The sequence below is a fragment of the Schistocerca gregaria genome, unplaced genomic scaffold (assembly GCF_023897955.1).
Source record: "Schistocerca gregaria isolate iqSchGreg1 unplaced genomic scaffold, iqSchGreg1.2 ptg000769l, whole genome shotgun sequence".
NCBI lineage: Eukaryota > Metazoa > Arthropoda > Insecta > Orthoptera > Acrididae > Schistocerca > Schistocerca gregaria.
In genome coordinates, this window is record NW_026062139.1 from 142829 (window position 1) to 214917 (window position 72089).

The 72089-nt window shown below is 41.2% G+C and overlaps 1 protein-coding gene across 1 annotated transcript; it reads left to right on the forward strand.

The window, feature by feature from the left end:
* Nucleotides 1–10035: 10035 nt before the first annotated feature.
* On the forward strand, nucleotides 10036–38093 carry LOC126321790 (tetra-peptide repeat homeobox protein 1-like; the record flags this gene model as incomplete). Its single annotated transcript, XM_049994223.1, has 2 exons — nucleotides 10036–10449; nucleotides 37993–38093. Coding segments are annotated over 2 exons (515 nt in total), but the record flags the coding sequence as incomplete, so codon positions are not given.
* Between the last annotated feature and the right edge of the window lie 33996 nt (nucleotides 38094–72089).

A 72089-nucleotide genomic window follows, 5' to 3' on the forward strand; every position in this document is an offset into this window, starting at 1 on the left:
CAGAAACTGCCTTCATAGAAGATAACTTTGGATTCTGGAGAAGATGCATTAAGGAAAGGCAAACTTACGTTTCTACCATTTGTAGACTTAGAGAAAGCTTTTGACAATGTTGACTGGAATACTCTCCTTCAAATTATGAAGCAGGGATCAAATACAGGGAGTGAAACACTATTTAAAATTTTTACAGAGTCGTTGCAGAAGACAAATACAAATTCTTTATAAAAGGAACGAAAAACCAGCAGAAACTGCCTTCATAGAAGATAACTTTGGATTCTGGAGAAATGTAGGACCACATGTGACAGTACTGACCCTACAACTTATCTTAGAAGATGCATTAAGGAAAGGCAAACTTACGTTTCTACCATTTGTAGACTTAGAGAAAGCCTTTGACAATGTTGACTGGAATACTGTCCTTCAAATTATGAAGCAGGGATCAAATACAGGGAGTGAAACACTATTTAAAATTTTTACAGAGCCAGATCGCAGCTATAACAGTTGAGGGGCATGAAAGGGAAGCAGTGGTTGGGGAGCAAGTGACACTGGGTTGTAGCCTATCCGTGATGTTATTCAAACTGTATATTGGGCGACCAGTAAAGGAAACAAAAGAAAAGTTCAGAATAGGAATTAAAGTACATGGAGAAGAAATAAAAACTTTGAGGTTTGCTGACAACATTGTAATTCTGTCAGAGACAGCAAAGGATCTGCAAGAGCAGTTGAACGGAATGGACAGTTCTTGAAAGGAAGATATGATATGAACATAAACAAAAGCAAAAGAAGATAATGGAATGTAGTCAAATTAAATAAGGTGATGTGAGGGAATTAGATTAATGAATGAGACACTTGAAGGTGATGATTTTTGCTAATTGGGCAGCAAAATCACAAATGAATGTTCAAGGTAGAGATGATATAAAATCTAGGCAGACATTGGAAAGGAAAGTGTTTCTGAAGAAGAAAATTTTGGAACATTGAATATAAACTTAGGTTGTAGAGTAATTGCACCTTATGCAAGACACCTTTGTAGCTTTGATTTCAGTGAGACATTTTTCAGCACTTTTTTTTGCTATCTTCAGATAGTACAGAAAATGCTGAAACAGGTTTGTGTGAAAACACAGCTATGAACATGCCCGAAAAAAAAAAAGAGAGGGGAAATTTCTCTCTAATTTTCTTAGACACAGAAATAAAGAGAACTGCAATATTCACAACATGGAACTGCAATATTCACAACATGTTTATAGATTTAGGTGTTACAAAAATTTTTCTGGAAACATTTGTATTGATTGTTGTCATATACGAAGTGAAATATGGATATCAAACAGCTTAGAGAGGATGAGAATAGAAGTTTCTGAAATGTGGTGCTACAGATGTATGCTGAACATAAGATGGGTAAATGGACTTGGAGAGAAAAGAAATTTTCTACACAAGCTGACTAAAAGAAAGGATTAGTTGACAGGATGCATTCTAAGATGTTAATGGATCACTAGTTTAGCACTGGAGAGAAGTGTGGAGTGGTGGCACCACTCCCGTATCGTATATTAAGATCCACATAAGCTTTTGGTAACTTTATTTTCAAAATTCTGCTGATGAAGTTCATACATTATGCAAAGTCTTACGAGTTAATAGGTATATTTTGAAGGAAAGATCACTTTCAAATTAAAGGGCTATTTTTCCTCTTTTCAGTAAACTTAACTATCTTAACAGATATTGAATATAATAGGGGGAAACATTCCACATGGTAAAAATATACATAAAAAACAAAGATGCAGTGACTCACCAAATGATAAAGCACTGGTAGACAGGCACAATAAATAATACACAAATTTCAAGTTTTCTCAACCCAAGGTTGCTTCAACTTTGGGTTGCGAAAGTTTGAAATTTGTGTCTGTGTTTGTGTATTTTTTATTGTGTCTATCTACCAGCACTTTCTCGTTTGTTAAGTCACAGCAACTTTCTTTGTTATATGCATTAACAGATATTGATAATTGTTAGTTTAACTTTATCCAGATTTGTAGTGCCAGTTATGGACATATTGCTGTGAATTTCCAGGATCTGTTGATACACTTTTGATCATCTGATTTTTCTAATTTCTATTGACACTAGTACTAATGAGCAAGAGTCCTGAATTAAAAATTACAGATTTTTCAGTAACTACATTTCAATACGCAAGATGGGTCCCATAATAATAATAAGCCCTTGATTACCAACGCATTGGCATAAATTAGAATTGAACTTTTGAATAGACGCTTCTCATGCGAAGTAACATACTGCTACAAACAAAATATAATGACAATATCCACAGCCAATAAAAATTAGCCTTCTGGCTCACAGGTTTTGTAAACAATAATAAATTAACACAGTTCATTAATACCATAGAACAAATCTGTTTATGCCCTACATTCACTCCACTCTTGATTCTGCTGTTAATCTTCTTCAGGTATGGCTTCAGTTTAGCTAGGCTGCATTCTAGACAGCTCTTGGGAACTATTTGTGTTGCCTCTCCATACATTTAAGTCAGGCTGAGAGAACTTATTTTACAATTATGAGCAATAAATATCATTATGTGTGTGTTTCAGTATTGTTTAATAATATTTGTGTTTACAACAACCATTCTTTGCCGTGTTTTACTTAACTGTATGTGAAACAACTTTTGATCACTTCATCTGTATTGTGTGCACATTTACTTTCTGAAGAGATAATAAGTATTGTGTTCCACAGATGTCCATACTAAGTACCTGTCTGCATACATCATTAGAAACTGTAAGAGATCTGGTCATCCCCAATAGGATCTTACAGACACGATTAAAGATTGGTGAGCTCATAATTTTGAACTTATAAAAGAAACTTCTGGCTATCCATTTTAAGGATGGAACTATCAACAGCAATTTCAGGTGCTGATCCTCTGAAACTGTACAGCTTCTGAATGGCTTGTATCACAACTATTGATGTGACATAACACCTATGGTATATTTTCTATTGTCTTCTGCAATGAAGTTCCCATTCTATCCATTACAGTGTTTAACCTTACTTGAACCATCATCATGATGATGAACATCTCAATAATTCAGTGGGTTCTGAACCTGAAACATGAAATAGTAGAGGACTACAAATACAACAGTGGGAACTCATCTTCAGCGCTGTTTGAAAGATCATGCACAAAAATCCTTGTGGGGTAGTGTTGCTAACAACTACTGTTTTGTTTTGGTTAACTTTAGTGCTAGTAAACAGTCACTATTGCTCAGTAGATATTAAAACTGAAAAGAAGTAAATTTTTGGAAATATGTAGAATCTGATCACAGATGAAAGGAAATAGAAATAATCTTAAATATATGTTCTTGGTTATTAGCATTATTTTCAGAGACAGATAACAGAAATAAGATTGAGCCCACAGTGTTTTAAATGTTTCAAAGCCAGAAGCTTCTTCAAGGAAATGCACCCAACTGCAGAGCTTTTCTTTGAAGGTAGACAATGATAATCTCATTCCTTAATAGAATGTTGATACCTTGCATATTGGCTGCATATTAATAATCATAACAAATCTTCACCAGAGCAAGGAAAACAAACACAAAAGCACACACGCTCTGGCACCCAAGGCCAGACTGCAAGCAGCAGCACATGGTGGGAGAAGCAAACAGGTGGTGGGGAAGGAGGAGGATGGGGCAGGGAGAGACAGCAGGGTAGGGGGACAGTTATGTGCTGCTTGTGGACAGTTACAAGGACAAAGTGGAGAGAGGGTACGGCAGCTAGTTGGAGTCGGGAGATTAGACAGATGTCGGCAGGGGGGCGGGAGGGCCATCAGAAAAGGAGGTAGTATAAAAACTGTGGGTGCGTTACTGGAATTGAGTGCTGGAATGGGAACAAGGAATGGTATAGTTTGGTGGTAGACAGTGACTAATGAAGGTTGAGGGTTACTTAAATGTAGGCTATACTGTAGGGAGAGTTCCCACTAGTCCAATTCAGAAAAGTTGGTGTTGGTGGGAAGAATCCAGAAGGCACAGGCTGTGAAGCAGTCACTGAAATGACAAACGTCATGCTGCACAGCATGCTCAGCAATTGATTGGCCCAACTGTTTCTTCATCACAGGCTTTTGGTTGTCGTTCATGTGAACATACATTTTATCAGTTGCCGTGTCGACATAAAATACAGCTCAGTGGTTGCAGCTTAGCTCGTAGAACACATGACTGGTTTCACAGGTAGCATTGTCTTTGATTGGACAAGCGACAATTGTGAGTGGACGGGAGTAGGTGGTGGAGGGATCATGTATGGGACAAGTTTTGCATCTATGTCTATTACATGGGCATGAGCCACGAGGTAAAGGGCAGCGAGCAGGGGTTGTGTAGTAGTGATATTCTCTAGGTTCAGTGGTCAGTGGAATACTACTGTGGAAGGGATGTAAAAGATAGTGCTTAATACATTCCCCATTCCAGGGTATACATTTTTGTTTTGTAAATAAAGCTTCCTTTTCTTTCTGCTAGTTACTTTATTTATCCCATATGTGTTCACCTTCTCCTGTTCTAAGCCATCATCAGTGGGATATATATTGATACGATTTTGTTAGTTTTAGATTATTAAACAGTTCACTTTGTAAAAAAAGTCATTACTTATGATTTGCTAATTTGCTTATCCTCACATCTGGTCTGGAGGTCACACTACCACTTTTATCACTGCCATATAATCATATCTTTGTGTTCTCACCTTCCATACACCGTTCACCATATTTCTCACCTTTTTGTGGTCGACTACTGTTCTTTTGTCACTCGATACAACTATGTCATCGTACACTGTTTTTCTCAACATAAATATTGCAACTCCATTATTTGTTTCATCTTCTTTGCGAAGTTTACCTATTTGTTGCAAATGTAGCGAAGTATATGTTCAAGACTAACTTCTATTTTTGATGTTTACACTGTGTGTGCATATGATTGAGAGAGAGGGAGGGAGGGGGATAGAGCTGACGAGTTTTAATTTGGGGGGGGGGGGGGGGGGGGTTGGGGCACGGCAGAGGAGGCGGGAGTACAAGCTATTAGTGAGTGGTTGAAAACTTTGGTAACAGCGACAGCTGATTTGACTTTTCCTTTCAATATTCTGTGGAGGGTTTCATGGATGAATGGGTGTAGAGATTTGGATTCTATTATTATATTGGACTGTATTATTTTATTAATCCTTTTTGCAGATGTTATTCTATTGTTTTAAATAATGAACTGCTTGGCATGTGTACTTGGTCATTCAACAGGATTTTCCATTCTGCTTTGGTTTTCTGTATGTGGTAATTTTCTTGCATTATTAGGAGGTGTTGTTTTACTGTCGATTCTAATTATTTTATGTCATTGTCTCTAGTGGTTGGTTTGTGGTCATTTTCTCTTAGGCATTCTGCAAATGTGATGTGGTTTGTCCCATATTTCCCAACTCTCATGTCTTTTTTGTATCTGACATCAAATGTTCTCCCTGTTTGCTCTATGTAACTGCCTTCACAAGTGTTACACTGTAGCTGATATGTAAATGCTTTCTGGTATATGTCTCTGTTATTTGTCAGTTTTGGGGTGTATTTTTGCATAGAACTGTCTGTTGTGTCTGCTATGTTTATTCCTTGTCTCTTGAAAATATTGGTGATTTAATGGGTGAGTTTGTGTTTGTATGTCATTGAGTACCATCTATTGTTTTCTTTCAACTTTTACTGATTATCCTGTGCTGTTGTTATGGGACTGCATGTTTGTGTTTGGTTCTGTTGTGTTGTTGTCTGTGGTTTGGAGCTCTCTGCTTTTATTTTACTTTTAATTTTGTTGTTAAGCTTTGTTAGAGTGTTACTGTTGTAACCATTATTTTGTGCCTCCTGCATCATTATGTCCAATTCTTTTTGGTAGCCTTCTTTGGCAAGTGGTACTGTGTTGAGTCTATGGAGCATGTGTTGAAGTGCTGTTTGCTTTTGTGTGTGCAGGTGGTTAGAGGATTGAGGAATCATATTGTCTGTTGCTGTGGGTTTATGGTAAATTTCAAACATATGCTTATGGTTCTGTTTTTTTATTGTTATATCCAGGAAGTTAATTTGGTTGTTCTGTTCTCTTTCAATTGTGAATTTTATATTTTTATGGATCTTGCTGATGTCAGTATGTAGTTTTTCAATTTTTCTTTGTGGTACATCTGTTAAGCAAAGGATGTTATCCATGCATCTGAACCAATATAATATGTTGTATTCTTTTGCTAATATTTTTGTGAAAATGATCTGTTAAATGTGGTTTACAAAAATATCTGCTAAGGCTTCTGAAACTGGGGACCCAATTGGTAATCCACCTTCTTCTAAATAAAATTCATTACTGAATTTGAAGTAATTTTGTTGTGTTATGAGCTTTATTAGTGTGCATATTTCCTTAATCTGTTCATCAGGTAGGTGACTATAAGTTTCCAGGTACTTATCTATAATTTCTATTACTTCTGGTACTGCTGGCCGGTGTGACCAAGCAGTTCTAGGCGCATCAGTCAGGAACCACGCAGCCACTAAGGTTGCAGTTTCGAATCCTGTCTCGGGCATGACTGTGTTGTTGTTGTTGTGGTCTTCAGTCCTGAGACTGGTTTGATGCAGCTCTCCATGCTACTCTATCCTGTGCAAGCTGCTTCATCTCCCAGTACCTACTGCAACCTACATCCTCCTGAATCTGCTTTGTGTATTCATCTCTTGGTCTCCCTCTACGATTTTTACCCTCCACGCTGCCCTTCAATACTACATTGGTGATCCCTTGATGCCTCAGAACATGTCCTAGCAACCGATCTCTTCTTCTAGTCAAGTTGTGCCACAAACTTCTCTTCTCCCAAATCCTATTCAATACCTCCTCATTAGTTACGTTATCTACCCATCTAATCTTCAGCAATCTTCTCTAGCACCACATTTCGAAAGCTTCTATTCTCTTCTTGTCCAAACTAGTTATCATCCATGTTTCAGTTCCATACATGGTTACACTCCATACAAATACTTTCAGGAAAGAGCTCCTGACACTTAAATCTATACTCGATGTTAACAAATTTCTCTTCTTTATAAACGCTTTCCTTGCCATTGCCAGTCTACATTTTATATCCTCTCTACTTCGACCATCATCAGTTATTTTGCTCCCCAAATAGCAAAACTCATTTACTACCTTAAGTGTCTCAATTCCTAATCTAATTCCCTCGGCATCACCCGACTTTATTCGACTACATTCCCTTATCCTCATTTTGCTTTTGATGATGTTCATCTTATATCCTCGTTTCAAGACACTGTCCATTCCATGCAACTGCTCTTCCAAGTCCTTTGCTGACTCTGACAGAATTACAATGTCATCGGCGAACCTAAAAGTTTTTATTTCTTCTCCATGGATTTTAATACCTACTGTGAATTTTTCTTTTGTTTCCTTTACTTCTTTCTCAATATACAGATTGATTAACATCAGTGAGAGGCTACAACCCTGTCTCACTCCCTTCCCAACCACTGCTTCCCTTTCATGCCCCTCGACTCATAACTGCCATCTGGTTTCTGTACAAATTGTAACTAGCCTTTGGCTCCCTGTATTTTACCCCTGCCACCTTTAGAATTTGAAAGAGAGTAATCCAGTCAACATTGTCAAAAGCTTTTTCTAAGTCTACAAATGCTAGAAACATAGGTTTGCCTTTCCTTAATCTTTCTTCTAAGATAAGTCGTAAGTTCAGTATTGCCTCACGTGTTCCAGTATTTCTACAGAACCGAAACTGATCTTCCCCGAGGTCAGCTTCTACTAGATTTTCCATTCATCTGTAAAGAATTCATGTTAGTATTTTGCAGCTGTGGCTTATTAAACTGATTGTTTGGTAATTTCCACATCTGTCAACATCTGCTTTCTTTTGGTTTGGAATTATTATTTTAAAATGATGACATTTTGTTTTTGTAGTTTTCTCGTAATTTTTCCTAGTGTTGCAGATCTGAGTTTTTGTTGATTTTTTGTTGTTGCATTTTTATGCTGGTTATTATATTCTGGATTTCTTTTTTTACTAGTTCTCTAGTTAATTTCCTTTCCTATCATCCCTTGTCAAAACACTTCCTGCTTCTATAATTAGATTTCCTAAGCAATCTTCATCTACTTCTGAATTTACATTGTATTTTAATCCTTTCGCCAACAGCTGTCTTTCTTTACTGTTTGACTGTGTGTCCGTAAGGTTCACTGATCTTTGGTAGAATTTGTGTGTGTGAGTAAAGGTAATATGTTGTAACTGGAGTTTGAGTTGGTTGATCTTTCTTCTATGAACTGTTTCTATTCTTTGTGCAGCAGTTTTTGTAAGCTTTTCGACCCTGTTGACCAGATGTGAGAAAACTTTCATATTATTTATGGTGTCTGCGAGTTGTAAATATGTCTTATACAACTCGTAATTTAACTCTTGTTTTTGAGAGTCTAGGGATTTTTTCTCGTATTTTAACCATATTTTCTGTGCAGAATGCATTGCTTTTTGGGTCATGGGTGAACTGTTTTTAATTTTTACATTGAATATTTAGGTACCAGATTGTTACATTTGCATATGTTGTTGAAATATGTGTGTTGTATGGTTTCATGGACGTTCAAAAGAATCTTCTGAATTTCTGGTATGGGCCATGTGGAAATGCCTGGCATGGCCTGAATAACAAGTCTGTTTGTGTGGCCATCCTCTGCAGCAAGCATATAAAATTTTGTTTTGTAAATAAAGCTGCCTTTTACTACTGATAGTTACTTTATTTATCCCGTACACTTTTCACCTTCTCCTGTTCTAAGCCATCATCAGTGGGATTTATAACGATACAGTTGTGTTCGTTTTATATTCTTAAACAGTTAACTTCACAATTTTTTTAAAAAAGAGTAACTACTTACATTTTGGTGATTTGCGTTTCCTCACATCTGCCTATCTGCAAGTTCATGGCCAGGGATAATGACGTGTCCTGGGGTCAACCGAAAAACCACGGAATGGCTCCCAAACAGGCAATGTGGAAACTGATTCTGGAGATAGGCATTCTCTGAAGCTGACCTACATTGTGTCTCACACCATGGGGTTTTCTGGCTTTGGGAGATGGACTGGCATAACAGCACACACAACAAACTGCATATCATTAAGGAGGCTATGAATGTGTGGAAGTCTTCCAGGCAGGCCTCTCCCAGGGAATCAGTCATCCTCTGCCAGCTCTGCATTGACTATATGAGGCTAATGCAAGGTTAACTACTCTGTTGCGAGAAGCCACCTAAGTGTCACTGTGGGTTCCAAATGACAGTTGTCCACCTCTTGCTGGACTACTCACATTTAGGCACTCTGTGACAGACTTTCAACTTTCCCACCAACCTGCCTTCGGTTTTGGACACAATGACTCCACAGCAGCTTTAGTTTTACATTTTATCCGTGAGAGTGGGTTTTATACTTCTAAGTAGGGTTTAGTGTATCCTTTGACCCCTCTGTGTCCTCCAGCCTAGTGCTTTAGGGTTGAGGTTTTAATGTGTTGCAGAGTCACTGGCTTTCCCTTCCTATTCACGTGGTTGCCAGCCACTGTAATCTGCTTTCATCTTTTACTGTCTTCTGTTGTTTTCTTGTCCTCTTTTGCTCCTTTTAGTGTTCATAGTATGCCCTTCATTCTTATGGCTTTTCCTTTCTTTCTGTTTTGTGTAACACATTTCATCCGTTTTATTCTCACTCTTGTGGCATTGCTTTTTAGGAACATTGGTGAGGCAGATGAGGTGATAGCTATCAACATCAAGTGGGTTTTTACCGAATTTGAGCACAGGAATGATGGTGCTTCGCCGCCATTGCATGGAAAGACACAATCTCACCATAGCCAGTTGAAGATGATGAGAATATGTCGGTTGTAGTCAGATGAGAGATGTTTAATCACCTGGCTGTGGATGCGGTCAGGCCCAGGAGCTGTGTCGGTGCAATGTGCACAAGCACAGAAGAGCTTCCACTTTGTAAATGGGGCGTTATAGGATTCACCACAGCATGAAGTGCATTAGAGTACATTACCTTTCAGCCATCATTCCAGTGTGCAACACCTTGGGGGGTGATTATCCAATGCAGTGCCCGGCAAAGTGCCCGGCAAAGTGCCCGGCAAAGTGCCCGGCAAAGTGCCCGGCAAAGTGCCCGGCAAAGTGCCCGGCAAAGTGCCCGGCAAAGTGCCCGGCAAAGTGCCCGGCAAAGTGCCCGGCAAAGTGCCCGGCAAAGTGCCCGGCAAAGTGCCCGGCAAAGTGCCCGGCAAAGCGCCCGGCAAAGCGCCCGGCAAAGCGCCCGGCAAAGCGCCCGGCAAAGCGCCCGGCAAAGCGCCCGGCAAAGCGCCCGGCAAAGCGCCCGGCAAAGCGCCCGGCAAAGCGCCCGGCAAAGCGCCCGGCAAAGCGCCCGGCAAAGCGCCCGGCAAAGCGCCCGGCAAAGCGCCCGGCAAAGCGCCCGGCAAAGCGCCCGGCAAAACGCCCGGCAAAGCGCCCGGCAAAGCGCCCGGCAAAGCGTCCGGCAAAGCGCCCGGCAATTGCGTTTGTGTCGGTACATAACTCGCCATTTATGGTAACACCAGGGACAGCCATTGAGGCTTGGTATCCAAAGAGACATTTGATCTTTTTCCAGACTTGGGAAGACATGTGGCCTCCAATGGTGGAGACTTATCTCTCCCAACGCCACTCCTTCCGTTGTTCGATAAGGTAGCGAACACTGGCACGGAGCCATTTAAAGACTATGATGTGCTCCAGGGAAGGGTGCCACTTACGGGCTGTAAAGCTTGCAGACACCCCTCAATTGCTTGAACGATTTGCGGCGACACCAAGGGACTACCTTACACCTTGGGCACCCTAAAGAGCCAGGGATTCCGTTTTCTGTGACAGAAACAATTGTGCTAGTCATCTGCTCAACCATCACATCGATGTTATAACGTGGGGGAGATTCAGCGGTGACAGCTAACGTGAAAGTTACCCAATTGGCCTTGTTCAAAGCCCATCTGGGCAGGCATCTGTGTGCCTGATGCTGGGACACTGCCAGGAAGATGGGGAAGTGCTCACAACCACACAGACATGTGCTCTTCAGTGGAGAGATTGGAGATGTTCTGGGCTGCAGATTGATACGTCAATGGCCTAGTAACTCCCATGAGCCACACTTAAACATGTGGTGGCCCCAGTATTTAAGAGTCAGAGGTCGACTTGCCACAGTAAAGTTTCGACAACTCTGCCTCGCCCAGTAACTATTTTACCACCCCACAAGGGGTTATGGGCATTAAAATCTTCCCGAAGAAGGAAAGGTTTAGGCAGTTTATCAATTAGTGCAGCTAATACATTCAGGGGTACTGCACCATGTAGATGAAGATAAACATTGCAGACAGTTATTTCCTGCATCATCCTTACTCTGACAGCCACAGCTTCAAGAGAGTTTTGAATGGCCCCTGTTCACTACAGACTGAGTTTAGAACATAAACGCAAACTCCACCTGTCAATCGATTATAGTCACTGTGGTTGCTGTTTTGCACCAAGCATAATTTATGGAATTTGTTGCAAACAATGTACAAGGTTAGTGTATTTTGCTTATTTCCAGTCCACTGTATCTTATAGAAGAATGTTCTGAGGTGTCAAAAAACCTCACTTTCAGATACTTTGAAATGACAGGAAAATGTTATTAAAATTATTAAATGCAGCTCTCCACAAAGACACTGCAAGCCCTTATTCATGCAGTTAATAATACTTACAGTACCATTGTTGTTCATATTCAAAAGTATGTCTGATAGAAGTATCATGGATGAGTATTTTGAATTCCTTGATGACTAATAACCTCTTGTTTTCTTCTCATTGTCATTCATACATGCTGTTCTCATTGTTAATTTTAAATACTGTTTGTATATTCTTATTTCTTGAAGTGTACTGCTTGTACGTCAGAACTGTTATAGGGCACATCTAATACCAATCCATTAGTCCATTATGAAATTTTTTAAACACATTGTAAAATGTTAATTTCATATTATTTATATTAACATCTAGAATTGTGCTGTATGTATGCTGTACCTTATTATGACAATACCTACATCATGTATGTGATGCAAAGGATACTATGGTGAACAGGAATTACTAACTCAAATCTGAACACACTTTCTCTTTTTGTAAATAATAAAGAAAAAACACAAACTAGGAAGTGATCAGAAAGTAGTTATATGTACAAATTAACTTGGAATGTCAATGTAAAATGACTTTCTCCACATCACTACAACCTATCATGCAAAATCGTCCATGGAATGTGTAACTGACTAACTTTATAATGGGTCACTGATGAAGACAGAGTACTTTTGTCTTCTATTTCTTTGATAATAACACACAAGCTGTTTTCAAGGTTTGTTGTGTTGTTGTTGTTGTTGTTGTTGTTGTTGTGATCTACAGTCCTGAGACTGGTTTGATGCAGCTCTCCATGCTACTCTATCCTGTGCAAGCTTCTTCATCTCCCAGTACATACTGTAGCCTACATCCTTCTGAATCTGCTTAGTGTATTAATGTCTAGGTCTCCCACTATGATTTTTACTCTCCTCACTGCCCTCCAATACTAAATTGGTGATCCCTTGATGCCTAAGAACATGTCCTACCAACAAATCTCTACTTCTAGTCAAGCTGTGCCACAAACTCCTCTTATCTCCAATTCCATTCAATACCTCCCCATTAGTAATGTGATCTACCCATCTAATCTTCAGCATTCTTCTGTAGCACCACATTTCGAAAGCTTCTATTCTCTTCTTGTCCAAACTATTTATCATCCATGTTTCACTTCCATACATAGCTACACTCCATACAAATACTTTCAGAAACGACTCCCTGTATTCCAGCCAACATTGTCAAAAGCTTTTTCGAAGTCTAGAAATGCTATAAACACAGGTTTGCCTTTTCTTGATCTAGCTTCTAAGATAAGTCATAGGGTCAGTATTGCTGCATGTGTTCCAATATTTCTACGGAATCCGAACTGATCTTCCCCGAGGTCGGCTTCTATCAGTTTTTCCATTCATCCGTAAAGAATTCTCGTTAGTATTTTGCAGCTGTGAGTTATTGAACTTATAGTTCAGTAATTTTCACATCTGTCAACACCTGCTTTCTTTGGGATTGGAATTATTATATTCATCTTGAAGTCTGGGGGTACTTCACCTGCTCACCAGATGGTAGAGTTTTGTCAGGACTGGCTCTCCTAAGGCTGTCAGTAGTTCTAATGGAATGTTGCCTACTCCCAGGGCCTTGTTTCGACTTAGGTATTTCAGTGCTCTGTCAAACTCTTCGCGCAGTATCATATCTCCCACTTCATCTCAGCATTTTAAGTGTTATATATGGAGAAAATGGAAGAATCTGATGTCTTGGTTCAGTTACACGTAATATTTTTTTGAGTGTTTCATCTACCATTGGGAAAATGCTCCTCTCTAAACACAAATAAGTGTATATGCTCCTTTTTAAATAATTGACTGAAAAATCTGATTCCAGCTGCCTCATCCTACTTTACCCAGCACCTTCCTAAAAATTTCCCAAAACTTTTGGTACACAAATATATTTGTTCTCTTCTCATTAATATGTAACTCATACCCCTCACTCTGTTTTGCCCATTCTCACTCACTCACTACTACTATTAGTAGTAGCAGCAGTATTATTATTTCCTCTTGCTGTCACTGTCTCTGGCTTGCTCTATCTTACTGCTACTATCTGTTTCACTCCTTCCTACTGCTGCTGTATCTTCTCACTGACACACTGTCTCTCTTCTTTTTTGCAATTGTCACAGACTCTGTGTGCATTATCATTGGTTCTCACCTACTTCCACTTCCCAATTTTCTTCATTCCTCTCCAACTATCCCTATCTGCTTCACTCTTTTGCGTGCACTGTTCTGTATTCCGTTGACACTGTGTTCCTCTCTTTCTGTAACACTGCCCTTGTCTCCTATGTTATTTTCGTGCAACAACCACTGTCTGCTATATTCCAGTACTTACTACATTCCCATCTCTTTCCCATTGCCACTGTCTGCTTACTTCTCAGCATAAAAAAGCATGAATGTGTTTGTATACCAAATTTTTTGGAAATTTTTTAAAGGTGTTGAGGAACATAGAATGAGGCAGCTACAATGCCACCTTCCTGTCAGCATCTTTGAAGAAGGAGCACAATTGCCTGTTTTAAGTGCTACAGCTTGTTGTCTTCATTTTCCTCCTACAGGCAGGAATATGTCTTTTGAAAGGAACTTTATGGGACAGTAAAATTTTGATTGTTTATTTATCTGAGACCGAAATAACTTAAATACTGGAGATGCTGAGTTGCAGACAGACACAAGAAAGCCTCAAACAAGTAAGTTCTCAGCAAAAAGGCCTTCATCAGCATTCCAATGAAGGGCTTCTTGCCTGAAAGTTTACTTGTTTGACACTCTTTTGTTACGCCTACCTGCAGCTCAACATCTCCCCTACATTGTGAGTATTAATCTAACCTTTTCATAATACTGTCATTAGTCCATCATGGATTTTCCATTGTTTGAAATAGCTGAAAACTAATTTCACCTCATACTGAAATTTACATGCAGAGAGATTCTGCATGTGCTTCAGTAACACAGCACTCAGTTCCCAGAATCCTGACGATATGTAATGGAGAAACTTAATAACATATTTATTGATGCTATGTCACATAAATTACATTTTTGACTCAAACAGGATATTATATGGCTATTTAACATTTTCTATTGTGGTATCTTCGAACTACTTTACCACAGAAACTGATAAATACATACAAGAAATTTATATGGTTACTCAGCATAGGGATCTTAGGAATATGTTGTAAGAATTTCAGCCATTTGCTGTGTACAGTCATCTTGGAAACTTTTCCTCAGTTCCAGTATCCAAAACTGATGTTTTAGAGTGATTGAAGATTTTTGAAAATGGGGAAATAGCACTTCCAGATAAACTCTTTGATAAGATACTGTTTAAATGTAAACAATTTGCTGCAGTTAGATTTTTAGTTATGCATCGCTGACAGCAAAAAATGTGAAAAATGCTTTCTTCAATTTTCTCAGGAACAACACAAGAACTAAACGGCACCTCCATAAACCACTTCAGGTTCACCATACACAATATCGAATTTGAAAAAACTCACCATGTGGTTCATCAATGTAATACATAATGTTAACTTTTTGATAAAGTAACAACACTGTAGATAAAGGCTCTTCCCAGACAGCACATACAGACTAAATACTTGATGCTCTTGAGGTTTCATTTTGTAGGAAAATAAATTCATGATTTTCTGTGATTTCATGTTCCTATTGATACAAAAGACCATGCAGCACTAAGTTCCTGCTATGGGGAAAATCTGACTTTTAGAATCACTTAATATTTCATCAAAATTGTTTTGTCTACATGTACATGTACATGTACATGTACATCTACATCTACATCTACATCTACATGGGTACTCTTCAAATCACATTCAAGTGCCTGGCAGAGGGTACATCGAACCACCTTTGCAATTCACTACTATTCCAATCTCTTATAGTATGCAGGAAGAATGAACACCTATATCTTTCTCTACCAGCTCTGATTTTCCTTATTTTATCATGGTGATCATTCCTCCCTATGTAGGTCAGTGTCAACAAAATATTTTTACATTCAGAGGAGAAAGTTGGTGATTGGAATTTCGTGAGAAGATTCTGTCATAAAGAAAAATGTCTTTCTTTTAATGATTTTCAGCCCAAATCCTGTATCATTTATGTGACACTCTCTCCCATATTTCACAATAACACAAAATGTATTGCCTTTCTTTGAACTTTTTCAATGTACTCTGTCAGTTCTATCTGGTAAAGATCCCCACTCTGTTCAGCAGTATTCTAAAAGAGGATGGACAAGCATAGTGTAGGCAGTTTACTTATGGGTACGTTACATTTTCTAAGTATCATGCCAATATAATGCAGTCTTTGGTTAGTCTCCTGCACAGCCTTTTCCATGTGTTCCTTCCAGTTTAAGTTGTTCATAATTGTAATATCTAGGTATTTAGTTGAATTTACAACTTTTTGATTAGACTGATTTATCATGTAACTGAAGTTTAACGAGCTCCTGTTAGCACTCATGTGGATGACCTCACACTTTTCATTATTTAGGTTCAACTGCCACTTTTTACACAATCTGATATCTTTTCTAAATCATTTTGCAGTTTATTTTCATCTTCTGATGACTTTATTAGTCGACAGATGACAACGTCATCTGCAAGATTGTCTCCTAAATCACTTATATAGATAAGGAACTGCAAAGGTCCCATAACACTACCTTGGGGACTGCCACAAACCCCTTCTGTTTTCCTCAATGACTTTCCATCAGTTACTATCAACTGTGACCTCTCTGACAGGAAATCACAAATCCAATCACATAACTGATATGATATTCCATAAGCACGCAATTTCACTATGAGCTGCTTGTGTGTGACAGTGTCAAAATCCTTCTGGAGATCCAGAAATATGGAATCAATGTGAAATCCTTTGTCAATATCACTCAGCACTTCATGTGAATAAAGAGCTAGTTGTGTTTCAAAGGAATGATGTTTTCGAAACCCATGTTGATTGTGTGTCAACAGACCATTTTCTTCAAGGTAATTCATAATGTTCAAACACAATATATATGTTCTTAAATCCTGCTGCATATCAACATTAACGATATTGGACTGTAATTAAGTGGATTATTCATATTACCTTTCTTGAATATTGATGTGACATGTGCAACTTTCCAGACTTTGGGTACAGATCTTTTATCAAGCAAACAGTTGTATATGATTGTTAAGTATGGAGCTAATGCATGAGTATACTCCAAAAGGAACCTAATTGGTATACAGTCTTGACCAGAAAACTTGCTTTTATTAAGTGATTTAAGTTGCTTCACTACTCTTGGGATATTTACTTCTACATTACTCATGAATAGGACTGGGGAGCAGAGAAGTTTGTGGCACAACTTGACTAGAAGAAGGGATTGGTCGGTAGGACATGTTCTGAGGCATTAAGGGATCTTCAATTTAGTATTGGAGGGCAGCGTGAAGGGAAAAAATCGTAGAGGGAGACCAAGAGATGAATACACTAAACAGATACAGAAGGATGTAGGTTGCAGTAGGTACTGGGAGATGAAGAAGTTTGCACAGGATAGAGTGGCATGGAGAGCTGCATCAAACCAGTCTCAGGACTGAAGACCACAACAACTTCAACAACAACAACAACAACAACAACAACATTACTCATGTTGACAGCTGTTCTTGATTCGAATTCTGGAATATTTCCTTCATCTTCTTTTGTGAATGTATTTCAGAAGGCTGTGTTTAGTAACTGTGCTTTGGCAGCACTGTCTTTGATAGTATCTCCATTGCTATCATGCAGAGAAGGCATTGATTGTTTCTTGCCACTAACATACTTCACATACAACCAGAATCTCTTCAGATTTTCTGCCAGGTTTTGAGACAAAGTTTTGTTATGAAAACTGTTATAAGCATCTCGCTTTGAAGTCCGCACTAAAATTTGAGCTTCTGTAAAAGATCGCCAATCTTGGAGATTTTGCGTCTGTTTAAATTTGGAATGTTTGTTTCATTGTTTCTGCAACAGTGTTCTAACCCATTTTGTGTGTTGGCAGTTAATATGGAGGGAGTGCCTTTTCTTGTTTCTGTTGTGCAACACTTGCTGGCACCCAAACAAAGCAGAAGTTGATATAAATTAAAGATAATAATGACTTTTAGTCATTAAGGGCATCTACAAAGGCAGAAATAGCACATAGTGAGCTGGAAGAATCAGATCTTACATATTGTATTTGTAGATGCAGAATCAGAAACAGAAGATACCACTAGAGAAAACTTTTGCTCCAGGTGATGGTACAATTGGTAAGGCAAGTACATCTGTGTTTCAGTTGACTGTAATACCAGTCATTTATTCTACAATTTCATATTATGAACAATATTCACAAATTCATTTCCATTTGTGACTTCCAAATACTGATTAAACATTCTTCCTCTGTACAGGCACGATAATGGTACGGACTGTCAGTCACCATCAACAGCACCTCATCATCTCTATGGACAGTGAGCGAGATTGGTTAGAAATACAAAATTAGCCACATCTGCCAATGTTCTTGGAAGAAGAGGGTGTAGCCTCATGATTTTTCAATGAGGCTGGGGAAAATAAAATAATCTAACTGAAATGGGTTGGCTCACTTATAATATTACTGTAACAACGTAATGTTAAGACAATCTATAAATATATTCTGTAAGGCATAAATTGGCTGCAGTAAAGTGATACAATCATAAACCAATGTCAAATAACAGCCCATTATTTACATGCAATATTTGGGATGATAAAAAAATTCAATTCAGGAAGGAAGCAGAAGAAGAAAGAGAAAATGCAGAGAAATAATCTTTGTTAATGTCAACTTAGTAGAGAAGAAATATGTGAGATGAGTAAATTATTAGTCAAGTACTTGAGGTCTTGCTTCAACAAACTGGCAACCTTTCTACAATGACAGCTTAAAGGCATACTTGAAATTATCTATTCACCGAGAAATTTGCACCCAAATTCAGCTGCAATCAGGAACGCTCAGCTACTTTAAGCAGAGAAAGCATTTGGCTACTTTTAGCAGCAGGTTAAAAAATGTACAGGTATGAAGGGAGACACTAATATATCATGCCTTTGGGTGTATGGTTTATTGAATGTAAGATGAACTTTGGTTGTGTTTTTATTCGAGACGAATGCAGAGCTACACATGGAGTATGTACAAACATGTACCTATAGATGATGATGTAGTACTTTCTAATTCTTCTGAGGAGAAGAATGGTTTGGTGTCTTTACTGCAGCAGAGGAAATGTTGGGAATTTCAAATATGGGTACAACCAGTACTTTTGTTCACGATACCTCCGCAGGTCAACACAAAGAACTACTTGATTTTAAGGATCCAGGTATCTGGCCAGTGAGGGGTTTCATCTGCAGAAAGATGCCATGCCGTTGAAAAATTATGAAGCAAAGACAGATCTGATGCAGACATAAGCAATTCTCAAGGAGACAGAAGGAAACAGAAGACTGATTTTAGAAAAAGCTTCTTAATGTATAAATTCTTTGTTGACCAAAAATAAATAAAAAATGCTTTGTTTTGCATATCAGGCAAAGTATTTATAGGTAACTTATCTGTTTCCCATGTGGTTAACTAAGGTCTCACTCAGTGGAAAAAGTTAAATGAATAGGTTACACAGCACAGAAATGCATTGAGCCACAAAAAATAGCTTTGCTCTTCGTAAGCATTGGAGATATCTTGAAATAAAGTTCGCATTGAGAAAGAGCTGTAGCAACAAATATCAGAGATGAGGAAGCATTGGAAAACAGTTTTAGCTGTCAGTCTTGAAGTGCTTCTGCATTTGCCAAAGCAGAGCAGCCCTTTCAGAGGTTTAAATGAAAGCCTTTACTTTTGTGTGGCAAAATTAGTGACTTTCTTAAACACCATTGACTCAATTGTCTTGCCACTACCTCACACTGATGGTGCATGCAAGATGTCATGAAAAAGGTCATCAAAGATGAAATTTTGGTAATAAATGGAGCCAAAAAAGGGATCAAATAGTGAGTGATGTTAAAATAACAAGATAATTTTTATTATCTTTTGTTATACTCCTGACGTTTTGAGCAGATGTCACAAATTATCAAATATGTAAAATTTAATTAGAGTGGTACAGATTTCTGTAAAAACTTCACTGACATTTTAACAATAGGAGATAAGATGGGCCAGGTGCTTTTCGAGGTAATACTGCAGAAAATCAAAAGTGATGGGTTGGATGTTTAAAATTGTTGAGGCCAATCTTACAACAATGGTACTAAAATGGCTGGAAAATGTAGAGATATTCAATTGTGTTTGCAAGAAAATATGTTAGCATACTACATGTCATGCACTGCACATTCATTAAATTTGACTGAAGAAAACACTGCAAGTGCATAGAAAGTTATTTAGGATAGAAAACATCTTTATTTATTCTTTGTATCACCTAGTAACAGATGGAAAATTATGCTGAAGTATGTGCCATTTATCTCTGAATTTACCATAATTCTAATAGATGGCCAACAAAGAGAGAATCTGCAACAGTTGTGTAAAATCATCTTTATAAGGTACTCAGGGCTTTAAATTAGCTTTTATCTTGTACATCATCTATCACTGAGATGAAAACAGAAGCTACAAAGCTTCTGAAAAATGTCATTACTTTTGAATTTATTACATCTCCTTGTTCTTGGTTCAAGCACCTAGCAAGAACTGATACTGCAAACAAAAGATAACAAAAATAAATTGCCAACACTGACCCATCTGACAAGCATGTCACAAATTTATTGAGGTGTTTCAGAAAACCAAAATTTTAATAGATATAATCGAAGAACCTAAGACCATAGCTGGAAAATTTCACTTTGGATCCTCAATTCAAGGAATTGTGGGAACTGAAATAGAAGAGGATAGTCAATAAATAATGTTAAGACGACAGCTCATATTGGATACGTGAAAAACGTTCCATAACATAGTCTAGAAATAATAGACAGATCTTTAGTGAACATAGGGACAGGTTTTGTGCATCAAAGAACATAAAGAATTTGTTTGGGCTTCTACATGGGGCTCAGCTGCAGACATTAAATGATGATGACGATGTTCAGGAAATGAAGTTAGTGGATATTAATAATAACCCCCTTGATAAGGATGAATTAATAACAGAACTGCAAGGTTTTAAATAATATACTCTTAGTTTACAGCCAACCATGAAAATACCAAACTCTGAAAAAACTTCGACCTCAATTTCTAAAAATGGACTACAGGAAGAATATCCAAATGTGACAATGGCTCATTTGTAAGGGCTTTTTTGCATCAATCCCCATTTCAAACTTAGCAAATGATAAGAGTTTTTGTATTGTGTGGTGACTGTCAATAGCAGATAGACTATCTAGAATAGATGTTCCTAACCTTTCTTAGACCATTACCCCTGAGTGCAAACAGACATTAGCTACCATGGCCCCTGGCATCTGCTGACCCCCCACCCCACCCCACATTATCACCAACTACAGCACGTTACTAAACTGTAAAATGAAAGACTTTCACTGGAACACTTATTTTCAAAATGATGAATAACATACGAATTCATGGTGTATCACAAGTGATTTCCACAATTCCTTCTCAGATAAGAAAACCAACTATCCACAGTGAGCGTAGATACTGTTACAAGTCATACTTATCCTTTATTACTCCTCTCCATTGTGGCACTTGATTGACCTGAGCACTGCAACTGCATTTAAAATCAAACAAATTCAGATGTGTGCACTATACTGGCTGTTTGTAAACCACTTGATTGCTGTGCCCCTTGCTTCTGACCTGACAGATGCTGGATGACTTCAGGCTGTTAATGCTTTTTGTCTAACTACTTAAATAATGATAATAATAATAACAACAATGTTTACAGCATTATAGTACAGCTTATGTTACTGCTGTTTAGCTGTGTTGTGCTGCAAAGTAATTCATTTATTTGTTCTGAAGTGAGTAATGAAGCAATTTATGGGCTACTGTAGGTACTACCTAAAACTTGAAGAAGAAGAAGAAGAATAAGAAGATTTCTTCAGATATTTAGCCTTTGTTATGAATATGTCTTCACTTTTTTCATAAGCCATGTAATGAACAAAGCACAGGATATATACGTAGTGGGTGGACTATGTGTGGAACCTGTAACCTCCACTGCATAAATGCCAAAAATTGAGATAGAGTAATTATTGGTATCATATGTTAAATATTAGGGTCTTACAACATTGTGATGATGCTAATGATCTTTTGAAAATAACCGACATAGAAATATTTAAATTGCTTAATCTTTAGCCATCAGAAAATTTCATTTTATCCTACTGGGAGTAATTAACCCCAGGTTGAATACCACTGATTTAGAGAGTGCCTAAACTACATCTCCATGACTACTCTGCAATTCACATTTAAGTGCTTGGCAGAGGGTTCATCGAACAACAATCATACTATCTCTCTACCATTCCACTCCCTCACAGCGCGTGGGAAAAATGAACACCTAAACCTTTCTGTTCGAGCTCTGATTTCTCGTATTTTATTTTGATGATCATTCCTACTTATATATGTTGGGCTCAACAAAATATTTTCACATTCAGAAGAGAAACTTTGTGACTGAAAATTCGTAAAAATATCTTGCCGCGACAAAAAATGTCTTTGCTGTAATGACTTCCATCCCAATTCGCGTATCACATCTGCCACACTCTCTCGCCTATTACATGATAATACAAAACAAGCTGCCATTTTTTGCACCCTTTCAGTGTCCTCCGTCAATCCCACCTGGTAAGGATCCCACACCGTGCAGAAATATTGTAACAGAGGACGAACGAGTGTAGTGTAAGCTGTCTTTTCTGTGGACTTGTTGCATCTTCTAAGTGTCCCACCAACGAAATGCAACCTTTGGCTCACCTTCCCCACAATATCATCTATGTGGTCTTTCCAACTGAAGTTGTTCATAATTTTAACATCCAGGTACTTTCTTTAAATTGACAGCCTTGAGAATTGTACTATTTATCGAGTAATCGAATTCCAATGGATTTCTTTTGGAATTCATGTGGATCACCTCACACTTTTCATTATTTAGCGTCAACTGCCACCTACCATACCATACAGGAATCTTTTCTAAATCACTTTGCAACTGATACTGGTCTTCTGATGACCTTACTAGACAGTAAATTACAGCATCATCTGTGAACAACCTAAGAGAACAGCTCAGATTGTCACCCAGGTCATTTATATAGATCAGGAACAGCAGAGGTCCCAGGACACTTCCCTGGGGAACACCTGATATCACTTCAGTTTTACTCGATGATTTGCCATCTATTACTACAAACTGCAACCTTCCCAACAGTAAATCACGAATACAGTCGCACAACTGAGACGATACCCCATAGGCCCACAGCATGATTAGAAGTCGCTTGTGAGGAGTGGTGTCAAAAGCTTCCTGGAAATCTAGAAATACAGAATCAACTTGAGATCCCCTGTCGATAGCGGCCATTACTACATGCGAATAAGGAGCTAGCTGCGTTGCACAAGAGAGACGTTTCCTGAAACCCTGCTGATTACGTATCAATAGATCATTTCCTTTGAGGTGATTCATAATGTTTTAATACAGTATATGCTCGAAAAGCCTACTGCAAACTGACATCAATGGTATAGGTCTGCAGTTAGATGGATTACTCCTACAACCCTTCTTAAACACTGGTGTGCCCTGCGCAATTTTCCAATCTGTAGGTACAGATCTATAGGTGAGAGAGCAGTTGTATATGAGTGCTAAGTAGGGAACTATGGTATCAGCATAATCTGAAAGGAACCTAATCGGTATACAATCTGGACCTGAAGACTTGCCCATATCAAGCGATTTGAGTTGCTTCGCAACCCCTAAGGTATCTACATCCAAGAAACTCATGCTAGCAGCTGTTCCTGTTTAAAATTCTGGAATATTCCATTCATCTTCCTTGGTGAAGGAATTTCGGAAAACTGCATTCAATAACTCCGCTCTAGCGGCACAGTCATCGGTAACAGTACCATCGGCACTGCGCAGCGAAGGTATTGACTACGTCTTGTCACTTGTGTACTTTACATACGACCAGAATTTCTTTGGACTTTCTACCAAATTTCGAGAAAATGTTTCATTGTGGAACCTATTAAAGGCATCTCGCATTGAAGTGGTTCAATGCTCAGTGATATTGTCCTTAACTCTATTTGTCTCACCACTGTGTCACTAGTGAATTTTAACTCGGTATCAGTGTATCTGTATTCCATAAATTGGCCAGGTGTGATTATATTCACTAAGTATAGTGCCATGTTCCCACAGCTGAAGTTGGTAACATCATCAACAATGTAGGAAAACAGATTGCTATTTACCATGAAGAGGATATGTCAATTTGCAGACAGGCACAATTAGAAGACACTTATATAAAGCTTGTGATGACAGCCTTTATCAGTAAGACACATATTCACAGCACATACAAGCAAGAAAGCCTCATGCACATATGACTGCCAAGTTCAGAGTCTCAGGCTGGAATGCAACTATGATGTGGGATGCAACCATCAATCTGAGAGGGCGGGCAAGGGAAAGGGGTGGTGGGGAGAGTGATGAAACATGTCTATTGGAGTGTGCATGGACTAGACTGCCAACAGGTGCAGTGTCAGGAAAATTGTGAAAAAAAAGGAGCAAAATAAGGAGAAGAGCAGGGAAAGATGGTTGCAAATAAACAGGATGGGAGATGAGAATGGGGAGGAGATGATGGGTAGAGGGGGTGAAAACCTACTGTGTGGAGGATGTTGGTATGGTATGTTACCATTTGTTGAGGCTGGCATTATTATGGGAGCACAGACTGTGTTGTAAGGATAATTCCCATCTGCATGGCTCAGGAAAGCTGGTGATGGAGGGAACGATCCAGATAGCTCGGGTAGTGAACCAGCCATTGACATCAGGTGTGATGTTCAGCTGCTTGTTGTGCCACTGGGTGCTCTATTTTGGTCTCAGCCACAGTTTGGCATCTTGCTGGACAGCTGGTTGGTACTCTTACCAATATAAAAATCTGTGCAACGGTTGCCACACAGCTGGTAAATGATGTAGCTGCTCTCACAGGAGACCCAGCACTTGATGAGGAAAGCATAAACCTGTGACAGGACTGTGCTGGGTGGGTGGATTGTGCAGGTTTTGCACCCGGGTCTTCAACAACAATAAGATCCTTGTGGCATGCATTTGGGATTGGGGACAGCATAGGGACGGACAAGGATGTTGTGGAAGTTGGGTGGGTGATTGAACATGACCGTTGGAGGGGTGGGAAGTATCTCATGGAGGGTGCCCCTCATTTGAAGGCACAATGATAGGTAATCAGCATACAGAACAATGGAGGTTTTGTCACTGCAGATATGCAGTCCATGGATGGCCAGGGTGTACAGGAAGGATTTTTTGGTGTGAAAGGGATGACAGCCCTCAAAATGCTTTAATGTGGACAGAGGTGGAGCTGAAGCCATCAGAGATGAGGGGGTCAACATAGGGGAAGGTGGCACACTGGACTGAGGAGGACCACCTAAAGTGGATGGGAGAGAAGGTGTTGAGGTTGTGAAGGAACAAAGATAGGGGGTCTTGGACCTGAGCCCAGATCATGAAGACACGGGTTGTGCCAGTGTGAGTTGAGTGTTGAAAAGGGGATAATGGTATTCATAGTGGAGCAGTGGATATTTTTTATGGAAAATTGTGTGACAGCAAAGTCACAAAAAAGGATGGACAGTTGCTTCCTGAAAAGTTTAATGGTATCAAAGTGCCAGCAAAGAGGGTCACGCAATGCTCAGTCTGAACATGGCATCATACATGACCTGTTTTTAACAAGTCAAAAAACATTCCAAAACATTCCCACACAACTGAAAACATTGCTCAGTTCACCAGAAAATGCTTTAAGGTCCTAACAAATCAATCCAGAACCTATTGCAAGAGACTGGCAGACCACACTGATCATGCAGAAAAATACTACACCTGGATCTGCACATGCATCCCAACCAACTACAACCAGCAGATGCTTCTCAACTCTTCCAGTCTTGTGAGTGGAAGCATGTTACATGTTTTGTTCAAAATATGTTTGCTAATGAATTGGGATGCATACACGGTAATTTTCCATGTGTTGGTTCGTCATGAAATTTCCTTTGAGGACTAAACAATGATATGTCATTCTGGTAATATCTTAAATACCTGATACATCCTTTTCCATTTCTCCAAGTTTTCCATTGTCTATGTTTCACTGACATGAACACTGTTGGTTACTTTTTCCATTAACCACCAGTAATTCACTTCCCACTGAAGTATCCATTATTATTTTTATGTTGCGAATTTCTCCAGAGATTTTCCCTACTTATTCTAGTACTTTTGTGTCAACTAATTTAGTTTAGTTTTGCCTTGTTTGCAGACCAAGTGTTAAATTCTTCTATACTTCTATTGTGTAGATCTACTTTTGTTCAATAGTGATATTTTCTGTTTCACTACTTACACACTGAACTGTGTTAAGCAATTCATTCTGATTTTTCCAAACATCCCCTAATCCTGTGCAATGTTGCTGCACAAATTCCAGTAAACATGTGTATGTATGCTTTAGTATGTTAATTTCCTCAGTTAAATGTTTTGTAACATTATCCAGTCTCTTCGCAATCTTAGTGACTTCAGCTATATGTTATGGAATCATTTCACTTTGCTTTGTGGCATAGCTTCCTGATGAGCCAAAGTACCATAATATCAGTCACAATGGTACTTTGCCAGTTCATAATTCCAGTACTCTCAGCTGAAAAAGCAATTTGCTGACTCATAAGTTCATTCTCATGATTCATGATAGCATCTGACTTTTGCAATAAAGCATTTAAAATATTGTGAGCTGGACTAGCTGTTGCCAAAGTTATGCTAGATCCAAAGATTCCTCAAATAATTGATCTGATCTGGATTCTAAATTATCCATTTACAAATGAGTTTTACTAGCACACGACTACAGGGAAAATCACTAATGTTGGGTCTCTTTGATAAAGCTACTAGTAATACTGTCATTACTGAGGACATTATTAAGCAATAATAATGACACATGATGTCTGGTATACAACACAGTCATGTAGTGGATGGCTGATTTTTTTATTTTGTTATGGCAGCAACTAAAGTTAAAACTATTGAAACTGTCTGTGTGCAGCTTTGAAAACTTAATTGCACCACATTGTAGTGTGAGGCACTCTATTGCTTGATACAGAAAACATACCTCGAAAGGTGTAATTGTGCCTGTGTGAAGTTGTCTGCTCCACCACTGCTTGGCTTCAACCCTTTGTATTTCCCATTGGAGAAGTGCTTGCATGAATTGCATGCAACAGAAAATGAATTGGCATTAGAATAAAACACTTAATGTCATTTTCTTTAAATCCTTGAATGGATGCCAATTTTTAATGTCAGTCTGCCTTTCTCATTCTATTTGGTGCTAATAATGTTAAAACTCATAATAGTGTAAATAAACAATTCCAGAATGAAATTTTTACTCTGCAGTAGTGTGTGTGCCAATTTGAAACTTCCTGGCAGATGAAAACTGTGTGCCAGAACAAGGCTCAGACTTGGAACCTTTGTCTTTCACAAGCAAGTTTGGAAGGTAGGAGACAAGGTACTGGCAGAAGTAGGGCTGCGAGTGCGAGTTGTGCTCCGGTAGCTCAGATGGTAGAGTACTTGGCCACAAAAGGCAAATGTCCCAAGTTTGAGTCTCGGTCTGGTATACAGACTTAATCTAAATGAACATTGTCACTTCATGATCATTCATTCACTTTTGGGACTGATGCTGAGTTCCCTGAGGAACTCTACTGGCTAACTGGGATAGTGCTTCCTCACACACCATTAATTTACCACACCTCCAAATAATCACCACCTGCAGCAGTGACCTATTTTGCCAATCTGAAGTTACAAGAAAAGCTGATTAGGCATCACCGATTCCCTGCTCTTATCTGATAACGTCGATAAAAGCCTTCCAAGGAGCTGAGTCAGATTTGTGGATGACTGCATATTAAGTAGTAATGTTGCTCAATACTGCTCAAGCTGTGATTATTTTGAATGTGTATTTATGTCTAAATACTGGTCAGTAGCCATACAGAGAAGAAGTCGTTAACCCTGACCCCATGTAAGAACTTCAGGGAAACTTAAGAAAATATTTTGATTAATACTTGAATAAAATTTGACAGTGGGTCAATCTGATTTTACAGTGAGATATTGTAATAACTTTAAAAATTGAACTGCTCATTTGTACTAAGGAAAAAATAATTAACATAAGATAATTGATTGTTATAGACTCCATATTGATATTAGATTTCATAGATATGATAAATTAACACACAAAAACTTATCAAAATGGAAGGAACAATGTTGCTAATTTTTATAACATTAATAATAAAAGGGACAGAAAGCAAACATGAAATTATAATGGTCAGTGGAATGGTAATACAGGAACCACAATAACCACTTCAATCACAGAAACACAAGAAGCAAAATTACAGATTTCATCTTGCATGTGCAAACAGTAATTGTAAGAATATTATGAAACTGATGGTTTTGCTTGCCATATGACAGAGATACTAAGTTGCAGGTAGGCACGACAAAAAGACTATCACACAGTAAGCCACACACATGAACAGAGTCTTGGCAGCTGAACAGGAACTGTGCTCCACAGTGGCAATATCAGCCAGTTAACTAAGCTGCAGACCATAATTGGATGAATAATAGTAGTGTTGATAATGAGCATCTGAGTGGAACAACTGTATGTACCACATTCAGAAATCTGCATTTGACTCTGCTTGGGCAAAATATTCAGTCAAAGAATGGCAAGGGGAGAGGCATGACAAGATTAACTAAATATGATGTGACAAGTGTAGTGATCTTGGGAACAATTCATAGCTGACAACACAAACTGTAACACAGAAAATAATCAATTTTGACAATATAATGTAAATGAATAGATAAAAAAGTCTACTCACAAAGTGGCAGCAGGACAACAAAAATATAAAGAAGGTCTTACTTCTGTAACCTTTTGGTGCCAGTGGCTCCATCTTCTGGCAGATCGGTTAAAGAAGGAGGGAGGAAGGTGAAGGGAAAGAAACTGGAGAGGTTTAAGAAACAGACATAGGGTTCGGAGAAGTCACCCAGAACATCAGGTCAGGTGAGACTTAGTAGATAGGATATCAAGGAAAGATTAATTATTGGGGACAGTACTGGATGAAATTTGAAAACCTGAGAGCTGTGGAGATTTTAGAAGCTGGTATCTGGGAAGAATCCAGATGACACCTGTAGGGAAACAGGAATTGACATCCCAACTGTAATATTGTAGAGCATATTCAGCAGCAGGGTATTGTCTATTGACAGTATATACCCTCTGCATTTGCCCATTCAACCTAACTGACTAACTGGTGGTAGTCCATGCTGATGTAAAAGGCCCAGCAGTGTTTGTGTAACAGCTGATATATGACACATGTTGTTTCACAGGTTGCCCTCCCGTTGATAGTATTCATTTTGCCAATTACAGGGCTGGTATAGGCATTGGTAAGAGGGTACATAGGGCAACTTGCAGCAGGGACAGAGGGACAGTCACAGGTGTAGGAGCCATGGGGTACGAAGATGGGGACAGAAGGAGTATCGGGTCTGATAAGAATATTGTGGAGCTGTCTGTCTGCTTAGCTTAGTGGTAACATGTTCACCTATCATGAAGGGTTGGAGATTTTCTCTGCTTGTGGACTGTTGTTGTGTTGTTATCATCATCATTTCATCATCATTGACACAAAAGTTGCCCAATGTTGCATCACATGAAGTAAGACGTGCAACTCAGTGGCTGAACTTTCCCAGATGGGGTCCCCCCTGCCATCAGTGCCACATGATGAAATTGGAAGAGTGACAAAAAGCTGTTCTAGGTGTGCCGGGCAAAATCTCAGACAGAATGTATCTCATTTCAGGGCATGATTTTAGGATGTCATCACCTTGTTGAAGTACCTGATTACTACATCTAGACCAGGATAACACTGAGTAACATGTGATATGTTCTGAAGCTGTTCTTTTGCAGTGATCAGCTGTACCAGGATTGGATGTGATGGCTTGGGAAACCTGCTTTTCATCTAGGCTGGTGGGGTAATTGCAACCAGTCTAGGTTGATGTGAGAATGGTGGAGTGATGTTGTAAATAATTTGTATCTGAACAAATATGTTTGCCTCGAATACCAACGTTGTATGGGAAGGAACGTTTGACACTGGAAGGATGACAACCATCAAAATGTAAGTGCTGTCATTTGTCAGTAGGGGTAATGTGAACAGAAGTGTGTAGATAGCCTTCAGTGAGGGTGAAATGACCATCAAGGAAAGTGGCATGGGATTCAGAAAAGGACCATGTGACATTTAATTGGGAGAACGTCTTTGGAGATGGCAGGAATTTTAATGTGTCAGCCTCACCATGAGTCCATAAGGCAAAGATGTCATCAATGTACCTAAACCAAATCAAGGGCTGGAAGCTTGTGAATTTCAGGAAATCCCCCTCCAAGTGGCCCATGAAAAGGTTGCCATAGGAAGGAGCTGTCCATTCTCATACTTCATATAGACCACTTTTCTGGCAAGAAATTCTCATTCACTCCTTATCTCTTGTTAACTATTGTCTGTTCTCATGATTTTTGTATGAATTTTTCTGATTTAAAAAAAAAAAAAAACATTTCCTTACTTTTCTTCCATTTGTCAATCTTTTTCACCCTCTGCTTCTCATTTTTTTTTAACTCCCACCATTTCTAATACTGCATACTGTCGTCCCTGGCCATGATGAATTGCATGTTACATCCACTCTTTTCATAATGCAGTATCAGAGCTAACGTCCCATATACTGTTTCTCAAAACCTGCTTGACTCTGAGTTACTCCAACAGGCTTAACATTGAAACTCTGTTTCTGGATGTAATCCTGCATTACACTGGGCTCTTTTACAGTTTCAAATATAGCAATCTCTTGCTGTTACCTTGCTTATTTGTGATCTACATGACTCATCTGCCAATTTCCACTCCACCAGGCTTTCTCCTTCTATGAAGTCCTGTTGTTATGTGCCCCTCATGTTTCCTTTTACAGTATTATCTGCCAAGCTGACTTCAAACTGCAACAACATGATAGACATCACCACAAAAATCTTTCCTTCCTCCTCCTAAACTACAACAGTGATGCTTCCTTTCCTGTTCCTCTGCAACTCCCTAAACAGTGACACCATCAGCCACCACTACTATCCTACAAACTGAGCTTGGCCAACCTCGTTAACATACCACAGCCTTTGCCACTGCTTCCTCAATCAATAATAACTCAATCACAAGAATTAGCCAAATCAGTACAGAAATCTTAGCCTCTCACCTATAGCACTCTCCCCTCCTGAATTATGTGTATTATTTAAAGGTCTCACTTTCAGATCTAAGCCTGCATTTCATCATGCTGCTATGGTGAAGATACCACTTTCCTTCACACACTATGTCAACTGGAAATATCACTTGTCAACCCAACCCCAAAATCTTTTCAAAAGTGTGCCTGACATTGAGCCCTGTCATAAACAGTTCTGATCAAGAACCAAACATGGTCCACAACCACTACCTCAAAATCATCCCTTACCTCATCCCTCACTAGCCTTCCAAGAATTCCTCACATCCATTATTGTTTCACGATCTACATCTACATCTACATGGCTACTCTGCAAATCACATTCAAGTGCCTGGCAGAAGGTTCATCCTTCCTCAGTTTTCTACAACATGACCCTAGCCTGTCTGCTGCAGAACTGCAGGCTATGTTCTCCAAAGGCAAATGACTCCACCATTATCCCCCTAGCAGATGAACCATCTACCACTGTGGTGCTTGACTGACAGAAGCATGTTAGTGAAGGTTTGTGCCAGTTGTCTGCACCCTTTACACACAGCATCTGCTATCATGATTCTATTCCTGTTATTCAAACTGATCCACAGTCCCTCCTTAAAACCTCACACCCCTCACAAAGACGAATACTGCAATCCATAAAACTTCTTGCACCACCCAAACCCCCCCCCCCCCCCCCCCTACATTTTACCTTCTTCCTTAAATCCACAAAACCATTTGTCATGACCATCCTGTAGTTACTGGCTTCAAAGCATCCACTGAATGTATATCTGCATTAATGGACCAGTAGCTGCAACCCATAGTACAAAGACTTCCCTTCTATATTAAAATAACAACAATTTCCTAGTTCATCTGAAATCCATACCAATCCCACGCCCATCATACATCTTGCTTGTCACTGTTGACGCCACCTCCCTCTGGACCAAAATCCCCATGAGCATGGTCTTCCTGCTCCTGGACATTTTCTCAGTCAGTGTCCACCTGATTCAAAACCTATGATATTCTTCCTGCTTACCTTAATTTCATACTTACCAGCAACTACTTAACCTTTGTGATGGGTGATGTACTATCAGACCACATGTACGGTCATAGAAAACCAGGATACCTCCTCATATGCCAAAGTTATCATGATCTGCTTGTATGGGCCTTTCCTGTAATCCATAAGAATCCAGTCCCTACTTTGATTTAGATACATTGATGACATCTTTACCATATGGACTCATGTTGAGGCTGACCTGCTCAAATTCCTGGTGTCTCTAAATACCTTCTCCCAATTACATTTCACATGGTACTATTCTGAATTCCATGCCACTTTCCTTGATGTTCATCTGATCTTCACTGAAGGCCAGCTACAGGTGTCAGTCCATATTAAATTCACTAACAAACAACAGTACTTACATGTTGACAGTTGCCATCCTCTCCAGGTCAAACGTTCCATTCCATACAGCCTTGACATTCAGGGCAAACATATTTGTTTGGATGCAGACACTTTACACCACCATCCTCACCTCAGCTTTCACTGGATGTAATTACCCTACCAGCCTAGTTCAAAAGCTGGTTTCCCAGGCTATCACATCCAATCCTGGTACTGATAATTGCTCCAAAAAAAAACAACTTTTGAGCACATCACTTGTCACCCAGTATTATCCTGGTCTGGAATGTAGTAATCAGCTACTTCAACAAGGCCATGATTTCCTAAAACCATGCCCTGATGTCAGATCCATCCTGTCTAACATAGTGGCCACCATACCTAGAATAGCTTTTCCTTGTCCTCTCAATTTCTGCAATATTCTTGTAAGACTCTATGCTCCATCTGCACCCATCTCCCTACCCTGTGGCTCCTAGCACTGTGACAGTCCCTGGTGCTAGACTTTCCCTATGCATGCTCCTGCCACCACTTATACCAGCTCTGTAAGTGGCAAAACATATACCATCAAAGGGAGATCCCCCTGTGAAGCACCACATGTCATATCGGCTGTTACGTAAACAATATTTTACCTTTTGCATCAGCATGAATAGCACCAAGTTGGCAGGATGAATGGGCATATGCAGGAAGTGTATAACAGTAACACACAATACCCTGTTGCCGATCGTGCTCTAAAACATGACGGTTGTGACCTCAGTGCACACCTGTGCCATTGCAATTGTTCCCCCAGACACCAGTTTCTCAGCACTCGGCAGGTGGGGACTAGAGCTACAAAATGTTCTTGATCCTTGCCATGCATCTGGCCTTAATTTACATAAATACTTTTCATTTTAGCATTTCTTCACAGTAACTAGTCCTTTCCTCATTCCATTTTACTTTCCTACAATTTTCACTCTCTGACCTGCCTACTTTTTGCTGTCCCCTCCCATCTCTGTTATATACAATGAATTCAGCTCATCACTCTTATTAAATGATGCATGGTGTTTTAATAGAAAACTGTGTCTTGCATACTACCATGTCCTCCACCTTGATGCTCCCAGGTTTAGATTTCTTCCAGTGCATTTCCCAGCAATCCACCTTTCCTTCTCATCCTGTCCATTAAGTCTCCTCAGACCGAGGGTTTTGGGCATCTTTTCTGAACTCAACCCATTTTCCTAAACCTCTCCAGTTCCTTTCCTTTCACCCCTCTACCTTCTCCATCAACCCTTCTCCCATGAGGAGGAGCCACTAGCTCCAAAGTCATGCATAAGTAAAAGCCTTTTTTGATTTATGTTTCTTTTTCTTTTTTTTTTGGAGAGTTTTCCTGCCACCTATTGGTGAGTAGCTTTTTATCTGACCAATGATAACATAAACTGTCAGTTCATCACAAATTGTGTTGCAGGCAGGTTCACATTCTATAGTGGGAGCCATAACTACTATCGTAACAACAGACATAGGTGACGCACCAAATGTTATTTCCCATGGCTTGTTTAAAAAATCATGTCATGCCCAATTTGCTGATCAATTGTTGTAGGATCATAGTAGTGATAGGCACAGTGCACAATCTCAGATAATTAACTGACAGACCTGTGTTTTAGTAGTGGTAGTGATATAGCAATGATGGAAATGTTGCACATAGTCAAGGCATTAATCATGGACTGTCGGATAGGCATTCATTTCTTATGTGAGAGGAAGGCTATCGTATGTGCCCTCCATGTACGTACTGGGGGGAGTCACCCAAGATTTGGAAAGGGTCCTTCCAGATGCCATGAAGGGTACAGAGTGCAGCCAACTGCAGGTGGTGGCTCATGTCGGCACTAATGACATGTGTTGCTATGGATTGGAAGACATTCTCTCCAGTTGCTAGCAGCTATCTCAGTTGGTGAAGACTGTCAGTCTTGCTAGCAAGATGAAGGCAGAGCTCCCCATCTGCAATATTGTTGACAGGACTGATCGTGGACCTTTAGTACAGAGCCGAGTAAAGGCTCAGATGGTTCTACGACAGTGTGAGCTGCAGATTCCTCAACTTGCACCATAGGGTGGTTGGGTTTTGGGTTCTACTAAGTAGGTCAGGTATCCACTACACACAGGAGGTGGCTACATGTGTATCAGGTGCTGTATGCCATGGTCTGGGTGATTTTTTAGGTTTAGACAGTCTTGGGAAAGATAAAAAAAGGGCTACAGTCTCAAAGGGTACAGGGCAAAGAAACAATGAGAATCGACCAAGCAACAGTCAGTATTGTAGTTGTAAATTGTCATAGCTGTGTTGGAAAAGTGCCAGAGTTTCAAGGGCTGACAGAAAGCACTGAAGCTGAAATAATTATAGGAACAGAAAGGTGGCTAAAGCTGGAGATAAATTCTGCCAAAATTTTTACCAAGGCACAAACCATGTTCAGAAAGGATATATTTAATAAAGTAGGTAGTGGTGTGTTTATGTCTGTTCATAGTAGTTTATCTTGTAGTGAAGTTGAAATAGATAGTTCCTGCAAACTACAATGGGTAGAGATAATACTCAACAGCTGTACCAAAATAATAATTGGCTCCTTCCACTGACCCCCCAACTCAGATGATATAATATCATAACAGTTCAAAGAAAACTTGAATCTCATTACAAAAAAGTACACCATTCATATAATTATAATTGGTGAATATCTACCCCTGATTTGTTGGCAAAAATATATTTTCAAAGTTGGTGGTAGACAGAAAACATCTTCTGAAGTTGTACTAAATGCTTTCTCTGTGAATTACTCTGAACAGTTAGTTCATGAGCTCACACTTATTTTAAAATGTTGCAAAATCACACACTACATCTTAGCCACAAATAATCCTGATCTAATTGAGCGTGTCATGGCGGATACAGGAATTAGTGAAAACAAGGTCATTGTAGTGAGGCTCAAAACCATATCAATCAAAACCACTAAAAATAAATGCAAAATATATATATTTAAAACAGCAGATAAAAATTTGACTAATGTCTTCCGAAGAGAGTGTCCCCATTCCTTCCAAGCTTACTGTGTAAGTGTAGATCAGATATAGCTCAATTTCAAAGATAAAGTATCAACAGCAATAGATAGATTGATTGATACTGCATAAGTTAATAAGAGGTGGGACTGATCCACCATGGTACACAAAACATGTCAGAACACTGTTGCAAAAGCAATAAAAAAAGTATATCAAATTCAGAAGCACTCAAAATCCTCAAGACTGGCTAAGTTCCACAGAAGCTTGAAATTTAATGCAGATGTCAATGAGATGTGCCTTTAATGGTTTTACAATGAAACATTGTCTCAAAATATGGTATAAAACCCAAAGAGATTCTGGCCATATGTAAAGTATACCAGTGGCAAAAAAACAGTCAATACTGTCAATGCACAATAGTGATGGAAATGTTACCAATGATAGTGCCACTAAAGTGGAGTTACTAAATACATTTTCCCATAATTCCTTCATGAAAGAAGAAGTAGTAAATTTTCCAGAATTTGAAACCAGAACAGTTGTTAGCATAAGTGACATAAAAGTAGATATCTTAGGTGATGTGAAACAGCTCAAATCATTTAAGAAAGGCAAGTCTTCTGGTCCAGATGGTATACCAATCAGTTTCCTTTCAGAGAATGCAGATACAATAGCACCTTTCTTAGCAATCATATACAACCACTCTCCTGACGAAAGGTCTGTTCCTGAAGACTGGAAAGTAGCACAGGTCACATCAATATTCAAGAAAGGAAATAAGAGTAACCCATAGAATTACAGACCCATATCACTGACCTCAATCAGCAGTAGGATTTTGGAGTATATACTGTACTTGAATATTTTGAATCACCTTGAAGGGAATGACTTACTGATACATAATCAACACAGATTCAGACAATATCATTCTTGTGCAACACAGCTAGCTCTTTATTCCCATGAAGTAATGAGTGCTCTTGACAAGGGATCTCAGATCAATTTCATATTACTAGTTTTCCAGAAGGCTTTTGATACCATTCCTCACAAGTGACTATTAATCAAATTACTTGCATTGGAGTACTGTCTCAGTTGTGTGACTGGATTTGTGATTTCCTCTCAGAGTGGGCACAACTTGTAGTAATAGATAGTAAATCATTAATCAGAACAGAAGTGATATCTGGTGTTCCGTAAGGTAGTGTCATAGGCTCTCTGCTGTTCCTGATTTATATCAATGATCTAAGTGATAATCTGAGCAGCTCCCTTAGATTGTTTGCAGATGAATCTGTAATTTACTGTCTAGTAAAATCATCAGATGATCAATTCCAATTACAAAATTATCTAGAGAGAATTTCTGTATGGTGCGAAAAGTGATAATTAGCAGTAAACGAAGAAAAGTGGGACGTCATCCACATGCGTACTAGAAGAAATCCGATAAATTTTGGGTATACAATAAATCACACAAATCTAAGGGCTGTAAATTCGATTTAATACCTAGGAATTAAAATTATGAGCAACTTAAATTGGAAAGACCACATAGATAATATTGTGGGGAAAGTGAAACAAAGACTGCACTTAGTTGGCAGAATACTTAGAAGATGCAACAAACCCACTAAACACACAGCCTACATTATACTTGTCCATCTCTGCTGGAATAATGCTGCCTGGTATGGGAATCCTACCAGGTAGGATTGATGGAGGACATCCAAAAAGTGCAAAGAAGGGCAGCTCGTTTCGTGTTATCATGCAATTGGGGTGAGAGTGTCACTGATATGATATGCAAGTTGGGGTGGCAGTCACTGAAACAAAGACAGTTTTCCTTGTGGTGAGATCTGTTTATGAAATTTCAGTCACCAACTTTCTCTTCCAAATGTAAAAATATTTTATCGACACCCACCTATGTACAGAGAAATGATCATCATAATAAAATAAGAGAAAACAGAGAACAAATGGAAACATTTAGGTGTCCTTTTTACCCGCACACCTATCAAGAGTGAAAAGACAGAGAAGTAGTATGAAAATGGTTTGATGATCCCTCTGCCAGGCACTTGTGTGAACTGTAGAGTAACCATGTAGATGTAGATGTAGATGTAGATCTCCACGTAGGGAAATGATAAATTATGTTAAAAAATGTAAAGCAGAACCTGGTATCATTGAGATCAATCAAGCCCATGAAAACTATTGCTATGGATCAAATCAGAGTTCATGGACACAGATACTACCAGATTATTACACCAATATTCCAAAACATTCACTGAATTGGATATTGAACAGCAAATTGAACTTATGTAATGAGAATCTCAGTATTTGACTAAACTTCATAGAACAGCTCAAGCTCATTTCACTAAAAAATTAACTAAAGTATTTGAAGGAGAAGCACATGTCTTCTGGGTATTCTATCTCATGAACCATTCTGTCTATCTTTCTGGCCATTCCTTATTTGAAACAGGCAACTGGAGCCAAAGAGATACAGGTGATTATTATGATAGACTGGAATATAATTCAGCCATCAAAAAGCCAATGCTGTAACCTGTGTGAGCTGTAGCTAAAGAAGTGAGAAGTATTCGGTTGGTATTGGAGTGAGGAAAATTAAAAAATTAATAATTATGTGAGAATCGAAACAGAAAATTTATATCAACAAATACAGTGGATCCAAGGGATCATGTACTTAATTTAAATTAATTTAGGCGTGTCATACTGGCAGATACTACTATATGGACCCCCTATAAAGCGACCTGTTTTTATTTTTGCAGATCATAGCTACCAGTTGATAATGAAACCATTTACTCCTGAAATGAGTGGTGGCATGTTTATGCTAGCACTAGACTATGTATTAGACCCAGAATTACAGTAAAGAATTATTTATTTCATGGACAATTTGTTGGCTGCCACATAAGATTTGGAAGAGCACATGGAGATGGTAGAGAAATTAATTTAAGTAGTAAGATGTTATGGGCAATTTGAAAAAAAAATCAAATATGGGGAAGAGGGATTAAATTTCTTGGGCGCATTATTATGCCCCAGGATGTCCTAACTGACAAAACAAAACTACAAGCTCTTTATAGCTTTCCTGTACCCCAGAGGAAAAGACAATGAAAAGTACCTAAAGAGTATCTCTAGCAGTTCAAAAAATACTGAAACAATCACTCACAAGACAGATTATAACACTTCAGAAATCACACATACCAGATGTCACAAAGAAAAACAAACCATCGGAAAGAGTAACATGGGGCATTTCACAGACTTAACAATCCTCCATCAAAACATGCAATCAATAAAAAATAAAATACAAGCATTAGAAGTTGAGCTCCAATCTTTGAACTGCACAGTAGTTTGTATTACTGAGCACTGGTGTAGAGACACAGAAATCCAACATGTAGTATTATCATTGTATGAAAGGGCAAACTCTTACTGCAGAACTACTTCAAGGGGTGGAGGATCATGCATTTATATCAGAAAAGGAACACAGTTCAAATCTAGACATGACCTCAGTACAGTAAGTGAAGACAAACACATTGAAATATCAGCTATTGAATTATCAGGGCTCGATATCACCAAGAAATTAATCATTTTGTGTGTGTATAGATCTCCCAGTGGTAGTGTGGACACTTTTTTCAATAAATTAACAGAAGTTCTAGATAAAGTCTCAAGTACAAAGGTCAACATAATTCTGTGTGGGGACATAAACATCAACCCTAATATCATAAATGAATCCAGCAGCACCTTCATAAATATCCTTCAAAGTTTTGGCATGTCCCTATTGGTCAATAGTGCAACAAGGGTTACTACAATGACTGCATCAGTAATTGACCATGTGGCCACAAATATAGACAGGGAAAGATGTGATGTACTTGTAAAAGATCGCGGACTATCAGACCATCTCTGTCAAATAACAACAGTAAAATCAGGCATCGAATCATTCCCTAAACTACAAGCCTATAAACAACATCTATCAGAAATCAAAGTAAAAGATTTTTCAAAAGAACTAGAAAAACAAAGCTGGGATGAAGTGTATAAGGAAACCAATGTGAATATGAAATTCTCCAAATTGTTTAAATTGAACTTTGAAACAGCATTTCCAAAAGTATGCATGACTGTATCAACATCTCACAAAAACAGATGGATAACAGCAGGTATTAAGAAGTCCTCCCAAACACTTAAACACCTCAGTTCTATGAAAAAGATTCACAATGATCCAGAATTCTTAAATTTCTATCATAGATACAAAAAGATTTATAGGAAGGTGCTGATTGCTGCAAAAAAGTCATCTAATGACAAAATAATATATAATGCAGAGAATAAAAGCAAAGCAGTCTGGGATGTTATAAAAAAGGAAACGGGGAGAGGCAAACAAACGCAGAATAACATACTGCTAAGGGAGGGGGATAAGGTAATAAATGATCCACAACACTTAGCAAACTATGTAAACGAGCATTTTTCAAGTATTGCAGAGAAGTTACAGCAAAAATTCCCCAAAACAAATATAACACCTGCAAAAATTGTTGCACTAGATACAATGATGTTACTTCCAACCACAGAGAATGAAGTCAATAAAACTGTTCAAAAGCTAAAAAATAAAAAGTCAGAAGGCTTAGATGATGTACCAATGTGTGTACTGAAACAATGCATAGGGATTATACAAGGCCCATTAACAAATATAATAAATGAATCCTTCACATCAGGGACATTTCCAGAGCAGCTAAAACAGGCAAGAGTTGTACCTTTGCTTAAGAAAGGTAATGCAGAAGACATAGAAAATTACCAGCCCATTTCCCTGCTGTCAGCATTCTCAAAAATAATAGAAGCAATTATGAAAGACAGATTAATGAATTATCTGAATAAATACAATCTTTTAAGCGAATCACAGTTTGGTTTTCGAAGTGGCAAAAATACGGAGTCAGCCATAGTAGAATTCACAAAAGTTGTACTTAATGCTCTTGATAAAGATGAGTGTGTCACAGGCATATTTTTGGATCTTTCTAAGGCTTTTGATACAGTCGACCACAAGATTCTATTAAATAAATTAGAAGCATTAGGAATAAGATGGGTAGCTAATGACTGGTTTCGATCATACCTAACAGATAGGGTACAAAGAGTAGAGATAACACATACTTCAAATAGATCTAAACATTTAGTAAAATACTTATCAGAACCAAAACATATTAATATAGGGGTTCCACAAGGTAGCATATTAGGACCAATACTATTCCTGATATACATCAATGACTTTCCCAGTAGTGTTACTCATGGTGAGAAAATTCTCTTCGCTGATGACAGCAATATTATAGTCACTGAGAGAACAAGAGAACTCCTTACCGAGAAAGCAAATGAAACTCTCAAGGAAGTTTACGATTGGTCAATAAGCAACAAATTGACATTAAACATAAAGAAAACTAATGCCATGAACTTCAGTTTGAAGAGGAAAAATGACAATGTTAAATTAAATGTAGATGGCACCTCTATAGACTGTGTAAAAAATGCAAAATTTCTAGGAATAAATATTGACTCTCGGCTGAAGTGGTGCGAACACACAAAGGTACTTGCAAACAGAATGTCATCAGCATGTTATGCCCTTAGAATTCTATCATCTGTGTGTAACATGCAGTGTCTTTTAGTTACATATTATTCATATGTACACTCAATTCTTAGCTATGGCATTCTTTTTTGGGGAACAAATCCACAAAATATGAACACAATTTTCAAACTCCAGAAAAGAGCCATAAGAATAATAACCAGAAATAGTAGTCGAGCTCATTGTAAAGATCTGTTCAAAACACTGGGAATTTTAACTGCTCCATATGAACACATTTACCAGTCAGTTGTACAGATCAAAAGTAACATTGGCAATTACTGCACAAACAGCTGTGTCCATGACCATGCAACAAGAGATAGACTCAACTTACATTTACCAAGAAAAAATAAACATAAAACTCAAAACAGCATTTTCTACCAAGGAATAAAACTGTACAATAAATTACCAAAAGAGATTAAAGAAATTTCAAAAATACACTTATTTAAGAAGGCAGCTAAAAAGTACCTGTTATGCAATACATTTTATACATTGAAGGATTACTTAGATAAAGCAGAGTAGGGGTTTGATAAAAAAATGTTATACAAACAAATAATAATAATAATGATGATTATAAAACATCCAATATTCCACATAACACCTTCACTTTATTATTTTTCTTCTTTTTTCCTTTCTAGAGACACTCTCCCCTCAAGCTATGCATAGCACAATACTAACACCTCTTCCTCTTTCTGAGCTCAACATCTCACTCATTATGAAGGGATGCTGACTCAGTTTTTCAGGATAGCAAATGGGAACTTGCAGTACAGAAAATGGCCCAAGGATCACCTGTGTGTGTGTGTGTGTGTGTGTGTGTGTGTGTATGTGTGTGTGTGTGTGTGTGTGTGTGTGTGTGTGTGTGTAGTGAGTGAAGTGTTATGAAACAATGTATGTATAGTGTGTGCAGTGACTGATAGTGAAATATGTGTGAATAGTGTGGCATTACATTATTTAATGAGTTATTTGTAAATAAATTATTGTATACCAGGAGTAAAATCTAATGATTGTCTCTAACTAGAAGTCTGTAAATATATGTGTATACGAATTAGCTTATTGTAAATTGATCTAAGCTTGTAAATACTTTGACATGTCCTATATCCTTGTAAAAAGAGATCTACGGATGAATAAAACTACTACTACTACTACTACTACTACTACCTTTAGATTTACAAAACTTCTCTAATCATTTCATTCCAGATTAATTATTAAATGCAGTACCATTACTAAACTTATTATACAAACAGATACTACCCATTCTGTCAGAAGTATGCCAATCTACTTCCAGTAAGTTGAAAGATGTACTAAACAATACACAAATGTTGCGCTATCTAGATATGTCTCAGGATTTTTGCTTAACAACTAATGCTTCATTCACCAGTTTGGGAGCTTGTCCCTTCCAATTCAGAGATATTGATGGCAGATGAACTCTCTGTACAATACCCTTCGCTAATGGGCCTACATAGCCACTGAATTACAAGTTCTCGCAATTGTGTTCACTTTTAGGAACTTCCCTCACTATTAGGTTGGTAATCACATCATAGTATATTGTCATCATCAACCTTTAGGCTTTATTCTTTATTAAAAATTACTTCATGCATGATCATTTCAATTCAAGAATACAATTTTGAAATAGTTTACACAAATGGAGAGAGAAATATAGTAGCTGAGGTATTATTGTGTGTGCCTGAAGGAATGTCTAGTGACTTGGGATCTAAGGAATAAAGTATGAAATATGTCTTACTGAGGCAAGACATCATTTATCATGTGCATTAAACATCTGCAGTGATGTGTAATCTCCGAGATGGGGAAGCCTGGTGGAGATAAATCAGAACACAATTTACCCTTACCTGACTTGAGGCACTAGTTAGATACTACATGCTTCACAATAATGTATCATTTTGCTGCCATTTCACATGCTATGAATGGTATGATAACTGGTGTGATTGCATTCCAGAGGACAAACTGGAGAACCTAATATTTTACACCCACAGAGTATTGGGGATCCTAAGGTGGCTAAGTGGGCTTGGAAAATCATTGACTATTGATATTTTCCTTACTTTCAAAGGAGAGTACAATGTATTAGCTAGAGATGCCAACTCTGTCAATGATGTGAAAGCTTCAAACTATTTACCAAGAAAATCCTGAAAATCCTTGCCATTGACTTTATGCAGCCCCATTTCTTGGGGCCATGCAGATGTTAAACATGTTGTTTCAATATGTGTCCTATTTTCAAAATATAAATTGAATTACGTATCTTGAAAAGTGCCTCTATTGCCCTGTCAATCTGATAGACTATTGAAAATTACATTTCACATGTTGGCAAGCAAGAAGCAATTATTCCTGTTATTTGATGAAACTTTATCAGTGTAAAATGGAAATATTACCTGCAGGTTTACGATATAAAACAGATACTAATATCACAGTACCTCCCCGAAATTAAAACCCAAAGAAAGTGCTTTGAGGGTTGGACAGATTAATTATATCCTTCTGCTTGAAACAACAGACACTGTGGCCAAATTAATTTGCATTATTTTAACAATATTTTAATAATCTATAAGATACCTGTACAGAAAATCCTCCTCTTCTCCTGGTGCTGTGTGTGGCAGCACCCTCACCTGCACAGAAAAGATTCTGTATAAGAGCAAACTTACATAAAATAGATAAAATGTGATCAGAAACAGATGAAATTAACTCTGTGAACTGTGTGTGTGTGTGTGTGTGTGTGTGTGTGTGTGTGTGTGTGTGTGTGTGTGTGTGTGTGTGTGTGTGTTTTGGCAGAAGTAAAGGTGTGAGGCTGGGTCATGACTTTCCTTGGGTATTTAAATTTCTTACCTTTTAAGTCCACTGGAGATAGAAAACATATTGCATCACACAATATGTTAATATTAACTGTTTTAATTTTATTGTGTTGGATGTCTCAGTTGTTACTAGGAAAACCTATTACAGCATGAGGTAAACTGTTGGTGAGATAGCTGTGTAGAAGTGCTTTGTCAGAATTCTACCCCAGAAGAACAAGATATGACAAGATACTAAAGAGGGTGCCAATAATTATAATATAGAACTAGAACAGAATTTGCCAAACATCAACAGATATGGTAAGGCAGAAGGAAGAGACTTACACAACAATACCATGCACTGTAGAGAATTTCTTTTCCAACTGTGGTTCTTAGATGTCGTACACATTCATATCACCCACTAGTTGCAACAGGTGCTCATAATAATCTAAAGTTTAGCCTTCAGTGATGGCACAGTGATTACTAAACATCAGCTGGTGTGAGACATGGCTACCACACCCATTTGAAAGAGAGAAACTGACAATGGGTCTGCCTGGTCAATTTAAGAGGCCAGCAAAGAGATGATATTTTTTATTGTGTCCAGATACAGGATCGGCCTACCTTCAGAATATAACTAACCTGGTCAAGAAGTTCCTTTCTTTCAAATAATTTGGTTTGGTTAGTATTTCATTCCTCAGGTGTCTTCCATACAAAATGAACTTTTTTATACTTCATTTGAGTCCCTCATGGTGTAGAGTACAAAATGTATTTCAGTGTAGATGTCAAGTAGATACAGAAGTACACATACATAATCAATCTGGGATTGCAGACCTGGTTACGGAGAATCAAGACAGGCAAGTATGGTCTGTTCCCCACAAGCTACAGTACTGCACTTTAAAATATGTGTAAGTGATGAATCATTACTCACGTCTTAAGTATAACATCCAGCTAAGCCTATAAACAAACCTATGTCACAGTAATATCATATATCATGAATTCTAAAAGGTTTCAACAGCCATCTACAAGTTGTAAACATTGTACAAATTGTAAGACGAGAAAAAGGATCTCTGACATTCATATGGATGTTCCACAGTTAGATTCTAGGCTAATTAAAGAAAGTTATGAGGGAAAGACATAATGGATACTTGTAACACACAAAAACAAATAATTTGAAATACTGTCCACACAGAGTAGCTTTAGAATACAACACCATTTCAAGGAATGCATGGAGGGTATGGAAGTCGATCTTGTTTAATGCACCCATCTCAAAGGCCTTGACCACAACAATGTACTCACACAGAATGGTTTATGCAGCTATAGATTGTAGGAAGAGGACAACAAGCAAGGAGAAGAATAAAATCCCTTTAGGTTTGCAAATGAATTTTATTTGTCATAGAGAGCAAAGGATTTGGAAGACTAGTTGAACAGAGTGCACAGTGCCTTTTATGCAGATTATAAAGTGAAAAACAAGTGAAACAAGTGTAACGGGATGTAGTTTTATTGAAGCTGGTGATTCTGAGGGAATTAGATACCATAATGAAGACTTAATTGTAAAAGAGAATGCCCTAAGAGTAACATATAGTATTCTCCCTTGATTATCTTTTAGACAACTGATTAATGTGTTAGGTTTAATATCCAAAGCTTTACAACCCAAGTTTTCTCTCATAAAATTCATTGTACGTGGTTCATAAAAGTTCAGAGGGAATGGTGACATTCAACAGTTTTCTGAGTGGCTTGATGTAGACCACCATGAACTCTTCTCCTATTGCAACTACTTCTCCACAGAGTATAACATATTCGGTTATTTTCTGTACATATTCCAATCTCTGCCGTCTCTTGAAGTTTTTACCCTCTATAGCTCCCTCTAGTATGATGGAAGTTATTCATTGCTCTCTTATCACATGACCTACCATTTTCTTCCTTCTCATCTGTGTTTCTGTGATGAAACTCCTTATTCCTTATAAAATCTGTCCACTGAATGTTCAACAGTCCTCTGTAGAACCACATCTCAAACACTTTGATTATTTTCATCTCTGGTTTCCCCACAGTATGTAATTGACTTCTATACAATTCTGCATTCCAAACATACAATTGGGAATGTTACATGTGCCTCCAGTATTATTTGATTGCAGGTCTCCCAAAAATTTGTTGAACCCTTACTCTAACATTTGATCACCTATATTTTCTAACTCTTCTCCAATCATCTCATCAGACAAATCCTACCACACATAGATGCCTTAATCTACTCTTTCCACCTGTCAGTTCACTCCTCTGAGTTTAACAGTGGAGATCCTTTTGCACTCTTAATGCTTGTTCCATTAGTTTTATTGTCACCAAAGATTGCTTTGACTGTTTTACTTGCTGAACAGTTGTAGCAATAACCATTTCATTTTTGACTCCTTCACATATTTTATCCAAACGTTTCACTTCAGCTTCCCAGCTTTCCTACTTATGTCACACATAAGTGACTTATATTGATGTCTTCCTGTCTCTTACTGCACATTTTTGAACTTCCTTACATCATGAATCAATTCAAGCATTTCTTCTTTAACACCATGTTTCTTCACAGTTACCTCGTGTATACTTAAATTTGTCTGTCCAACTTCTGTAAATCAGTTCCTCTTCAACTGACTTGCCCATTGTGGTATTCATTACCACACTGTTTACTGCCTCTTTGAACTCCAAACACACAACATTCTTCTGAGTACTCAACTTCCTTCATCACCTATAGGTCTGGGCAATTCCCATAAAGTTCAGGCTATTCTTCATCATTACAGAACTGTGATATCAATCTCCTCTATCTGCTCCTGGGTACACCTTGCAGTCCAATAGCAAATTTTGCAATATGTCACAAAATGATGTATTCTAACTAGAATCTTCTCACATCTCTAGGACTTTTGTAACTATACCTCTACCTCTTGTGACTTTTGAACAGTGTTACTAAAATTTCTAGAATAACTGAATTTGACTTTTTCCTTTGCCACACCTCTTGCCAACCTCATATTCTCTGCCTTGTGTTACTTGTCCTGCAGCATTACAATCACTCATGGTTATTGGATTTCTACCCATTTTACATTAATATTTCCTCATATACTTTCAGAGTCTCGTCATCTTCTGCTCATTATGTTGGCAGATAAGTCGGAACAATTATTGTTGGCTTTTTTTGCTGCTGATTCTGATGAGAATAAATCCATTACTGAACTGTTAACTGTAGTGCCCCACATAGATTCACACCTGAGATCTATGTGTGCAGGCACAATGCGCACCACACAAGCTGGCAGACACAGCTGGAAGTTTGATGACCATCACAGGCTGCAACTTGTGGATGCACACACAAGTTTTCATATGTACACTCTCCTCACCAGCTGACAGCTTTTAGAGATGGGCCCAGCCAGCTCTAAATTAGTCACTTTTACCTTGATATACATGTTATCAAACTGTTATTGTGCACCTCTCTGTGGCTAGTGTACCTGTTATAATAAGTTGTGTTTTAGACTTAATAAAGTTTGTTGTGTGCATCATTATATGACATTCTCTTCTGGGAACAGAGCATTAACAATGATTCCTTCTCAGCGCTACAATTCTATTAACGACAAATTCATCAAAGATTTTCTAGCTTCCTCACCACATTCAGACTCCTGACATTTCATGCTTTGACTTGCAGAATTATAGAATTTCAGTGGCATTCAATTCTTCTGACAAAATCATTTAAACTAGGGGTTCTTTGGAATTATCTGACTGCTTATGCTTCATGGCTCCAGATGTTTGCCTTGAGTCATTACAACTTGCTCCATGGAAATAGGCAATGTTACTGAGAACATATTAGTTGGAAACAGTAAACCCTTCCTTGTAGTTGTTAGCTACAGGTCATGGGCCAAATGAAAGTATTCTCCTCTTCTTCTGGGAGATTAAATGGGGAAATCTTCACAGAAAGCAGTCTCAGAAGGATAAGTGGAAAGATAAGCTACTTTCTGAGCCTTGAAATTTTCCGCTCCCCAGCCCGGCAGCAGTCGAGCCAATGGACATTGATGATGTATTATGCCTTCAGGTGGACTACTACCTGCTAGTGAAGTAATCACATCTGTCTCTTTCATTTACCACTTTCTCAGACCTGACACAAACACTCATTCAATGGAACTGTAATGACTATGTTGCCATTTGAGAGAACTCCATCATTTAACGGCTTCTTTGGAGACAAGCCCCAGGAAGCACATTTCAAGGCAACACACCTCCCTGCTCTGTAAAACTACTAACCCTACTGTAAAAAATGTGTTAATATCAAGAGAGCATCTATGGGGCCTGTACCCTCACACACGCTAATATTTTCAGTGAGTGGGTGCCACTTACTGCTGCACTAGAGGCCACAGCTGTCAGTGTCAACCTCTTTGTTCAATGACAATATGTAATGTCTGTCAACCCCTTAATGAAAGTTTCATTATCATGAGCTGTTCAAGTTAGTGTCACAGTTCCCTGACCCCTTCCTCTTATTGGGGACTTTAATGCCCATAATCCTCTCTGGGGCAATGTCATTGTCTCACGGAAACTGGGCACTAGAACACCTTTCAGAATTGGATGTCTGCATACTCCACTCCGGCACTGCAATGCATTTCAGTGTTGCCCAGCTTTCAGCTATTGAACTCATTTTGCAGCCTGATTATCTTACCCCTGATTCAGTGACGCATCCATGGTGATCTTTGTGACTGCAACCATTTTCCTGTTGTTCTCTCCCTCTCCACCCACAGATATCTAGAATATTCATGACATTGGTCAATCAAAGCTGATTGGCAGACCATCTCTTCTGCGGCCACTGTTGCAGCCCGTCATGTGACGGATATTGACAAATTTGTACAGGATACTATCACTTGTGCTGCAGCAGCAACAATATTCTACTTCTCAAGTTCTTCCTGATGGCCACCAGTGCCATGGTGGTCTGAAGATATAACAGCAGCTACCAGAAAATGCTGCACAGTGCTTCAGTACCACAAGCACCAGTGCTGTATGGATAATTTAATAAAATTCGAAAGACTTCAGGTGATAAACAAAAGGAATCAACATATCTCAACTATGAAATTCCAGGTCCCATCGTCCCAAGTACGTATTAAACTCAGCTGTATCTGCAACCATCCACCACCTGATGCAGTTCCTGGTGTCTTTGTGAGTGGTAACACATGCACTCATCCAGTGGTACTTGCTGACAGTACTGCAGCACACTTCACTGAAGTGTCCACTTCCAGTAATTAAAATCCTCATTGCCTGATGTGGAAACATCTTGTTCAGTGCCACGTGCTGTCTTTCCAAGCACCTCTCTCTCTATCATACAGTGTCCCTTTTAGAGAATGGGAGGTTCACAGCACTTTGCCAGTGTGTTGAGATATGGTCCTTGGTCTTCATAAAATTCGTAAGCAAATGCTCAATCATCATCTTGCCAACACCGTGAAATGTATCCTCAGGATTTTAAATTGCATTTGGCAGGAGGGAGCATTCCCATCTCAGTGGTGGAAAGATAGTATTATTCCTGTCCTGAAAACAGGAAAGTACCAACGTATTTCCAGGAAAAGACTAACTATGGGCCAATCTCCCTGTTAAATGCACTTTGTAAGCAATTTGAACAAATGGTCAATCACTGTATTTGTAGGTGCCTTGAAGCCAGAGGGCATATATTGTGATTCCAAAGTAGCTTCAGGCCTCTCAAGTCCACCACAGATCATGTGGTTCATTTGAAATCCATAATGTGCAATGTTTTTGTGCATCACCATCATCAGATAGCTGTGTTTCTTGACCCACAGAAGGCATACGATACCATCTGGTGACATTACATCCTATCTACACTGCATGAGTCAGATTCCAGGGTAGTTTACTGATTTTTATCCAGAATTTCCTATCCCTACAATTTTTTCAGGTCTGGATAGGTTAGACTCTCAGCAATTGATATGTGCAAGAAACTGGAATTCCTCAGGGAAAGGTTCCTAGTGTAATGCTGTTTGCTATCACATCAATGGTATCGTAAATGCAGTAGGCCCCACAGTCCCTGTGTCAATGTATGTGGACAATCTTGGCCTGTACTGTCCCCGTACATCACTGCACACCACTGAGAGACAACTTAAGGGGTCTGTCTGGAGAGCCCATGACCGGGCCCTGACTCACAGCTATCAATTTTCTGCTGCAAAATCACAAGTTATTCATTTTTGTCAACTCTCTACTGTGCACCTGCACCCATAAAATTATCTTGGTGATCAGTTACTTGAAGTCATTGAAGCTTTCCAATTCTTAGGTATTTTATTTTACCACAAGCTAACTTGGCTGCCACATGTCTGCTGACTCGAGGCAACTTGTATAAAGAAGCTGAATGCTCTGCTTTCTTTGTCTCTTTGTGGGGCACAGACTGCATATTTCTTCAGAGATTTTGCAAAGTGCTGATTTTTATCTCACTTGGACTACAGATGTGCTGCCTATGGGACAGCAGCACCATCTGTACTGAGCTTGCTTGAACCTGTACTGCACACAGGTGTGCAGTTGGCTTAGGGGATCTTCTGTACAAGCCCTGTTGACAGCTTTTGAGGAGAAGCTGGTGTCCCACTGCTGTGGTAGGTTAGACGACAGCATCATCTGGCAAATCACACGGTAACAACCTGTCAGATCCCTAACCCCCCCCCCCCCCCTCCCCTCTCACCCACTGTGTCGTTCAACTGTGTTCCGCAAGTACCAGCCCAGTCTTTTTTTGCATCACCCAAAACTGAGAACGTCAGCTGTGTTTTGACTTGATGTTCAAATGAAGGACTTCCAAATTCATCTGTTAGTCTGGGTCCCTAGAGCTCCCTCTCTACACCTCCTTCACCTGTACTCTGTCCTGTGATTTGGATTGAGCTCTTTTGTGGTCCCAAGTAGGATGCTGATCCTACCCTTCTCAAATACTTTTTGCTTTCAGTCTTTCATGATTATTTTAATTCAATATGTATCTACACAGATGACCCAAAAGTACAACACAGAACCCGTTACAATTTTGCATGTGTGAGGGGACATGAGAAGCACTTAGTGTTCGTGTTGTCCTCATCATTTCATTATCATTCATATGAAAGTGGCAAGATTGGACTGTGTAATGGCTGCAGACTTGTACATGTGCTGATAATCATGCATTTGAGCACCCCACAAACCAATAATAATAATAATAATAATGCTAATAATAATAATAATAATAATAATATGTAATAATACAATCATAAACAACAAAATATATGAAAATACAACTATGGAAGAGTCACAACTACTGGTTTATATAGGAACACTCACTACACTAAATATACACACTAGGCAGAGACCAGAACCAACCAACACACAGAAGAAATCCACAAAACCAGCATGGCAACACAGGCTACAGATTAGAATAGAAAAACTGAGAAAAGACATTGGACAGCTAACACAATTTGTAGGAAATAAAATATCACACAAAAAACAAAAAATATTAGGTAAAATCTGAGAACAAGAAGCGATAGAACAATTAGATGAAAAGAAGCAGAAATTACAAGCATTGGACAAAAAGGTGAAAATAGAAGGGGAAAGAAAACAAACATTCAACACAAACCAAAAGAAATTTTATCACACAAAAGGTAACACACACATTAAAATAGACAATCCACCAACACAACAGATATGGAACACTTCTGGAGCAACATATGGTCAAACCCAGTACAACATAACAGACATGCATGGTGGGTACAAGCAGAAACAAACACATACAAGATGATACCACAAATGCCTGAAGTGATAATTTTGCAACAGGAAGTCCCCCAAGCAACTAATTCCTAGCACAATTGGAAAAAAAAGCAAATTTCTGGCTAAAGAAGCTCACCTCAACACATTCACAACTAACTAAATTATTTAACATTTACATTGCATACCCACACATAGTCCCTGAAACACTTACACAAGGAATAACTTATCTGAAACCTAAAGATCAGGCAGACACAGCAAACCCAGCAAAATATTGCCCCATAACATGGCTACCAACAATATACAAAATATTAACTTCAGTCATTACCCAGAAATTAATGTCACACAGAACAAAATTATATATGAAGAATAAAAAGGCTGTAGCAAAGGAGCAACATGCAATGTAACATATACGGTACAGTTAAAAGGAAGTCACTCTTGATCAAGGTCCACGTCACTTTCCATTTTCAACCAAACATAACGTCTGAGAAAGGAAAGAAATAGAAATAATAATAATAATCGTGAGAAGCACTCACTGACAAGTGCCTGCAGTGTATTCACTGAAGAGGTGGTTGCTATTTCTCAGGCTTTGTGGTACATCAAATTCCAGGCCACAACAAACATTCTCATCCATAGTGATTCCATGAGTTGCTTAAAAGTAAGAACTCTGTGCTACCTCAAAATTCCTTTGGTTGCCAAATCCGGGCACTGCTTGCTGATCTCTGCAGCTCTGGAATGACACTGAGCTTCATCTGGACACTGAGCCACATACGCATTCCAGGAAATGAACTTGTCAGCTGTCTAGTTGAAGATGGGACTACAGGAGTTCAACTTGATGTCAGATACCAGGCACAGACCTGAAGATTGCATCTTCAACACAATATTGTGAAGCTCTGGGAATTGGAATGCCAGGCTGCTATGATCCAAAAAAAGTGGAGGGTGATTAAAGGGTCAGCTGAGGTGTTTCACGCATTTTCCCAGGGCTCCCAGAAAGATGCCATTGTGTTGTATAGACTATGCACTGGCCACACGAGTTCCTTCTGGACTGGGAGGATCTTCCTCTCTGCAGCTGTGGTAGCCTACTTACAATAGTGTGCATTCTTGTTGAGTGTGTCCCACTGGCTGATGCGTGGTATGCACTCAGCTAGCCTATTTAACTACCTCAGCTGCTTGTGGATGATGTGACAGGCACTAGGCTACTGATGACCTCAGATGTTAAGTCGCATAGTACTCAGAGCCATTTGACAGGCACTACTAAAGTGTTTCAGTTCCTAAGTGGATTTTACTCTAACCTATAATACTCTTCCACATCCAGTGTTATGGGTAGTTGTGTAGGTGAGTGCCTCCCTGTAGTGAGTACCCACTGACAACTGTTAGTTACCTTTTTCCCCTCTAACCTTGTTGTGCCTTTAGGTCCTCTTGTAAAAGAAGCTGCCTCAGTCACCTCTATTTTCTTTTATCTATCACACTGTAAAAGTAGGTGCCTGGGTTACCTCTATTTTCTTTTGTCTATTATATTACAACTACTGTACTCACTTCCAAACTCTTTGGCTTGCTTATATAGTTTGAGCAGTTAAGTCCCTGTTTTTTTCCCACTTTGTTTTACCTTCTTACACGTTTCTCTTGTGATAAGGAGGGACTGATGACGACATAGTTTAGTCCTCTTAACACATCGTTATCATCATCATCAATAGCTGCTGTTCCTTGGCTTGTGAGGGTGTCACCTTCACAGATGTCAGTCAAGCAGTAGGTGCCTGTCCACTTTGGGGTACTGGGACTCCGGGCAACAGCTACATTGCCAGGTAACCTCTGACACAGCGTAGTGGCACTCAAAGGGAGAGCCTCTGATCAGAGAGTAGCATAGGGGTAGGTAATGTAACTGACATTCCCTCCCCAAAATGTGGGCAGTCACTGGACTATGACCACAAGGAGATATCATGCAAGACCTTGTCATTGTGTGGGGTTTGGACATCACAGTCACAAAACTGGAGGTCATATTGGTCAGATGAAGTCTTTGAAACTTTTTCCTTGCATTTTGGTAAGACAAGTGATCAATGTTTTATATTCTCAAATTTTCCTCTCCCTCTCAAACACTAACCATTATGCTGAATGAGGAGGGTGCAGTTCTGTGCAGTTGACACACTCAGGGGGTTGGTCACAATGGTTGCCCTCATGGGACGCACATTCACACGCCCTACCATACCTTTGGCACGTAAGACATTGTACCAGAGGAGGAATACAAGGCCTGACACCACACCCACAAACTGTGACCTTAGCCATCTCAGTTACAATGTTGCCACTGAAGGAAAGGATGAAAGCTCCAGTGTCCATTATTATCCTCGGGTCCCTTCTGGATGTGGCAAACAAAATGGGCTCCACGATATGCCAGATTAGTATGCAGCTCTTCATCAGTTTGCAGTATTAGGCCCCAATGGAAGTCAACATCTAGAATTCTATTGAGGTCATTATGATGAGAAATGGTGACTGGTATATCCCTTAACTTGACACAGACTCTTGACTGGTTGGCAAGTGATGTTTTGACCAGCAAAGGTCCATTTCTCATCTTCTCTATTGTCTCAACTTCCCCAAACCAATCTTCAATATTTTCAATGAAAAATATCGGGATTGTGACAGGTATAGAGCTGCCATCAGTTTGGGAATGAACTGAGAACTCATCAAAATGTCCACTTCCATTTCCCCTTGCCAAGCTTTCGTCTTAAGGCATGGTCCATGACACAAACCCTGTAGGATTGTAAACTTCTGCATTAAAATATCTGTTCTGATTGATGAGGGAGTCATGTTTGCACAGCCACCACTAAGTTCGAGTCATTTTTCATAGATCATCTGTCCTAATGCCGCTCACTTCGATCAGAGATTTTCCCCCCACGAGTGGCAGCCCGCCGAAGCAAAGGTCACCTGGCACAGTAGCTGTTGCCCAGAGTCCCAGTACTCTGAAGTGGACAGGCACCTACTCCTTGGTTGACGTCTGGAGGACACAGCTCAGGCATCTGCAGTGCAACCCCTGTGTTATCAGGAGGCTTCCATTGAGAGGGTACAAGGCAACCTAACAATGATGGAGTGGCTACCATGCTGGATTTCTGGTACATAGTTAGATCCACTTGATTGGTAGGTGCAAAAGACAACAATGCACAGTGGAGAGATAATGCTCCACAGTAAGGCATCCTTCCCCAAATTGTCTGCATGTTGGTAAAATTTGGAAAGTGAATGTCAAGGCTGAAAAGGTGACCAGAATATCAGAAACCAAAGAATTTGAGGGGGAGATGTGATAAAAAAGGGAAAACAGCAAAAAAGAGTGAAACCTTCAAAAGCTGGAAGAATAGTCACAAGACTAAGATAAAAAGCTTAACCCAATAGGAGGAAACTCCCATTAGTCACTTTTTATGACAGGCAGGGAAAGGCCATGGCTGTGACACTGATTATCAGTGAACTGTATAACAGACCCCAATATTCACCTGTAGCTAGTGCCATTTGTGTTGTACAGTATCATGTTTGATATATGTGTTGAAATGATGATACATAGTAGCTTAGTAATCTTTGTGTATGTATCATGTGATTCAAGTTCTATTGAGGTAATGCTTACAATAAATTGGTTATTCTATCATTTTCTCACAGTGATCTTCCTTTTGCCAATACTGAGTTCATTATGAACTGTAAATAAATTACTTTCAAAACAGCAAAAACCAAAAATTACATTAATTACCTTCATTCTTTCTCCAATTTTGTGTATACAGCTTCCAGAATCTTGGAATGCCATACTGAAATTTATTTTTTATCTCATTAGGGAAACCTGAAAATATAAATAAAGACATATCAATAATTATCATCAACACTGCAATCTTAACTATGCTGTAAAAGTGTTCTGCTTTGTACCAGACGGACACAAAAAGAATGAAAAGGTGACAAATACTTCAGATACATTAGCAAAACACGTAAAAGCTGGGTTTGTTAACGCCCTGTCACTGTCAGTGATATCTAGGATTGATCTGCATTCCTCATTCAGAATATGTGATGATTGTTTTGTTGTTTCAGCTGACAGATACATTTAGCAAAGATACATTTAGCAAAAGAAAGAGAGTTGTTGCAGACAAGATATCCACGAATTAGGTCAACGAGAACTCCATGCTAGTCAGCCCATTCACCATTTATGAAAGTTTGTTCGTAGCTGTACAAGTTCGAGTGGTCTGTATTAAATAAATGGATTAAGTAATAAGTGAACTGTTGACAAACCTTTCATTTAAAAAGCTACCCTTTGTGATTACTCCTCAACTGAAACAACAAAACAATTATCACATATGCTGTGTGGGGAATGCAGATTAATCCTAGATACCACTGACACTAACAGGGCATTAAGAAACCCAGCTTTTATATTATTATCATCATCATCACTCACTTTGTAACACTGACATTCATTTATTATTTACTTTTTAATCTTCCATACACATTTTGTTCCCTTGTTGGTTTGAATAAAGATTCCTGTTTTGTTAACCTTTGTGCCATGTGTACTTAATTTTGAAATTCAACTTCCTGCCTACAATCTCTCATGAATGTTTTGTTTTCACTAGTGAAAGACAAAATTCAGTGGATGTTTGAGTAGAAAAATTAGAACTATCATTTTCATTCTAAAAAAGGATATGAAATTGTACAGTCCAATGAAACTGATTACTCCAGGTCCAGTAAGCCTGCAACAACATTGATTGGGTGGTGCTGGTTCTCCAGAAGTGTGTGTGTGTGTGTGTGTGTGTGTGTGTGTGTGTGTGTGTGTGTGTGTGTGTGTGTGTGTGTGTATGATGAGAGAAGGTGGAGAAGGAGAAAGAAGAAGAAACACTGTACTGGCACATAGCCTACAACTCTCCACTGACACCAACTGGACTACCAACTTTCAAGTCCCCATCTGACAAATGGCTCACCATCAACTATGTAGTCTGTCCTCACATTGTGAGACACTGTGAGAAGATCTGGTATTTAATCTGGGAAAAAGGTTGAAAAAATAGTGATCAGCATCTCTTGACATGTCTGGTGTCTGGAATTTCGTTGGCAGGATTAGAATTTTGTTCAGCGATGAGACCTGATTTGAAGTAAGCACAATGACCAGAGTGTCTTAGAGTACATTACAAGATACAAGATCTGGAAACACAGGGAGTATTGTCTGTGCATCAACATAGACTGATTCCATTATTTTGAGAAGACTTCTGTGAACAGACCAAGAATGAATGTCAGTCTGTAAGCCTCATCAGTCACCTTATTCTGTTATACTGTATAGTACCTTCAGGTAAATGGATCACACAAAATCATGCAAACAGTCACAATCTATGTGGGATACTGGTTAATCATTACAAAAATGTAACATTTAGAATCTGTCTATCCACATGGCCTATCATAGAGAAACTTATTGCATAATCCTCACTTGAGGCCACATGTGTTTCTTGTCAAATGTAACTGCCTGAAGCTCTACCGTTAACAATGTAGGAAAAAGACAGGCACATGACTGCCAACTCCAGCATGCCTTCACTCTGGCCTAAGATGCTGGAGTTGGCAGTCGTGTACATGAGGTGTGCTTGTTTGTGTACACTAATGATGTGTCTCTCTCTTACTGATAAAGGCTGTGGCCAAAACCTTTATTTAAGTGCCTTTCAATTGTGGCTGTCTGCAACTTATCATGTCTTGTTTACAGCAAGTAGCTATCTGTCTTTCCCAACACTATAAATATTCCACCATGGAGTTTCCATTGTTTAAGTTGGAGTATCATTTAAAACCACAAAATGTCTCACCTTTTATTTCAAAAAATAGGAAACCACTGCTTTTGCAAATTCCTTGGATCTCACGACATACACCTGCAAGTGACATTCTGTAGAAGCTTGGAGAACACGATAAAAACCAAAAACAGATTCTGCGCAATGGTTTGAAGACATTTAGGTGCACCCTTCCTGTTTATTTTAAGAGAAAATGGCCTTACACTCAAACTACATCCCAAATGGGCATATTTTTTCTGAAGAAAATTGTTTGAAAGGTATAGTTTTTGAAAGGATTTTGACAGCCACAGGATTCTATATAATACTGATAACCTATTTGTGATATTATTTTCAAATTTCTCTTTGTGAGTAACACTGCAAGTGATCAGAATGTATAAAAATACTTAGACATTATGTGAGTAGGCACAGTCCACTTAGACAGTTTTTGTGTCGTAAGCTCTAGTTGTGTAAGGCTGTTAACAATTTAGTTATACCCACTGGTTTCAGAAACACACATCAGATTATAGTTCTCCCTTCGCTGATTGGCCCTCCCTAAGTAGTTCATCAAAGCAATAAGAAACAATACTATGTTAGGTATGTACCACAACCAGCTACAGTTCGTCTCTCAACTTCTTGTGTGTTAATATTCACCACTAGTTCATACTGTGCATTGAGAGTGATTTTATCTTTTTCTTTTTGTAGTTTAAGGTTTTTTAAATAATAAAACTAAAAAGATCTCATCCTACTTGCAGCACAGCAAACATTAACCCAATCAAATGTAGCATTGAAAACCTGAGCAAGACCAGTACAACATGTGTACTGCACATAAAGATTGTTCACAAACAACTGCTATAACTTTGCAGTTCACTCCAATTGAAGTTGACATGTCTTGTATACAGGTTTCAGACAGTCTATTGCTGGATCAGATATCATACTCTCTCACTGAGGTACTGGTTATTAATTAATATGAGGAGAGCTTGTAATACCTCAGTCAGGATGAAGGACACACATTAGGGTTAATACCAATATCCTGATGTCACTATACGGTTGTCACTTTAGAATATTTTACTGTGTGTTGAATTTATTGGAAATTACAGTTGGTAGTGATTCATCTGTGACATAGGAGGAGCTATACAAGATTTATAACTGATAAAATGTAAACTGTTTCAAAGCCATGCAGCTAACCACAGGGTAACTGTCTCTAGGACCATATGGGCACTTCATGGAAAACAATTAAGATGAGCTGCTTGACAACTGCACTACTGACGACACAGTGAGGAGTCATAATCTCCTTACCTCCACACTGATATCATACGGGTAACATAGAGACAGACAGACAGAAAGACAAACCATGAAATAACAGTATCAACTTGAAAGCTTTGTCAGCTCATAATCAGCCTGTAGAATGGTCATGTTGATCCTTGGGGCTGAGATTTAGAAACACTTCTGCCTGGACTGAGAATACTTCGAACACAGCTCAGTCAAGGCTCAGCACTGCTCACATACCATTCTAAAACTGCAGGTCATTGCAGAATAGTGTATCACAAGCAGAGTTCCAGCATCCCTACTGTCCCACAAGTGCTCCTCTGATGTCAGTATTTCACCTACGAGAAAGAACAGTGTGGGAGAACTTGGGCAACAACTTTAAATCTGCAATTGTATTGAGCTCATCCCTCACTTGTATCTCACTACACTGTGTTCAGTTAGATAGCAATAAGCCATACCTTAATATTCTGCTGTTCATTTTGAGCATTCCATCTTGGTCCCATGAGCTGCTAGGAAAATAAGGGTACTCTCAGACAGTGCCCCGTGTGCCTAAGGAAGCCTTATAGTTTGTTAACATCAAGTATAGATTTAAATGTCAGGAAGTCATTTCTGAAAGTATTTGTATGGAGTGTAGCCATGTATGGAAGTGAATCATGGACGATAAATAGTTTGGACAAGAAGAGAATAGAAGCTTTCGAAATATGGTGCTACAGAAGAATGCTGAAGATTAGATGGGTAGATCCCATAACTAATGAGGAAGTATTAAATCAGATTGGGGAGAAGAGAAGTTTGTGGCACAACTTGACCAGAAGGAGGGATCGGTTGGTAGGACATGTTCTGAGGCATCAAGGGATCACCAATTTCGTATTGGAGGGCAGCGTGGAGGGTAAAAATCGTAGAGGGAGACCACGAGATGACTACACTAAGCAGATTCAGAAGGATGTAGGTTGCAGTAGGTACTGGGAGATGAAGAAGTTTGCACAGTACAGAGTAGCATGGAGAGCTGCATCAAACCAGTCTCAGGACTGAAGACCACAACAACCACAACAACAACAACAACAGCAACAGAGTTGAACATGATAGGACCCGGGAAATCTTCAAGGATAGAATGTATGAGTTGCCAGAATATTGCCGGGCTGACAGAGATTCTAGGAACCCATAATAGGTCATTCTTAATCCGTGGTCAAGGCAACATCAAAGGGGGCCAAATGTGGGGGGGGGGGGGGGGGGTGGAGTGAGGAAATAGACAGGGCATTTTCCAGTGAGTGGAGATGAAAATCCTGACAGAGAGAAGTGAGATGCATTCCAAATGGCAGTCCCACCCAAGGGCAGGGAGCAGGAGGGAGACATCCCTAGTTTTTGAAGAAGATGGGATACAAGGGATGGTCAGGGAATCATCAAAAGGCTATTGCATAAGAAATCAGGAGTTGTCTCTGTCACACTTGTAGAGAGGGAATCCCCATTTCTGTGAGGTGACTGTCTAAAGGACTAGCGCAAAATGCACCGACAGCCAGATGTTCCGCATAATGGTGAACAGGGTCGAACAGTTTCAGAATGGAAGGAACCACTGGGCCATGACCCTGACAACCATAATCTAGTGTGCACAAAATCAGAGTATAGAAAATATGAAGAAGAGAAGCATGGTCTGCATCCAAGGATGTGTGGGCTAGGAGCAGAGAGCAATCAGCTACCACATGCACAGAGTCTTCAGCTGCAGAATATGGGGCAGAAACATTAGCCTTTTATCATAAATATGACCTGAGGAACAATACTGTGCTACAAAATCAAGGAATTGGTTGCCTAAATAAGGTCCCAGATCTGTTTATACTGAGGGTCAGCAACAAAAATGCCTAACCCACCCCACATTTTGTAGTGGGAAAACTGGAAGCTGTTGGGGAGAGCCCATGCAGAGGCTAGTTGGATGGAACCTCAGAGCTGACAGTCAGCAGACACTACTCCATGGGGGCTGCACCAGAAGCAAAATTCATTGACTTGTGACACCAGGTCAACCAGGGGCACAATAGTGCTTACGAACCCAATGATGGCAGTGAAAAAGAGTGTGCCACTGACCACAGAATCCTGGGGGATGCCATTCTACTGGATCTGAGGGTTGCTGAATGAAGTGTCACCTCAGGCTCTGAAGAGCTGGTGGAATAAAAACTCTTGGATAAAAATAGCAAAGGTGCCACAAAAGCTCCACTCGTGGAGGGTAACTAAAATGTGATGGTTCTGAGCCACACAGTACACCTTAAGTAGGTCAAAGAAGACATCATTTAGTACAAGCCTGTTGGATTTCTGTTTCCAATCTGACTGATATGGGGACAAAAGGCTTCAAGATTTGAAACACAACATAATCAGAAGCTAATCATCGTCTTGAGCAATTTACAAAGCATTTTGTCAGGCTAATCTGGTGATAACTGACAAGAGACACTGGGTTCGTCCTACGTTTAAGGACTTATGATAACTATGCTGTCTTGGCATTGTGAAGGAATGACACCCATGAGACAAATACAGTTCAAGACCCTGAGTAAATGATGCCTCTCGGTAATGACCAAGTGTTTGACAATCTGGTTCTGGTTGGAATCCAAGTGTGGGGGTCGTGTCATGTAAAGATGTAAAAACTTGCAAGAATTCTCATTCAGTGAAGGGGCCATTGTAGGATTCAGCTTCTTCAAAGCTGAAGCATAAGGTGGTTCCTTCAGCTCAGTGCTTCTGCCAGAGGAAGGTAGCAAGATAGGAAGAGGACGCGGATGCTGTCAAAGTGTGTTGCGAGCTATACTGCATGCACCAATGGATCAGTATACAGAGCACCCTGGAGGTTGGTTGGGTGTGGGATTGAAGGGACCAGACTGCTAAGGTCATCGGTCCCTTGTTCCACGATAAAATCACACGAAATAAAAACTGTCAGTCGTTGAAAACGAAGAACTGAGAGAAGGGACGTCACAATACAAGAAAGGCAGACAAAGACCAGACAAACGGAACTAAAATCGCACCGAGTGTGAAGGTGGTTGGCCGACCATGAAAATAAGGAAAAGCCAACCACCAAATGACATTAAAACCCACAGTTTAAAACCACAGGGCAAAGGCCCAAGTCAATACAGGAAATAAAAGGACAAACACTCAAATCATACGATAAAAACCCCCTGCCCGAATAAAACTCAACACGAGGTCCGCCATAGCATCGTCATCACATAAAAGGGCAGGGAGGGTATCAGGCAGCGCAAACGTCTGCCTGAGTCCTGTTAAAAGCGGGCAGTCCACCAAAATGTGGACCACCGTCAGAGCTGCCCCGCAGCGACCTAGCGGTGGGTCCTCCCGGCGCAACAAATGGCCGTGCGTCAGTCACGTGTGGCCAACGCGCAGCCGGCAGAGGACGACAGAGTCCTTCCGAGAGGCCCGCATGGAGGAGCGCCACACACGGGTCGTCTCCTTCACCGCCCGAAGTTTGTTGGGCGTGGGCAGGGTGCGCCACTCGTCACCCCAGGCACCAAGCACTTTCTGGCGCAAAAGCGACAGGAGATCACACTCCATAAGGCCGAGTTCCAGAGCCGGTGAACTCACTGCCTGTTTAGCCAGCGTGTCAACCCGCTCATTGCCCGGGATGCCGACATGACCTGGGGTCCAAACAAAGACCACGGAGCGGCCGCAACGGGCAAGAGCATGGAGCGACTCGTGGATGGCCATCACCAGACGGGAACGAGGAAAGCACTGGTCTAGAGCTCGTAAACCACTCAGGGAGTCACTACAGATGACAAAGGACTCACCTGAGCGGGAGCGGATATACTCTAGGGCGCGATAGATGGCAACCAACTCGGCAGTGTATACACTGTTCCCGGGTGCCAGCGACCATTGCTCACAATGATCCTCTAGAGTAAGAGCGTAACCAGTGCGACCAGAGACCATCGAACCGTCGGTATAGGTCACGGCAGATCCGGGAAACTCAGCAAGGAGAGCAACAAAGCGGCGGCGGAGGGCCGGAGGAGGGACCGAGTCTTTCGGACCCTGTGCCAAATCCAGCCGAATGCATGGTCGGCGCACACACCAAGGGGGCAGACGGAGATTGGCCCGGAAAACAGGCGGGAGAGGAAAAAACTCAATCCCACACAGTAGAGCCCGGATGCGAACCGCGATCGTACACCCTGACCGGGGCCGCCTGTCTGGAAGATGGACGATCGAGTGCGGGAACAGGAGACGGTAGTTGGGATGCCCTGGCAAGCTACAAACGTGGGCAGCATAAGCGGCCAGAAGTCGGTCGCGCCGGATCCGCAATGGAGGAACACCAGCCTCCACAAGTAAGCTGTCAACAGAGCTTGTCCGAAATGCTCCTGTGGCGAGTCGGATCCTGCAGTGATGGATGGGATCCAGCAATTGCAACGCTGATGGCGACGCCGAACCATAAGCCACACACCCATAATCAAGGCGGGACTGGATCAGCGCTTGATACAGCCGGAGAAGGGTGGACCGATCGGCACCCCATCCGGTGTGGCTAAGGCAACGGAGAGCGTTTAAATGCCGCCAGCATGTTTGTTTAAGCTGCCTAATATGAGGCAGCCAAGTCAACCGGGCATCAAATACCAGTCCCAAGAACCGATGCGTCTCTACCACAGCAAGAGGTTCACCGTCAAGGTAAAGGCGTGGCTCAGGGTGAACCGTGCGACGCTGGCAGAAATGCACAACGCAGGTCTTAGCGGCCGAAAACTGGAAGCCGTGCGCTACAGCCCACGACTGCGCCTTGCGGATAGCGCCCTGCAGCTGGCGCTCAGCAACTGCAATGCTAGCGGAGCTGTAGTAGAGGCAGAAATCGTCTGCATACAACGAAGCTGCGACGGACGATCCCACCGCCTCAGCGAGCCCATTGATCGCAATTAAAAACAGGGAGACACTGAGGACAGACCCCTGTGGGACCCCGTTCTCCTGGACCCGGGAGGAACTATGGGACGCAGCAACTTGCACGCGGAAGGAACGAGACGACAGAAAATTCTGAATAAAAATCGGGAGCGGGCCCCTAAGACCCCACCCATGAAGTGTGGCCAGGATGTGATATCGCCAAGTCGTATCGTACGCCTTCCGCATGTCGAAGAAGACAGCAACCAGATGTTGGCGGCGTGCAAAGGCTGTACGGATGGCAGACTCTAGGGAGACCAGATTATCGACGGCAGAGCGGCCTTTGCGGAACCCACCCTGAGACGGAGCCAGAAGGCCTCGAGACTCGAGGAGCCAACTCAACCTCCGGCTCACCATACGTTCTAGCAACTTGCAAAGAACGTTGGTGAGGCTTATGGGGCGGTAGCTGTCCACCTCCAGCGGGTTCTTGCCAGGTTTCAACACGGGGAGGACGATGCTTTCTCGCCATTGAGACGGGAACACACCCTCAACCCAGATGCGGTTGAAAACATCTAGGAGGCGTCGCTTGCAATTCACAGAGAGGTGTTTCAGCATCTGGCTGTGGATGCGGTCTGGCCCAGGAGCCGTATCAGGGCAAGCAGATAGGGCACTCTGGAATTCCCAGTCGCTGAAAGGAGCATTGTACGACTCCGCATGGCGCATGTGAAAGGAAAGCCTCCAACTTTCCAACCGCTCTTTCCGGGAGCGGAAGGCCAGTGGGTAATTCGTAGATGCGGAACACTGAGCAAAATGCGCTGCTAACCGGTCCGCAATCGTGTCGGAGTCAGTACACACCACTCCATTCAGCGAAAGCCCAGGGACAGAGACAGGCCGCCGATAGCCATGGAGTCGCCTAATCTTAGCCCAAACCTGCGATGCAGAGGTACGGACGCCAATGGTGGAAACATACCGTTCCCAGCACTCCTGCTTCCGTTGGCGAATAAGGCGTCGGGCACGGGCACGGAGCTGTTTAAAAACGATGAGGTTCTCCAAGGACGGGTGCCGCTTATGGCGTTGAAGAGCCCGCCGGCGATCTCTAATCGCCTCTGCGATCTCGGGCGCCCACCAAGGCACAGTCCTCCTCCGAGGGGACCCGGATGAACAGGGAATCGCAGATGCCGCCGCAGAAACGATGCCGGTGGTGACCGACTGAACCACCGCATCAATGGTGTCAGGGGAAGGAGGTGCGATAGTGGCGAGAGAGGAGAACAAGCCCCAATCAGCCTTATTCAGAGCCCATCTGGAGGGCGTTCAGAAGAGTGACGCTGTGGTAGTGACAGAAAGATGGGGAAATGGTCACTACCACATAAGTCGTCATGGACACTCCAGTGGATGGATGGTGAAAGTCCGGGGCTGCAGATAGAAAGGTCGATGGCCGAAAATGTGCCATGGACGACGCTGAAATGTGTCGGCTCTCCCGTGTTTAAGAGGCAGAGGTCAAGCTGTGAGAGAAGAGTCTCGACATCTCTACCCCGGCCAGTAATCGCGGCGCTACCCCACAGGGGGTTATGGGCGTTAAAGTCGCCCAGTAACACAAAAGGAGGAGGCAGTTGTGCTATCAATGCAGCCAACACATGACGCGAGACATCACCATCTGGCGGAAGATACAAACTGCAGACAGTAATAGGCTGAGGCGTCCACATCCTTACAGCGACAGCCTCTAAAGGCGTGTGAAGAGGTACACATTCGCTGTAGACAGAGTTAAGGATGTAGACGCAGACTCCACCAGATACCCTCTCATAAGCTGCCCGGTTCTTGTAATAACCCCGATACCCACGTAGGGCAGGGGTCCGCATTGCCGGAAACCAAGTTTCCTGTAGGGCAATGCAGAGGAAAGGGTGACTGCTGATGAGTTGGCGAAGCTCAGCAAGGTGGTGGAAAAAAGCGCTGCAGTTCCACTGGAGTATTGCTTTGTCCATGTCCGAAAAAGGCGTGAAGGGGCCGAGGAGGCAGATCACGCCACTGGGTCACCTGCTGCCACCGATGGAGGACCAGTACAATCTGCTTCCATGGCGTCTGAGGGTCCGGCGAGATCCAGGTCCTCAGCGGACGCCCGGATCTCCACCTTATCCCCGGACGCAGAGCCTGTAGGGAGCAGTGGGGTGGATGCCACCACGTGGTCCTTGGCCTTAGACGTCTTCTTCTTCGTCTTGTCTCTCTGGTCCTTGGGTTTCATTGGCTGGGAGGGCTCCAGCGAGTCAGTCTCCGGGACGGAGGAGGAGCGGGAAGCCCTGCGATCAGCCGCTGGTCTGCTTTTCTTCCATTGGCTGACGTCACCCTTCCCAGAGGCGGAAACCTGGGAAGGAAGGGACCCAAGGGACCCTTTCCGTGCTATTCGAGCAGGGGAAGTTTGAGGCTTCCCCAGCTTAGAAGTGGGGACTGATGTCCCCGATGGTTGGGGGGTTGCTGCTCCTGAGGCAGGTAGTGCAGGAGCAGCAGGGAGTGAAGTGCCCCCCACCATCAAGGGGGCAGGCGTAGCATTCCGGCTCTGAGAAGTGGCAGTCTGAGGGAGAGCTAATGGGGCCATAACAGTAGTAGCCGCGGCGTAAGAGGCAGGCATTCGAACAGGATGTAGGCGTTCGAACTTCTGCCTGGCCTCAGTGTATGTCAGGCGGTCCAGGGTCTTATACTCCATGATTTTGCGCTCTTTCTGGTAGATCCTGCAGTCCGGCGAGCAAGGTGAGTGGTGCTCTCCGCAGTTTACACAGATGGGAGGCGGAGCACATGGAGTATCGGGATGTGATGGGCGTCCACAATCTCGACATGTGAGGCCGGAAGTACAGCGGGAAGACATATGCCCGAACTTCCAGCACTTAAAGCACTTCATCGGGGGAGGGATATATGGCTTGACGTCACAACGATAGACCATCACCTTGACCTTCTCAGGTAAAGCATCACCCTCGAAGGCCAAGATGAAGGCACCGGTGGCAACCTGCTTATCCCTTGGACCATGATGTACGCGCCGGACGAAGTGAACACCTCGCCGCTCTAAATTGGCGCGAAGCTCGTCATCGGACTGCAATAGAAGGTCCCGATGGAATATTATGCCCTGGACCATATTAAGACTCTTATGGGGCGTGATTTGAACCGGAACATCCCCCAGCTTGTTACAATCGAGTAACCGGTGGGACTGGGCGGAGGACGCCGATTTGATCAAAACCGAGCCCGAGCGCATTTTGGACAAGCCCTCCACCTCCCCGAACTTGTCCTCTAAGTGCTCGACGAAGAACTGAGGCTTCATGGATGTAAAGGATTCTCCATCAGCTCTCGTACACACCAGGTAGCGGGGCGAGTATGGTTCGCTGGCATCCTTAGTCTTTCGTTCCTCCCATGGTGTAGCCAGGGAGGGGAACGATTTGGGGTCATATGTAGTTGCGTTGTATTGAGCCCTGGAACGCTTAGAGACTGCTGGCGGCTGGCCACCAGCAAGAGATGATGTACCACGCTTCATTGCGGGTCATCCGCCCTGATGCCACCTACTCTGACCAAGGGCCCTCCCCATGGGCGCCACCCAGCCTCAGCAACGACCACCTGGCAGGATGGCCATTGCCGGGAGTCCCAATGCCCCAAGGAGATAGGCATCTACTCCTTGGCATACGTGGGGAGTTAACGGCACTGGCATCAGCAGAGCGATCCCTGTGTAGTCAGGGGGCTACAACCAACAGGGTACATGGCGGCCCCACCACAACGGACTGGCTACCGTGCTGGATTTCAGGTGATGTAGTCCAATATCGTCATTGGCGCATAAAGCGGCACAGCATAGCAGACTGCAAGAAACCGCACCCAAGAACAAATCCACGCCCAAGAGATGGTAGGTGAGCGGGACTGCTAAGCGATGACGACAAACCTGGCTAGAGATGGTAATGCTTGATGGACACATCGCTCCTTGTAAGGCGCCCTTCCCCAATCGGCTCGCTCTTCGGAAAATTTAGAAGGATGGAGGTCAAACCCGTTAGGGGACCATCTCACAAGGCCAAAACGTTTGAGACTCCTTTTAGTCGCCTCTTACGACAGGCAGGAATACCGTGGGCCTATTCTTACCCCCAAACCCACATGGGGCGCACCCTGGAGGATATGAACTTTCGAAATCGATTGTTGCTAGCAGCCCAGATGGCTACAGAGGTTCAACAAAATCTGCAATTAAGTGGCGCACGACCCCAGGGAGGAAACATAGCACTCCCAGCATTCCTTTTTACTCTTCTTAATAAGGTAGTGTGCCTTAGCACAGATATGCTTATGAGTGATCAATTTGTTCTGTGATGGATGTCATTTAAATTGTTGCAGCACCCGTCGGCAGTCCCAGATAGCAACTGTCGCATCCTCGGACCACCACGGTACCACCTGCCAATGAGGGGGACCTGTGGATAGATCGATAGTAGAGATATCTTGCATGACCACATCAATGTAACCTGAGAGAGATGTGTCAAAGTGCACAGCAGATGTATGTAAAGGCTAAGTGGGTCTGTGGAATGCCCAACATGGGGCACTGAATCCTGATGGCAGTAGGGGAATGACAGAATGATTGGAAAGTGGTCACTGTCACCAAGATCACCATGTGGTGATCAATGCACAGAAGCCATGACAGCAGGATAGGAGATCATGAGCTTGATAGCAGAAAAGTTGCCACGAGGGTCAGTGAATTGGGAAGGGGACCAAGAGACAAATCAAAGTCAGTAATAAGTTGGTCAATTAGAAGACACCTACCCTTGAAAGTAACACAGCTCCAAAGAGGCTGCTGTGCATTGGGGTCTCCAAGGAGGTGGTATGGGTGGCATGAGTTGCTGTATTAAGGTATGCAGGTCAACATAAGGAAGTGCCTTCCTGGTGGGACGTAGACACAAATAATAGGATTGCAGGTGTCTTTTGTGCTTATACCACTATTTCTTCCAGTATGGTACAAAGGGGGTTTCAGTCAAAATGACATGGGTGCAAACTAAATTGCATACCCCCTCCAAACATTATCATTGGGGCTAGCACTGTTTCATTAGAGAAGTGACAGCAATTGAGGCAGCCAGAAACATTTGTGCTGTATACAAGGATAATGCCACTGGGATGAGCAACGCAACAAAATGATTTTCTCATTTTGAGGAGGATTGTTTTGACATTAGTGACGCTCTAAGCACACATTAGTGACTCTCTATGTTCAGGAAGACATTCTAATTCTGATGAAGATCATTTACACATTTACGCATTAATCCAAGATGATCCATGTCTGTGTACTGAATAACTGGCAAATGTGATGAATTGCGATCAATTCACCATCGTGCAACATCTGCAAGCAATGGGGAATGGTTGATAATGAATAAATGTTGGAAAGTGGTCATCACAGAAGGGCATTTCTAAAAGAGCAAGAGAGAAAACAGAATAAGAGGAAAGAAGCTGTTGTATTTCCAGTAGACGACAGTAATATCTCTTGCAGTTCTGACAGATTATCATGTGCAAGAGTCCAAGTTAGACATAAGGAAGCCGAAGGGAGGTCACAGCACCAGGTCAAAGATCATCACTGACAGGGATGGGGTGACATCCATAGGTAAGATGTCAGATTCAGTTTGCTAAGGGGGTGACAGCACTTGGTTTAGAGGGGAGGGAGTGGCAGGAGGGGGTCTTTTACAAGACTTAAGGGGTCTTCTTTTTCTCTTTCAAAGATTGAGTAGAGCAGGGCACAAAGGGAGAGCAAGCTTTTGCAAGATCCAGAACTGAAAAAGAGCAGGCGACCTTGGAATGCACACATGGTGCGTCCAGAGTCCAAGTTGTGACAGCAGGGCAGCCTTCCGAGGAGAGGTGAGGACAGTACCGTATTTCCCCGCTGGGAGCAGCGTGGGCTTCCTACTTGCAAATAGCTTGTGAGCAGCCGAGGTGGACACTTTCTCTTTGACCCGAATTTCTTGTATACAGCGTTCTTCCTTGTAGATGGGACAGTCGCGGGAGGACATGGTCACCCTGAGAGTTCACACAACGAGGAGAGGGAGGTGGACGGTCACCCTCATTGGCATCCCTGCCACAAGTGACACATTTAGTCGCATTGGAACAAGACTGGCGAGTGTGATTAAAATGCGGACACTGGTAGCAGCGCATATGTGTCGGGACATAGGTGCAAACAGAAATAACCTCGTAGCCCGTTTTGATGCGTGATGGCAGCTGAACACTATCAAATGTCAAGAAAAGTGTCCGGGTTGGTACAAGGTCATTGTTGACCTTTTCCATGAACCTATGGACAGCCGTCACGCCCTGCTCAGCGAGGAAATACTGAATCTCCTTGTCAGTCAATCCATCGAGTGATCTAGTGTATACCACACCATGAGATGATTTTAAAGTGCGGTGAGCCTCCCCCCGGACAGGGAACGTGTATTGGAGTGTGGCCCAAAGCAGTTTTTGTGCCTGAAAGGCTCTCAGTTTCTAGTAACAAGGTACAGTTACGCAACCTGGTACAAGACTTGACCGATCCGGCTATGCCATCTACACCCTTCTGGATAATGAAACGATTGACAGAGGAAAAATCTTTTCCGCCCTCAGATCGAGAAACTATGAGGAACTGTGCGGCAGGCCGTAGTACTTTTGTCAATGCTGGCTGGTCAAGTTTCCGTTTTTGGGCAGAAGTCGAGAGGGAAGAAGAAGAGAAATCCATTGCGGAAGAGTCCCCCATGATTGCCAGCATCTCCGATGGCGTGCTCCTTCCTTGTGGGGACCCTCTCACAGGGCACTCCCGCCTTAGGTGATTGTTCACACCTCAGGTCACAGCTCCTGAGAAATTGACGGAGGGACCAATCGGCGTGGTCGGAAGGTGTCAGCTCAGGCAATCACCCCTCCCTGGGCCTGGCCTTTACCAGGGGGACGTGCGTGCCTTACTTGTCTACCCAGGGCAGGGAATTACACGTTACCCCGTCACAGGCTATGCATGCAAACGCATGGGTCAGCCTTCAGGCACGCACAGGGAGGAAGGAAGAGGAGGAAAAAGAAAGGAGAGAGGGAAAGAAAGGACAGACTGTCTCACGCCGTCACAGACCACAGAAGGCGCGGAGACAAAAGGCGCGGAGACAAAAGGCGCGGAGACAAAAGGCGCGGAGACAAAAGGCGCGGAGACAAAAGGCGCGGAGACAAAAGGCGCGGAGACAAAAGGCGCGGAGACAAAAGGCGCGGAGACAAAAGGCGCAGAGACAAAAGGCGCGGAGACAAAAGGCGCGGAGACAAAAGGCGCGGAGACAAAAGGCGCGGAGACAAGAGACAAAAGGCGCGGAGACAAGAGACAAAAGGCGCGGAGACAAGAGACAAAAGGCGCGGAGACAAGAGACAAAAGGCGCGGAGACAAAAGGCGCGGAGACAAAAGGCGCGGAGACAAAAGGCGCGGAGACAAAAGGCGACACACACACACACACACCTCAAGTCACAGCTCCTGAGAAATTGACGGAGGGACCAATCGGCGTGGTCAGAAGGTGTCAGCTCAGGCAATCACCCCTCCCTGGGCCTGGCCTTTACCAGGGGGACGTGCGTGCCTTACTTGTCTACCCAGGGCAGGGAATTACACGTTACCCCGTCACAGGCTATGCATGCAAACGCATGGGTCAGCCTTCAGGCACGCACAGGGAGGAAGGAAGAGGAGGAAAAAGAAAGGAGAGAGGGAAAGAAAGGACAGACTGTCTCACGCCATCACAGACCACAGAAGGCACGGAGACAAAAGGCGCGCAGACAAAAGGCGCGGAGACAAAAGGCGACACACACACACACACACACACACACACACACACACACACACACACACACACACACACACACACACCCCTCACAGGTGGCAGGATACACAGCTTCACATCACATAGGTAACACATAACCTTGAGCTTCTCTGGCAGTGTATCTCCCTCGAAAGCCCGAGTAGAGGTACTAGAATTTATGTGGTCATCTTTATGGCCCTCTACAAATGTCAAACTAAATGAATGCCATGTTATTCCAGGTTGCATGGTGTACCTCGTCACTTTGTAGGATAAAATCGCTCTCTGGACCATTTTCAGAGATTGGTAAGTGGTAATTGACACCGCTTATCACCAGGGCGATCACCAGCACTAACGGCTGCAGAATGGGCAGCAGAAGTAGTTTTGATGAACAGTATGCCCTACTGCTTATTACTGATGGAGTCCACTTCATCAAACTTGTCCACGAAATACTCCACAAAAATCAGTGCCTTAGTGTTTGTGAATGTGTCCCTACCCATCCTAGTACAAATAGATAGATCAATACCCGTTCCGGGTGTCATCCCGAGGCCCTCTTCCCTGTGTGTAGCCAGGGAAGGGAAGGGTGCAGGGTCATAAAAATCAGCGTTCAATGATCAGTCACCACTCAAAGTGATGGCCACTTGAGAAGGGCCAGATATCAGCAGCTCGATATGCTTTTTTCACCGATCATCTGCCTCTATACCACCCACTCATATCGGGGGCTCTGCCCGTGGCCACCACCCAACCACAGAAATAGCAAGGTCTCTAGCACAGAAGTCATTGCTGATACTTCCAATGCTCCAGTATGACAAGCAACCACTCCTTGGTGCACACAAAGGGATGAAACAGCGCAGCTATCAGTAGTGTGTTCCCTATGTCGTCAGGGGGCTCAGCCAGAAGGGGGACTCGCTCTCACCGAACCTGCTGCCACATAGGCTTGCGAGTTGTAACAAACAACATATTCCCATTCTTGGACCCTTTTCTGCACCTGTGACACACAATGCTATGGTTTGTTCATTAACATTTCTAGCTGTGGACAATGCTTACACTGAAAAAAATTTTTGCTTTTGACACTTTCGAACTGTATGGATTCTCCATCCATGGTGAACTGCATTTAGTTCCAGATACTGTTCCATACCAATAGTTAGACGCTCACTGTGTCAAATTTTGTGATCTGTATTCTCCAGAACTGGATTG